At 38.0% G+C, this 62,430-nt stretch overlaps 4 protein-coding genes across 6 annotated transcripts; 2 read left to right on the plus strand and 2 right to left on the minus strand.

The window, feature by feature from the left end:
• The first annotated feature begins 27,507 nt into the window (after positions 1 to 27,507).
• On the plus strand, positions 27,508 to 31,717 carry LOC110686628 (E3 ubiquitin-protein ligase BOI-like). 3 transcript variants are annotated; one of them, XM_021863228.1, is made up of 5 exons: positions 27,508 to 28,184; positions 28,931 to 28,998; positions 29,099 to 29,202; positions 29,904 to 30,262; positions 30,895 to 31,717. In XM_021863228.1, exons 3-5 carry the CDS (start codon positions 29,103 to 29,105, stop codon positions 31,429 to 31,431), a joined length of 996 nt encoding a protein of 331 aa, XP_021718920.1. In that variant the 5' UTR covers positions 27,508 to 28,184; positions 28,931 to 28,998; positions 29,099 to 29,102; the 3' UTR covers positions 31,432 to 31,717. The 3 variants fall into 3 exon arrangements, with proteins under 3 accessions (XP_021718920.1, XP_021718917.1, XP_021718918.1); XM_021863225.1 differs by having other exon boundaries at positions 28,931 to 28,994; XM_021863226.1 differs by lacking the exon at positions 28,931 to 28,998 and having other exon boundaries at positions 27,509 to 28,184.
• Positions 31,718 to 32,347: 630 nt separating this feature from the next.
• LOC110686629 (triose phosphate/phosphate translocator, non-green plastid, chloroplastic-like) lies at positions 32,348 to 42,758 on the plus strand. The gene is made up of 9 exons (XM_021863229.1): positions 32,348 to 33,178; positions 39,546 to 39,668; positions 39,769 to 39,921; positions 40,097 to 40,182; positions 40,300 to 40,384; positions 40,593 to 40,712; positions 40,811 to 40,879; positions 42,072 to 42,201; positions 42,382 to 42,758. Exons 1-9 carry the CDS (start codon positions 32,756 to 32,758, stop codon positions 42,456 to 42,458), a joined length of 1,266 nt encoding a protein of 421 aa, XP_021718921.1. The 5' UTR covers positions 32,348 to 32,755; the 3' UTR covers positions 42,459 to 42,758.
• Positions 42,759 to 44,518: 1,760 nt separating this feature from the next.
• On the minus strand, positions 44,519 to 49,968 carry LOC110686735 (transcription factor MYB98-like). Its single transcript, XM_021863345.1, has 3 exons — positions 49,346 to 49,968; positions 48,883 to 49,009; positions 44,519 to 45,118 (listed from the first exon to the last, which is right to left on the minus strand). Exons 1-3 carry the CDS (start codon positions 49,966 to 49,968, stop codon positions 44,519 to 44,521), a joined length of 1,350 nt encoding a protein of 449 aa, XP_021719037.1.
• Positions 49,969 to 54,528: 4,560 nt separating this feature from the next.
• Positions 54,529 to 59,518, minus strand: LOC110686630 (GDSL esterase/lipase At5g62930-like). The gene is made up of 6 exons (XM_021863230.1): positions 59,261 to 59,518; positions 59,049 to 59,126; positions 57,832 to 57,972; positions 57,345 to 57,421; positions 55,067 to 55,231; positions 54,529 to 54,944 (listed from the first exon to the last, which is right to left on the minus strand). The coding sequence occupies exons 1-6, from the start codon at positions 59,366 to 59,368 to the stop codon at positions 54,776 to 54,778; spliced, it is 738 nt and encodes a 245-aa protein (XP_021718922.1). The 5' UTR covers positions 59,369 to 59,518; the 3' UTR covers positions 54,529 to 54,775.
• Positions 59,519 to 62,430: the final 2,912 nt, after the last annotated feature.

A 62,430-nucleotide genomic window follows, 5' to 3' on the forward strand; every position in this document is an offset into this window, starting at 1 on the left:
ATGAAAATTAGACCAGATTTGCTTGTTTCAGGTGAAGAGAACAAGTTCCTATACTTTTTTTGTTTTTTAATGTTTGCATTATTTTGGTGTTTGGATAATATACTTGTCAAGACATAGCTTTGGTTATCAATATTTTTAATTGTCTATTTAGTGAAGATTGTAACAATAATTAGATTATGAACAAAGATAGTATACTAACTAATCCAACACTCATCATAATAATATTTTTTTCAATTATAATAGTAAAAAAAAAAAAAAAAAAAAAAAAAAAAACGTTAAAGAGCTGTGAATAGTGCATAAGTTTAAGTGATGTAAAATATCAAAATCACGAAGAGAGTATCTAAGATTGTGATGTTGGTGGAGCAATATTGTACCAATTGTCCATTCAACATATGCTTATTTTATCTTCTACTTGTATTTTTTAGTTTTAAACATAATGATTTTTTTGAAATAATGATGGATCTCGTGTTATTCAAGTCCCTTACTAGAATAAATAGAGTCAATCCGAAAGTTTTTTTTTTTTTTTTTTTTTAACGGTAGGATTTATTGTCAGTTATGATATGAACAAATTTGATGAGAAAATTTAAAAAGAAAAATGAGACAAACTTAGGTCCTGTTCTCTTCACCTTACAAAAATAATATTCAGTAAAAATAATTTCAATTCAGTAAAATTAATTTCAGCTCGATAAAAATAAGTTTAGTTAAGCAAAAATAATTTCAGTTCTATAAAAATCAGTAAAGTTAAAGAAGAAATATAATAGCAATTCAGTAAAAATAATTTCAGTTCAGCAAAAATAATTTCAGTTCAGTAAAATTAATTTCAGTAAAAATAATTATAGTTCAGAAAACATAAGATAAAGTGAAAGAGGCCTTAAAAAGACGACGAACTTAACGGAGTAGGTAATGGCTGGCTAGTTGGTGCACAAGCATCAAGTGTGGTGCGACTTACCGTACAGGGTTTGATGGGGACCCCTTTGATCACTCCTTGCAGCTGCCTAATTAATTTATGTACGAGTGAGTAGTCAGTCACTGGTATCATTTCATTCTTTTTCCTACTTTCTTGCTTTTCAGTTTCCCTTGCCCTTTCATTACGTTCTTTTCAGGAAATACTTCTCTTTTACTTGACTTTTCTTTTTATAGCCTATTTTATTTATTTTATTTTACAACAAAAAAAAAAGATGCAAGGAAGATGAAGGAAATTACCAAACACTAACACAGCCAGTTAATTTAATCTATTGATTATGAGAAAATCAAAGCACAAAATTAGGTTTAATAAACCGAGCATAATTCAAGAATTACCTAGTATTGTATATTCATGTTAGACTAATTATTAGGTAAGCATGTTTTATATGTTATTAATACATTCTTAAAACATTACTTGAATTTCTCTAGTCTACATATTGACCCTTAATACAAGATTAAATAAGTCATTTGAAGTTAGTGAACAAATAATAAGGGTTGTATATAATACACTAAACCTGAAATAATAATGCGTAATTACGTAAATTTTTATAATATATACTATTTACCTTTAAGGGTGCATGATATGTAAAAAGTAGAATAATCGAAACGATAATCTCTTATAATTTAGGTTGGTAAAAGAAAAGATAATAATTGGGAAAGATGTTCCAAGTTCCAACCGACACCCCACCATACGAATGGAAAGAGAAATAAGAAAGGAAGCAGTCCACTAGTGTCCACGCACGCTCCTCCCACCCGCAAAATCATGGAAGGTGTTTCGGGTGAAAACAATGGGACCTTGCCGAAAGTCCGCTGAAATGGAGAAGGCTGGATTCGGTCCAAGTTATGTTGGGCCGAAGGTTTCCTGCACAGTAAACACACGTAAACTAGCCTCGGGGGTGTTGCCGAGGAAGGCCCCTCCGATGCTAAAGTCAGTACAATGTGTAAGAAGAAGACACTATGCAAGAGAGTTTGTTGCTTGAGGCTTTTATGGAATATATCAGAATATATGAATGAACATATGAATCTATCAATGAATCAGAATGAATCCCCCCTTGAATGTATCAATATGATGACTTTTATACCTCATCATACATGGAGAGGTTGGGTCTTAGCCCAATTGGCTTGCTTTGTGGGCTGACCTTTGACTTTAGCACAATTGGAGAGTTGAACCTTGACCTTGGGCTTTTAATTGGATCATTTAGTGCTTAGGCCCAATTGGACTAAATTGGACCCAAACAACTTGCCCCCCAGACCCGATTTGGAAGGATGACGGGTCGGGTTTGATTTAATTCAGAAAAGGAGGGAAGTAAATGATTTAATTAATCCAAAAATTTGAATTTAAACCGTAATTAATGAGATAACAACGGTTAATGATTGTGGAAGTTGAACGGATAATGGGCAGTTTAATCACAAGATCATGTGTTTAACGGTTACTTAGTGGAGTATTTAAGAGAAATTAAAACGCAGACTCCTCGTATCCCATACCTGGAGATATAAACAGAGGCGCGTCATCTCTCCTCACTTATTCACCAACACAAACCCAGAATTCTCGAGAGAGAAACCAAGAACCCGTATCAAAACTTCGCAAATTCCCCGAGCATTAAGCTTAGAAACTGAGACTTGCCACTACGAACTCGTAAATCGGCAACTTTCGCTTCAGATTAAGGTAAATTCCTTTGATTTCAGTTTATTTTTCTTCGAATTCGAACTCCTTCCCCTTTTCTTTCGACTTTTTTCTTCGAAATAATCTATGGCAAGAGGAGTTAGAGGTAGAGCCCGTGCTCCAAGAAGAGCAAGGCCGATTCCCGATCCTAGGAACAGGACTGGGACCTGGAATGGACAAAGGCCAGAGTCTGACCCTGCTGAAGGGATTAGGGCGACTCCCCTTTCCTCGGCTCCTCCTCAGAGAACGGAGGAGCCGAGCGCTTCTGGACGGGATGATGAAGTTCCCGCTGTCCTTTGGGATATCCTCCCCGGGTTTTCAGAATGGGAGAATGCCGAAGTTGCTTCGGCCATGATAAAGAACGCCCCTACCCATGGTGGGTGGAGAATGCCGATCAATATCGATTTGCCGAGCAAATTGAGTTGCATTACGGCATTTTTGAAGCTGATGGATATTGGTGCCGAATGCCCTCGGCATCCGATAGAATCCATCGTCCACCCCCGGGGTATGTGGGGGTGTACACAAGACAGCTTCAGTACGGGCTGAGGTTCCCTTTGGACGTATTCGTCCGAGACTTGTTGATCCATTACAACATCTCTCTATGTCAGTTAACTCCCACCAGCATCCGAAGGGTGATGACATACTTATGGGTCTGCAAGTTCTTCAAGTACGTGCCGAACCTGCACTGCTTCAAAAAGCTCCATCGGCTAGTGCCAAATATTCAAAGTGGGCACGGAAGCCATGGTTCTGGGTAGTACCGGATTGAGTCCCGGCCCCAATACCTAACCATGTGGCCAAACGACTCTTCAGACAAGGACTGGAGAGGTCAATGGATTTGGGTTAGGGCACCCACAGATCCGGGCCACCCTTGCGTCTTCAGCGCTCCCCGGTACCTCGCTGAGCCTGATCCCGAAATGGGAAGTCTAGGTCCCCCCGCAGATAACGGGGCGGATCCGAACCTGGATCAGCAACATATCTTCGGCAAGCTGCCAAACCGGGGGGGCAGTGGCCGAATGCAGCATATCCCGGAGACTTGGCTCCCCGATACGCATTACGTTTTCCAAGAGAACATGCTAGCAGCTGTTGGCCTCAGCCGAAAGTTTAAGGATGGTAAGCTTCTTCGGCTGGGGCCGAGGCTTTTTAACTATCTCTTTTTCTTCTCTCGCTTCGCTTTTTTATGCTGTGCCAACCTATCTGAGCTAACCTTTCCCCTTTCCTTTTTTCAGAGCGGGACGAGACCAACGTTGGCATTAACTACGCTCGTCTTGGTGTCAACCGAGAACGAGTTGTAACTGAACGGGCCCCGTCTATCACTGAGCCGAGGCATAGGGAAGTTCATCTAGACTCTTCCCACTTCCAAATTGAGGCTGTTGCTCTGTATCAGAGGCAGAAGCCTTGGTGGAAGAAGAGAGACCCCTGGTTTCAGCTGCTGGACGAAGAAGCTGAAGCTGCCCGCACAGCCGAAGAGGTTGCACGGGTTCTCGAAGCTTGCGAAGGAGGAGAAGGGTCCTCCAGAGCTGCTGAAGCAGAAGCTGCAGCTAGAGCAGCCGAAGAAGACGAGGCTTTGCTGAAGACCTCGGTGAGCTTTCAGACTTAACTTTTTCTTTTTTCTTTTCTTTTTTTTTTTTTTTTTTTTACTCACATTCTTCCTCCCCCCTGTCTGTTACAGTCTGAAGAGAGTAACAGACACAGAGAAGGGAAAGCTCCTGTTCGTCCCGAAGACCAAATACAAGGAGAGTCTTCAGACTCAGATATGGTCGAGCAGCCCCTTCTGAAAAGGCGCCGAAGGATGGCCATCATCGGCCCTCATGACTTTCAGAGGAGGCCGATGACCATCGGGTTGCAATAAGGGAACCCGAGGAAGGCAATGGATCGCCGAGGGTTCCCCGGCCACCACCCCAATCACCTCAAAAGACCCCTCCGCCACCTCCTGAGATGGAGGTGGATCAGAGAACTCCCGAATCTAAGGGAGGGGTCCAAGAAGAAATTAAGGAGAGTGCTGCTGAGCACGAAAACAAGGATGCCGTGATGTCAAGTGCTGAGGGCTTCACGGCAGACATCGCAAGAGAGGTTGAGGCTTTCGTCCTCACCCCTGAAGAAGAGGAGGTCATAGTAATTGACTCCTCTGAGAAGGATGATGCTGAGCCATCCAAAGCTAATCAAGCTCCATCGTCATCCTTCCCTTCCTTCCAGACTCTGCAATCTGGAGAAATGGGTTTCTCGGCCCCCCGAATTCCAATCCCAGACCACATCTGGGACCTCATATGGGGTTAGAACCGAGAAGGAGCTGCAGCCTACTTCGGCGATTTTGCTGGCATGTCCGAAGTAGATAGGGCAAGGATCTGGTCGCTGAAGGCCACTGCTGGGATGGGCGAATCCAGCAGATCAGTTCCTGACCCAGCCAGGTCTAACCAACTGCTGATGATGCAGGTAATTTTCCTTGCCTTCATTTCCTCTGAAATTCAGCTCTATTTTTTTTTATTTATTATTTTTTTTTATTATATTTTTGTCTTCCTGTTTTCAGTTCGTGCACAATCAGACTCTCACTGTAGAGCTGATAGATACCCTACAAGATAGGGTAGACGCTGCTGTGCACGACAAGAAGGTAGCTGAAGAGGAATTAAAGCTTGCTAAGCTGAAGCAAGCAGCAGCTGAAGAGAAGCAGCAGAAGGGTGAGGAGTATGAGAAAAGAGCTGTTGAAGCCCTCAAAACCTTCTGCGACGCTATGGAGAAGGAAGTTTTTCCCCCACTGATGGAAGGGGAAAAATTCCTCCAGGAGCATATGGGAGTGGACGTCTCCAAATTCAAGGCTGCTGTTAAGAGCCGTATTCAGGAAGGAGCTGCTGCACAAGCTGAAGTGCAGCAACGTCTAGAGGCTCTTGAAGCCAGCCGAATGGCTGCTGAAGAGCTGCTCCAGGCCAAAGATGTCCAACTCTCAGAGGCTGTTGCTGCTGCCGAAGCTCAGATAGTTAAACTCCATGAGGCTGAGGATCAACTGATGACCCAAAAAGTTGAAGTGGCCCAAGCTCAGACAAAGGCTTCCCAAGTTCAGCAGGAGCTGAATGAGCTGAAAGGTTCCTCCTCCAAGCTCGCTGATGAGCTGAAGAAATCCAAGGAAGACTTGGAGGAGACCCAGAAGAAGCTGGCTGATGCTGAGGCTCTACTCAAAGTCCGTGTCTATACCCAAGAGGAATATGAGATGGGTTTCAGAAACGGGTTCCGAGTATGCCGAAGAGTCTGCCTTCATGCTGAACCGAAGCTGGACTGGTCTAAATGTGCTGAATGGGTCCAGAATCCCGAAGACCCTCATATGAAGTATGCAACTCCAGCCGAAGCTGAAATCCTTAAGGCTGAGGAAGTCGAAGAGGAAGCTGAGAGAATGGAGTTGGAAGCTGAACAGAGGGAAAGGGAGGCTCGGCAGAGTGCAAAGCCCGCTTCTTCTGCTGCTGGGGCTGAGGCCACCATGGGGCTCAACGCTGATCAGTCTGATCCTCAGGCTGAAGCATAGGAACTCGGGCAGTCGTCTTCAGAATCTTGCGGTTCATCATGTGCTTAACTTTAGACTTGCCGCTTTCTGAATTTTTTGCCTTGTTTTTTGCTTCACCTTGCCTTGTCGTACAGCAGTTTATTTTTTTTGCTTATGTACGTATTTCGGCAGCTGTTATTTTCCGCTTGTGGGCGGCTGCCGATACAGTTTAATTGAACTTGTAGCTCAATTTCTGAGCATGAATTATATATCTGATGCTCTTTTCTTCAGTTGCTTTGTTTTTGAATGCTTTACTGTTTCTGTTTCTTCAATTCTGCCGTACATACTTGCACCGAGAGTGCTTCTTGCCCCCCAGAAATTGAAGTATGACTTCAGCGGAATAAACAATTTCTTCACTTCTTCAAAATGGGTATCCGAAACACAGGGCCAACTGAAGGCAATGCTTCTGGGATACAAGTCTTACTGAAGATTGACTTCATCTGAAAGTTGGATATCCGAAACACAGGGCCAACTGAAGGCAATGCTTTGGATATTAGCTTTCTGGGATACAAGGCTCAGTTAAGGCAATATCCCAGAATTGTCCATTGATAACTTGCTATTTGATACGATTTTAGGGTGTTTTGAACCTAGTTTACTTGATATAAATTGCGTTTTGGTTCATTTTTACTCTATTATTATGCAATTCTTGTGTATCCTATGCTTCACGGGTTGTTGGTGTTTTTGTTGAGATTCTAGGTTCAAAAGAACGACCAAATGGAGCCCATGGATACAAAGCCGAGGTTAGAAGCAAGAAGATGGATGAAAGAAGCCAAGGAAAGGAGCATTATAGAAGAAAAGATGAAAAAAAAGGGGGTTTAGAAGACCCTGCACGGCTGTGCCAGACCTTGCACGTCCGTGCAGGAGGTTCCAGAAAGCTTCAGCAAGCTGCCAAGGCCTGCACGGCCGTGCTTAATCTGGCACGTCCGTGCAGAAGAGGGTGCACGACCGTGCCAGACCTTGCACGTCCGTGCAGGAGGTTCCAGAAAGCTTCAGCAAGCTGCTAAGGCCTGCACGGCCGTGCTTAATCTGGCACGTCCGTGCAGAAGTGCTCCAGAAACTCAGAACATTCTGCCAAGGCCTGCATGGACGTGCCAAATTAAGCACGTCCGTGCAGATGTAGCTGCACGTCCGTGCCAATATCTGCACGTCCGTGCGGAACTGCTCGATTCTTAGCAGTACGTTCTGCCTCAATTCTGCCCCCTCTGCACGTCCGTGCCAAACTTGGCACGGCCGTGCTTAGCCTTGCACGTCCGTGCCAAATCTGGCACGTCCGTGCAGACCTGCAGTCGAACTCCTTCCTTGTTTTCTCCGTCCTTTTTATTTGGGGGTCATATAAATACCCCTTTAGAGCTCATTTGTACGGGGGAGGCAGTTTTTCAGAGCTTTTCTCTTAGTTTGTAGTCTTAGAACATTAAATTCTCAAATCATTAGTTAGTTCTCAATTATTAGCTTGGAATTATTCAAATTCAATCATTGTAGAAGACAAAATCCACCATTGTTGCTCACCTTGAAGCTTCATAGTAACCATTTCTTACTCATCTTTTCTACTTCTCTTTACTTTGTTGTTAATTATTTGCTAGTTCTTGCATGTTTTGGATTGTTAATTAGCTTAATCCTTAGTTTGAATTTGTTCATGAATTGCTTGAATTCTTTAATTGCTTTAACCCCCATGGATTGTGAGTAGTCTAAATTCTAGGGTTTGGGCAAAACCCTCAATGTAGTCACTAATTACTTGTTGCATGTGCTAATTTGGTTGTTGTGGGATGTTAATTAGTTGAGCTTAAGTGGTTTAATTGCTTAGTTCTTGTATATGGCCATTGCTAGAACTATTTATCCAAGCTTTCTCAACGAAGGATCGAGAGATGAACTTGAGTTAGCTCCCTTATGCTTGATTGACCCGAAATGCCATGAGAATAGGGATTACCGGTCAAGGGAATGTTTATGTCATCGTGATTATGCTTTAACACTTGTTTTATGCTATGTAACCACGAAAGTAGGTCGTATTCATGATTCAAGTAATCCCTCTAGCTTGAGAGAGTAGTTGGGTGCTTTAGATGACTTCCCCTAATTTATCCCATTAATTTACCTTGATTGTTGCATGCTAATTGTGATTTGTGATGAAGTTGAGTGGTATAACCCAAGCCCTAGATTCCTCTTAATATTGTTAACCTCCTCTTAGCTTAGTTGAATTGTGTTAGAAGAAGTTACTAAAAACCAACCCAATTTAGAATTCGTTTAGCTTATTTAAACGGTAGTACTCGGTGGTTGATTCAACGCCTCTCTTGGGTTCGACCCTTTCTTACCCTTACTATTGTTAGTGAGACCAAGATAGGAATTATTATCTTTGGTAGGCTCGACGACGGCCTATCAAACATGGACTAATGTCTTTGGAGAACAAGTCTTACTGAAGTTTGACTTCAGCTGAAAGACCAGTGTTCTTTAAAAAGACGCATATCCGAAACACAGGGCCAACTTAAGGCAATGTTTCGGATAATGGCTCTCTGGGATACAAGGCTCAGTTAAGGCAATATCCCTGAATTGTCCATGGACTCATGTCTTTGGAGAACAAGTCTTACTGAAGTTTGACTTCAGCTGAAAGACCAGTGTTCTTTAAAAAGACGAGTTTTGTCAGCAATCTGAAACCCAGTTACCCGAAGGCGAAGGTTTCAGACGAGGCTGATATAAAAAATTTTCAACTGTTGCTGTTATCCTTGATTTTCTGTCTATCTTTGAAAAATGGATACCCGAAACACAGGGCCAACTTAAGGCAATGTTTCGGATAATGGCTCTCTGGGATACAAGGCTCAGTTAAGGCAATATCCCAGAATTGTCCATGGACTCATGTCTTTGGAGAACAAGTCTTACTGAAGTTTGACTTCAGCTGAAAGACCAGTGTTCTTTAAAAAGACGAGTTTTGTCAGCAATCTGAAACCCAGTTACCCGAAGGCGAAGGTTTCAGACGAGGCTGATATAAAAAACCCTTAAAGAGTAGATAGAACAAAGAAAATTTTGAAAGGATAAAAAGTTGTAAACATTTATATAAATGGCGGCTCCAAGGCCTTTCATTAGTTCAAAATGTACTTACAAAGATTGTTCTGCCCCGAAGGGTTTACACATGGTATTTTTTCAGTACATCAGCGTTCCAGTGATTTTTCAACTCAGTTCCATCCAACTGCCGAAGTCGGTATGTCCCTGGCTGAAGCTCATCATAAATTTCATAAGGTCCTTCCCATGCAGCTGAGAGTTTCCCATGGATTCGGCCTTTCTGAACTGCAGCGGCATTCCGAAGGACAAGGTCTCCAATTTTGAGAGGCCTTGCATGGACCCTTCGGTTATAAAATTTGCTGATTCTCTGCTTATAGGCGGCCATTCTATCTCGGGCTGAGTCTCTTACTTCGTCGAGGAAATCGAGAGATTCCCTCATCAGTCGCTCATTCTCAACCGAGAAGTGGTGCACTCGAAGGCTCTCAGAGCCAATTTCCACTGGAAGGACGGCTTCGGCACCATACACCAGTTCAAAAGGTGAGTGGCCCGTTGCCTCTTTTTCAGTTGTCCGAAGGGACCAAAGGGTTCCAGGGAGCTCCTCTAGCCATTTGGACTTTTGATCTTCCACCCTCTTCTTGAGGGCATTTAAGATCTGTTTATTTGCAGCTTCGGCTTGCCCGTTACTTTGCGGGTGGCATACCGCTGAATATGCCAGTCTGATGCCGAACTGATCTGTATACCGCTTCAGCGGTAAGTTATCAAATTGCCTCCCATGATAGAAGACAAATACTCTCGGGATGCCAAAGCGAGTGATGATATTCTGCCAGATAAATTTTCTGACAGTTTGCTCTGTAATGTTCGAGGCTGCTTCGGCCTCGATCCATTTACTGAAGTAGTAGACACCAACTATCAGCCATTTTTTCTGGTACACAGCCTCTGGAAATGGTCCCAGTATATCCAATCCCCATTGGGCAAACGGGAGTGGATTAAGGATCGGCTGAAGATCCCTTGCTGGCTGATGGATAACTGGAGCGTATTTTTGACATTTTTCGCATTTTCGAACCAGCTCCTTAGCATCTGCGATCATGGTGGGCCAGTAATATCCAGCCCTCAATGCCTTGTGGGCTAAGGTTCTTCCCCCAATGTGGTTCCCACAGATGCCGAGGTGAATCTCCCGTAGGATATAATCTGCATCTGTTGGTCCCACGCATTTCAGCAATGGGGCTGAGAAGGACTTTTTCAGAAGTTCCCCCCTGAAGACAATGAACCTAGAGCTGGTTCTCTTCATCTTGGAGGCCAAAGCTTTATCCTCAGGAGTTTCCCCCCGAAGCTTGAAAGCTAGGATGGGGTCCATCCAACTAGGCTCTGGGTCAGCGCAGCACACTTCAGGTGCTTCGTCGACACTTCTCTCTCGAAGCACTTCTACATATACAGATCTGTTCATCTCGGTAAAAGATGAACTAGCAAGTTTGGAGAGTGCATCGGCTTGAGTATTCTGACCCCTTGGGATCAGCTGAACCTCAAAAGTTTTCAGCTCTGCAATGACTGATTTGATCTTGGCAAGATAAGCTATCATGAAGGGCTCTTTGGCCTTGTAGCTGCCACTGATCTGATATGCAACTAGCTGAGAGTCTGTTTTTAAGCAGACATGATCGGCTTCCAAGGAGATGCACAATTTTAGGCCGGCGATTGCTGCCTCATACTCGGCTTCATTGTTCGAGGCCTTAAAAGAAAACTTTAGTGCATACTCAAAGGATTTGCCTTCGGGAGAAGTTATCACTACCCCTGCCCCCGAACCGTTTTCGGTAGAAGATCCATCCATAAACACGGTCCAGACTTTCTTTTCACTGTCTAGCGCTTCTTGGTATGAGCATTCGGCCAAGAAATCCGCTAGAGCTTGAGCCTTAATGGCAGCCCTCGGACGGTAGCTGATGCTGAATTCGGTGAGCTCAAAAGCCCACTTGGCTAGCCTACCAGATTTTTCAACCTTGTCGAGAACTTTTTCCAACGGTTGATCAGTTAAGACCACTATCTGATGGCAATCAAAATAGGGCCTCAGCTTCTGAGCAGCCACTACTACCGCGAAAGCAACTTTCTCGAGTAGAGGATAGCGAGTCTCGGCATCCGTCAGTGTATGACTGACGAAATAGATCGGTTGCTGACTCTTACTCTCTTCCTTCAGCAATACTGCGCTGATGGTGGCTGGGCTAACGGCCACATATAGGTATAAAGTTTCTCCTTCAGCTGGGATAGCCAGCGTTGGGAGTTGAGCCAGATGCTCCCGAAGCTGTTTAAAGGCGTCTTTTTGCTCTTCCTCCCAAACGAGCTCTTTTGTTTTCGGGAGTTTCAGGGCTTTGAAGAAAGGTAACCCCTTATCCGAAGCTCTGGAAATGAACCTCGAGAGGGCTGCCATTCTTCCGGTGAGCCGCTGAACATCCCGCTTCGTTTTCGGCTCAGGAAGGTCGAGCGCCGCTTTGACTTTAGAGGGATTGGCATCAATCCCCCTTTTGCTGACCATGAACCCAAGGAATTTCCCTGACTTCACGCCGAAGACACACTTCTTCGGATTCAGCTTCATTTGATGCTTTCTCAAGGTGGCGAAAGTTTCAGCCAGGTCCTTTACATGGTCCTCTAGTTTTTTGCTTTTGACGATCGAATCGTCAACATAGACTTCCATGTTTCGGCCCTTTTGATCGGCGAAAACTTGATCCACCAGCCTTTGATAGGTTGCCCCCGCATTTTTCAATCCGAAGGGCATCATTTTGTAATTGTACACCCCAGCGTTCGTGACGAATGCTGTCTTGGCTCGATCGTCGGGGTGCATAAAGATCTGATGATACCCCGAGAATGCGTCCATGAAGCTAAGCAAGGCATGGCCACTTGTCGAATCGACTAGCTGATCGATTCTCGGCAAGGGATAGAAATCCTTTGGACAAGCCTTATTTAGGTCCGTGAAGTCAACGCTTATCCTCCAGGTACCATTGGGCTTCTGAACCATCACCACATTTGCCAGCCATTCTGGATATTGGCAAGGTTCAATGAATCCTGCCTCCAATAATTTTTTGACCTCGGCTGCGATGTCTCGGTTCTTATTGGCGGAGTAATTCCGCTTCTTTTGCTTAACTGGTCGACACGTCGGGTCAACATTAAGCTTATGGGAGATGAGGTCTGAACTTATCCCGGGCATATCAGCTGCCGAGAAAGCAAACACATCTCTGTTGTCCCGAAGGAGCTGAATAAGTTCACAACGGGTGTTCGGATCAAGGTCCATCCCAATTGCTACACATTTCTCACCGTCTCCTTCGGCCAACTCAACTGTTTCAGTCTGTTGGTCCATGTCCATTGCCGATGGACTGGACTCTGACTCTTCAGAATCTGGCCTGCTGCCAATGTCAGCAGGTGTCCCAGTCTTTTTGTTCTTCGGCTGGCTCTCTGAGTCTTGCGGCTCAGCTGAAGAGCTAGCCTTTTCCCTTTCGGGCCCTTTTTCTCTGGGCACAGATCCTTGGGCCGAGGCACTTAGGCCTTTCGGCTTTTTTGTGCTTGGCTCTCTTTCTTTCTCCTCCTCATCCTTGTCATCTGGGCGACTACTGGATGGCTTGAGGTAGTTGCACCTTCGGGCGTCCTTTTGGTTGCCCTGTATCCTTTCGGGGAAGCCGACGTTTGAGACGTAAATCATCAGCTGATGATAAGTTGAGACGACCCCTTGGATCTCGTGAATTATGGGTCTCCCCAAAATCACGTTGTACACTGAAGGAGCGTCGATGACCAAAAATTCAATCATGACGTTCCGGGCTGCCTCATCGCAACCGATGGTGACAGGAAGTGTCACCTTCCCATCTGGATAAGTTGAAGCCCCATTGAACCCGGATACCGGATAGGGTACCGGCGTAAGGTGCTTTGGCTTCGGCTTAATTTGATTGTAGGCCTTTCGGAACAGAATGTTTGCTCCACTGCCACCGTCAACAAGGACCTTACTGACGTCGTGGTTAGCCACCGTGGCGATGATCACCAACGGATCCTCGTGAGGGAACGTAATCCCCCGGCAGTCGGCGGCTGTGAACGTCATGTTCGGCACCGGCGACTGGGGAGATTGAATGTCAGCGTTGTTCACCTGGTGAGTCAAAGTTCTAAGGTGGCGCTTGTGCTCCCTCCGAGAGTATATTCCTCCCGAGATAACATTGATCGGAGGGAATTTCCCCTCCGGCTTTTTACTGTTTTTCCGGGGGAAGTCAAGGTCCTGCCGAGGGTCCTTTGTTGACCTCTCGGATTCTTTTTTCTCGCGGTGATCCGCGATGTATTTTTTCAAGTATCCCTTCCGGACCATGTCCTCTATCTGGTCCTTCAGTTGGATACACTCCTCAGTGTTGTGGCCCGAAGACTCGTGGAACTCACACCACTGATTTTTATTTTTTCGCTGATACCACTCTGGGAGTGGTCTCGGCTTTCGGTAACTCTGCTCCTCCTTCGTCACACTGTAAATTTTGGCGCGTGGAAGAGAGAGCGGAGTGTAGGACTCGTATCTGCCTGTGTATGAGGCAAATCTTTCCTTCTTTGGGTCGTTGGCCAAAGATTGCTCCGGGGCCTTTGACTTTCCCTTTGCCTTATGGCCTTGGCCTTCAGACAAGGGTATTTGCCTCTGTTTCCCTCCCCCGGATTGAGGTTGGGTTTTCGCTTTGTTCCATTCTTCGGCTCGAATGAACTTATCCGAAGCACTAAGAGCTTCCTCCAAGGTCTGCGGGGTATGCATGACCATGAAGTCTAGGAACTTTCCTGGCTGAAGGCCATTCTGCATTGCGAAAACGGCTAGCCCCTGGTCCAGCTGGGAGACGCTTGATGACTCGTTACTGAAACGGGTCAAGTAGTCTCGGAGGCTTTCGGTTTCCCCCTGTTGCAGACTCATGAGCTCTGCGGTAGTCTTCTCTCGGCGGTTTGCCGTGGAAAACTTGCTCCTGAACTTGGAAGACAGATCATCCCACCCTGTTACGGAGCCTTGCCTTACTCCCTTGGAGATCCACGCTTGCGCGACCCCCTTGAGAGTGGTTGGGAAATATTTGCACCAAGTCGCCTCGGATCTGGGGCAAAGATGCATATGAGTCTCATACGAGGCCACGTGATCCTTCGGATCCGTGGTCCCGTCATATGTGATGTGCGACGGTATTTTAACCGTGGGTACGCGCTCTTCCAGTATCCATTGCTCGAATGGTGAACTAGCGGGTAGCATAACGGCCTTGCCCTTGTTCCTGGCCGAAGGGACCGCGCTCCGCCCTCTTAGAGAGGTAGGAGTGGTTTTCGTCCCTGGCTGGGAAGTCTGGGCCTCGGCTGCAGGGAACGAGAGGCGACTACGCACGCTCGGTTCCTGGCCGCCGAGTCGGTCAAGGACGCTTCTGCGAACAGTCTCAGGTTCTCGGTGAGTAGATTCTGGCCGAGAAGCTGAGCTGCTACTCTTATGCGCTTCTGGTCTTGAGGATGAGGATCCTTTTAAAAATTGAGGGTTCTTTTTCCTCTGTTTTTCATTTTTCCAAGAATCCTCCTCTCACTCTTCCAGTTCCCGGAAGGAAGGAAGCTTCCCACCATCATGGTCTAACTTCCTCCGCTGATGCCGGGTATGCGGAGGAGTTCGATCACGAGGTGGTGGCATATTTTGTGCCCTCATCGCCTCCATGAGTACTGCCAGCGCTCTTGCCACCTCTTCCAAGCTGGGCCCCGTCAAAGGGGTCCTCGGCCGAGTGTGGGAATGAGGGCGCGCAGCCGATGGTTGGCTTTGGGACACTGAATATGTCCTATGATCGGACTCACCCCTGCTAGACCGAGAGTGGCCCGGCCTATATTGAGAGTCATGAATTACGGGAGATAGGGAATCCTCCTTGTATGATCCTCCCCCCGAGCCGGCACCCTTGGGAGAGTTCCGGTCCGGCGAGGGCGATGGTGTAGGGGTTTTAGGCTTTTCGCCCGCTCCTTGACGGAGGCTTTTGCTCTTGCGGTTCTTAGCCATTGCTGCTAAGATAATTGCAAGATGATCTTGGTTAGGTATTTGGCTTAAAGATTTTTGAAAGTCTTCCCCACAGACGGCGCCAAATTGTTTCGGGTGAAAACAATGAGACCTTGCCGAAGGTCCGCTGAAATGGAGAAGGCTGGATTCGGTCCAAGTTATGTTGGGCCGAAGGTTTCCTGCACAGTAAACACACGTAAACTAGCCTCGGGGGTGTTGCCGAGGAAGGCCCCTCCGATGCTAAAGTCATTACAATGTGTAAGAAGAAGACACTATGCAAGAGAGTTTGTTGCTTGAGGCTTTTATGGAATATATCAGAATATATGAATGAACATATGAATCTATCAATGAATCAGAATGAATCCCCCCTTGAATGTATCAATATGATGGCTTTTATACCTCATCATACATGGAGAGGTTGGGCCTTAGCCCAATTGGCTTGCTTTGTGGGCTGACCTTTGACTTTAGCACAATTGGAGAGTTGAACCTTGACCTTGGGCTTTTAATTGGATCATTTAGTGCTTAGGCCCAATTGGACTAAATTGGACCCAAACAGAAGGTATAATGAATGACATCAAAATATATATAGATACTACCAACTGTTATGCTAACAAGCTTCTCGTGATCTTATTAAGTCAACAATCACTTTTAAGTTGCCCCATTCTTTATGTTCAAACTTGCCCCACTCTAAATTCCATCAATTAACTTGGTGGATGGACTATACGTATCGTGTTGTTACATACGAAGTACTTCCTTTGTCTCCTTTTATTTACTAAGATGTACTTTTTTTCTTTTCTTTTTTTTCTTTTCTTTTTTTTTTTTTTTTTTTTTTTTTTTTTTGTCGTGTAGAGTTGATGAGAAAAAAGGTTAGTGTAATAAAGCGTGGTGAATGCGAGTGTAAAATGATAACTTGGTAGATTATTATAATTACTTAGGAAAAATTGCTATAAATAATCTCAACTTCACATATTCGTTTTAAATAATCCCAACTTTGGAGTGTATTTGCTCAAAACGGTCCCTAACCGATTACTAACCTGTTACAATAGATTAAGGTGACACGTGTCACCATGTGATTGGTTGGAACATAAAAAAAAAAAAAACTTACATAATTTTTTTTTTTAAAAAAAAGCTGCCAGCCTCCATGCTCCACCCACGAACCACCTTCGCCACCACCACTACGACGGTCGGGACCCCCTCCTCCACCTGTGACGGTCGGGACCACCTCCCCCTCGCCTGCAGCTCCTCCTACCCTGTAGAATTAGTGTAAACTTATAGCTTGCTTTCATTGATTGATCAATACGCAATATATATACAATGCCAATCCTAGGATTATCTTAACCTAGATCACTAGGAATTAGGAAACAATATAAAAGATAACTACCAAACATATATCCCACAAAATATATCCCAATTCCCCCCCCTCAAATTGAAGCATGAGTGTCATAAATGCCCAACTTGAAGAGAAGATTGTCAAACTGAGATTTCCCAAGTGCCTTTGTGAAGATGTCGGCCAATTGGGAAGAGGTAGGAACATAGGATGGAGAAATCAAGCCTTCAACAATAGCATCCCGAACAAAGTGACAGTCAATTTCAATGTGCTTGGTTCTTTCATGAAAAACCGAATTCTTTGCAATACGCAAAGCTGATTGACTATCACAAAATAACTTGATTGCCTTTGGGTGTTGCACACCCAAACTCAACAACAAGGCTTTAAGCCATTTAAGTTCACAGGTAACCGCAGCAATAGACCTATATTCTGCCTCCGCAGAAGGCGTCGATACAGTGGGTTGCTTTTTAGTCTTCCAAGAGATAAGAGAATGACCAAGAAACATCAACCATCCTGTGATAGAGCGACGAGTAAGGGGACAAGCTGCCCAATCCGAGTCACACCAACCTTGCAAGGTTAGGTCACTATCACAAGATACCCTGACCCGCACGAACGACACGGAGAGCCGCATCCTAATGTTCAGTACGAGGCTCTTGCATAAACTGAGACAAAATATGAACTGAATATGCTAAATCGGGTTTAGTAACCGCAAGATAAATCAAACGCCCAACAAGCCTACGATACACCTCCGGATCTGCAAGGTGCTCACCCATGGCACGACCAAGCTGGTGGTTTTGCTCCATTGGAAACCCACTCGGTTTTGCCCCCAATAAACCAACTTCAGAAATAATATCCAAAGCGTACTTCCGTTGGCACAAGAATAGACCTGCAGCACTATGAGCAACCTCCATGCCCAAAAAATACTTTAAAGGACCAAGGTCCTTCATTTTGAAACAATCACTGAGATAGGCCTTGAAACCAACCAGTGCAGCGGAATGATTCCCAGAAATAATAAGTTCATCAACATATACTAAGACATTAATTTGAACAGTGCCTTTAGTATAATAATCAGAGTAAGATTGTAAGAAGCCATACCTTTTCAAGGTAGCTACTAGCTTGGCAAACCAACACCTCGGAGCTTATTTCAAACCATATAAGGACTTTCTCAGACGGCATACTAATGACGGATCCGAACTCTCAAACCCGGGAGGTAATTTCATGTATACCTCCTCATCAAGGTCACCATGCAAAAAGGCATTATGAACATCCATTTGATGAAGTTCCCAATTTTTTGAGCCTACAATCGTAAGAAATGCCCTAACAGTGGTCATCTTCGCGACCGGAGCAAACGTTCACCATAATCGAGGCCTTCCTGCTGATGATTACCAAAGACGACCAAACGAGACTTGAGGCGTTCAATATCACCATTAGACAAATATTTTGTCTTATACACCCATTGACTCCCTAGCGCTCGTTTGCCGGGAGGGAGATGCTCTAATTTAAGGTCCAAGTCCCATTATCCTCCAAGGCTTTAATTTCTTGTTGCATAGATTGTCGCCAACCTTCAAGTTTCATGGCTTCTTTGAAGGATTTCAGATCATGACCACTAACAATGGCTGCCAGAAACTTGCAATAATTCACAAAAACTTGTCACAACTTATATAATGTGCTAAAGGATAAGGCGTACCTGAAGGAGGATTGGACTGTGGAGTAGAGGAGGACGGATTTTTAGCAAACACCGAGTGAGCCACATAATCACGAAGAAGAACCGAGGGAATTTTTCTCGAAGCCCACGCCCCAAGGGCTGATCCACTGCCTCTGTGCTGCTGTCGGGAGTGGGTTGGTGGTGGTGAACCTCACCCTCGCACGCGGATTGACCAGCAGAGGGAGCAGTGATCGTGAGCTCCTGGTCTACCTGCTGCTACTGTTCGGACTGGGCAGAACCAGTAGCCTCCGCAGCACCCCTGTAGGCAGCAGCTTTTTGTCGTGGGGTGCCTGTGGAGGAGGCCTCATGCTGGCATGTTGCTTAATGTTCGGTAAAATCAGCAGCACCATGAGGCGCATCACACACCACATTTTCAACATACTCATCATACTCCAAGAAATCATCATGGACATCCTTATTCAAGTCAAATTCAGAAGACTCAATATTAACGTCCTCCGGTGTAGCAAAAGGAAGCACATCCTCGATAAATTTGACATCCCGAGACACAAAAAAAAAACACACACTTTCGACACCGACTTGCAAACTTGTCTCCATTCGTTTTCTGGTTATGTGCAAAGCACAGACACCCGAAGGTACGAATGGCATCAAACATAGGGGGTTTATTAAAAAGTATTTCAAATGGAGTTTTATTTTGTAGCAATGGAGTGGGGGTATGATTAATTAGATGAGTTGCGGCAAGGACACACTCACCCCAAAAAAATATTGGTAATTTGGCTTGGAATCTCAAAGCTCTCCCAACTGACAAAATATGTTTATGTTTCTTCTTAACCCTCCCGTTCTGTTGCGGAGTGCTCACACAAGAGGTTTGAAAAATAATACCAGTAGCATCAAAAAAATCACGCAAGCAATTAAACTCCGTACCATTATCACTTTGCACAATTTTTATAGTCTGAGAGAATTGTCTTTCTATCATAGCAACAAACATCAAGAACATACGAAAAACTTCTGTTTTATCATTCATCAAATAAACCCACACAGCTTTAGAATAGTCATCAACTATAGTTAAAAAATAACGAGCTCCGCATGACGAAACATGTCTATACGGGCCCCACAAATCACAACGAATTTTTTCAAAAATTCTAGAAGCTTTATTGTCGCTTAAAGGAAAACTATCCCTATGATGCTTAGCACGCATACAGACTTCACATCCCTTATTCAAATTACCCTTGCTACTAACTGTAGGAAGCAACTTAACTACTTTTTCGGAAGGATGACCCATACGACGATGCCACAACTCCAAGTCAGACTTTGCAGCAATAGTACTCACATGATACACCGAATCCGATTTGCTAAAATAGTACAATCCGTCCCTCCTAGCTCCCGTTCCAATCAGCTCCTTCGTTTGGTCCTGTATGACACACATATAAGAATTAATTTGGACAGTACAATTAAGATCATCACTAAACTGTGAAACTGAAAGTAAGTTACAACTCAAATGAGGAACATAGAGCACCCCGGTGAAGGTGATGTTATCCGACAAACGAATAGAGTCAACCAGAGAAGCCAACACTGTTTCACCATTAGGCAACCCAACCGGACACTAAAAGCTTTTTGTGTCAAAAAGCCAAGACTTAACGCCTGTAACATGATGAGTAGCTCCTGTGTCAATAATCCAAGAGGTATCATCAAACTTACCATTCAATCGATTATCGAAAATTGTAGCATTACCCATCAATCCCGTAATCGCCTTCCATTGTTCACTTGTAAACAACCGACCCGAAGCAAAAGCACCCGAGTCATCCGAACTCGAACCACCACTCGTGACTGCATTGGCCTTCACTGGAGCACCACGACCCCGACCAGACAAAGATTGCCCCCCCCCGGCTGCCAGCAAAACTCTCCAGCCAACCATGCTTCTCATAGCAACGAAATTCCTCATGTCCACGCTTCTTACAGTGGGTACACACCTTGTCAGCCGAGCACTTCACAGTTTCATGACCCACCTTTTCACACTTCTCACACACTGGCACCTGCCGATCGGAACCACCACCACGCCCCCTCCCTGCACCACTACGTACAGCAAAACCGAGAGCAGGGGTAGGGTCCTCTTTTAGGTGAGAGAAACCTCTGACCTTCTCCTCTTGGGAAATCTACTGGTATGCCTTATTTAGGGAGGGCAGGGGATCATACAAAAGCAATGTAGAGCGTATAGGGGAATAATATTCAGAGTATGAACCAAGCAGAAATTGATGAAGACGATCTCTATCACGCCTATCCGCGTGTTGTTTCCCCACATTACAAGAGCATTGCCCACACTTGCAAGCAATGAAAGGTTCAAGACGATCAAGTTCATCCCACAAAACCGATAGTTTACTATGATATATCGCAACTGTCATACTTTTTGATTGTTCACAACGATTAATATCATATTTTAGTTGTTGAATTCTAGGGCCATTAACTAGGCAAAATCGCTCATGTAAATCATCCCACAATTTCTTAGCATCATCATAGTGAGAAAGCATAGATTTTACCTCGGGATCGATAGTGTTCATTAGCCAAGAGACTAACATACAGTGATGAATTGTAATCCAATCATCCTTCGTACACGATGGCTCGAAGGTGATGATACTTCCATCAAGAAAACCGAACTTTCGTCGAGAGCACAACGAAATTTGCACAGCATGAGACCAATCATGAAAGTTGTCTAATTTGAGACGTTGAGAGGTGATGTAATCTCCCGGCCGATCATGAGGACCAAGATAGAAGGGAGAGTTTGATGGGATTATTGGTGGAGATAGGGTGTCGCCACCGCTGGTCATCGAGTTTGACAGAAAAAAAAAAAAAATTCATCCAGCTCTTGATACCATGTAGAATTAGTGTAAACTTACAACTTGCTTTCATTAATTGATCAATACGCAATATATATACAATGCCAATCCTAGGATTATCTTAACCTAGATCACTAGGAATTAGGAAACAATATAAAAGATAACACTACTAGAAAACAGTTAATCAACGACGGAAAAAATCCGTCAGAAAACCCTGAAATTCCGTCGGAAATGCCCATTTCTAACAGAATTCCGTCGGAAAGCACCGTTGCATTACACTTTGTAGGAATTTCGTGATATTCTGTCGGAAAGGTCTATTCCGACGAATTATGTTCTGTCGGCGCCTTTGTTGACTTTCACTACTAGAAATAGGTTGTTTTCCGACGGATTTGTTCCGACGGACGTATTTTCCGTTGGAAAATTTGAATATTCCGACGGAATTTTGGTCAGTCAAAAAATTCCGTCGGATAATGTTAGTTGCGACGGATAATCCCTCAGAAATATTCCGACGGATTTTTAATCCCTCGGAATTTAATGCTTCCGACGGAATTTTCCGTCGGAAGATTTAAATTCCGAGGGAATATAATCCGTCGGAACCTAATAATTTCCTACGGTTTTTTATCCGTAGGAAAATTTCCGACGGATTTTAATTTCCGACGGAATTTTTTTTTTAAAAAAACAAAATCAAACCCTTACACTAAAACCGGACCCCTACCCCCTTCCCTTTTCATCTCTTTCTCTCTCCCAGCTGTTTTGCATCTCTTCCCCTCTTCCTCCTTTTTCTCTCTCCTCACCTCCTCTTTCACAGCAACGAGGCTTCCCTCACTCACCGGAGCTTTCACCGCAACCCATAAACGGCTTCATTCTCTAACTCACGGCTCCAGTTTTCCGACGAATATTCCGGGAACGACTGAGGTTCGGCGTCGAAACCAGGCTTGACTCGGTTTCATCACAACAACCTAAACATCAATTGTAGATCTTGAAAGTTAGGTTTGTATTTAGATGTAGTTTATTTTTATTTTTTTTTGAATAAATGTTTAGATCTAGTTAATTGTATATGTAATTGTAATGTTAATTTATAAAATTTATTAGATAATTATATATTTGTACATTTATATTAATTATTCTTGTTTAATTTTGGTTTTTTGAATTTTTTGGGTTTTTTTTGAGGTTTTTTTTCCGGTTTTAAGGGTTAATGGTGGTGGTATGCTGGTGACGTTGGTGGTGGTGGTGGGTGGGCTGTTCTGGTGGTTCAGTGGTGGTGGGTGGGTTATTCTGGTGGTTCGGTGGTGGTGGGTGGGCTGTTTTGGTGGTTCGGTGGTGGTGGGTAGGCTATTCTAGTGGTGTCGGTGGCGTGGGGGAGGTTTGGTGGGTGGGCTGTATGGGTGGGTGGTGTGGGCTGTATGGGTAGGTGGTGTGAGCTGTCTGGTCTGGGTTGGGTGGGCTGTCTGGGTCTGGGTGGGGTGGGGTGGCGTGGGGGAAGTTTGGTGGGTGATGTGGGCTGGTGGCGGGGGTAGATCTGGGTGGGGAATATGGTGTATTTTTTATTTATTTTTTTACTTTTCCGACGGAATTTTCCGTCGGAATATCCCTTTTTCGACGAAAATTCCTGTCGGAACATCTCCCCCACCAACGGAAATTTCCGTCGGAACATATCCCACTCCGACGGGAATTTCCATCGGAAACTTGCGACGGATTTTCACCTACAGTCAACAAAAGCGCCGACAGAACAAAATCCGTCGGAAATTCCGTCGGAAAGGTCTCTTTCGAAGGAATATCGAAAATTCCTACAAAAGGTCTTCCGACAATGCTTTCTAACGGAATTTCAGGGTTTTCTGACGGATTTTTTCTGTTGTTGATTGACTGTTTTCTAGTAGTGTTTAAGTGAAAATCCGTCACAAGGTTTCGACGGAAATTTCCGTCGGAGTAGGATATGTTCCGACGGAAATTTCCGTTGGTGGGGGAGATGTTCCGACGGAATTTTCCGTCGGAGGAGGTATATTTTGACGGAAATTCCGTCGGAAAAGTAAATAAAAAAAAGGCACCACAATCCCCACCCAGATCCACCCTCGCCACCAGCCCACACCACCCACCACGTCCCCAACCCTTTTTCCCACACCTAGACACCCCACCCCACCCACACCCAGACATCCCACCCCACCCCACCTAGATCCAGACACCCCACCCCACCCAGACCCAGACCCACAAAACCAAACCCAGACCCATCTCCCCACCCAGACACCCCATCCCACCCAAACCCACCAAACCAAACCCAGACCCATCTCCCCACCCAGACACCCCACCCAGACCCACCAAACCCAACCCAGAACCACCAAATAATCCACCAAACCTCCCCCACGCCACCCACACCACAACAACCCCACCCCATAACCACCGACACCACCAGAATAGCCCACCCCACCACCATCGACACCACCACACCACCACCATTAACCCTAAAAAACCAGAAAAAACCCCAAAAAATTCAAAAAACCAAAATTAAACAAGGAAAATTAATAGAAATGTATAAATATATAATTGTCTAATAAATTTTATAAATTAACATTACAATTACATATACAATTAATTAGATCTAAACGTTTATTCAAAAAAAAAAAAACTAGATCTAAACACAAACCTAAATTACAAGATCTACAATTGATGTTTAGGTTGTTGTTGATGAAACCGAGTCAAGCCTCGTTTCGACGCCGAACCTCAGTCGTCCCCAGAAAATTCGTCGGAAAATTGGAGCCATTTATGGGTGTTAAAGCTTCGGTGAGTGAGGGAAGCCGTTAATGGGTTGCGGTGAAAGATAAGGTGAGGAGAGAGGAGGAGAGGAGAGAGAAAGAGGAGGAGGAGAGGAAGAGAGGAGAGAGAAAGAGAAATGAATAGGAAGAGATGCAAAAGGGGCGGGGAGAGAGAAAGAGAAATGAAAAGGGAAGGGGGTAGGGGGTCCGGTTTTAGTTTAAGGGTTTATTTTTTTTTCTTTTCTTTTTTAAATAAATTTCCTTCGGAAAAGGCCTAAATTCCGTTGGAAATTTCCGACAGATTTAAAACCGTGGGAAATTAATAGGTTCCGACGGATTATTTTCCCTCGGAATTTAAATGTTCCGACGGAATTTTCCGAGGGAATATTCCGTCGGAAGCAGTAAATTCCGAGGGATTTTCCGTCGCAACTTATATTTTCCGACGGATTTTTTTTGACAGGCCAAAATTCCGTCGGAATATTTGAATTTTCCAACGGAATTTAAGTCCGTCGAAACAAATCCGTCGGAAAACGGCCTATTTCTAGTAGTGCAATTACCAAAAATATATCCCACAGAATATATCCCAATATAACCCCTGTCAGCTCCCCTTCCCCAAAAACCACCAAACTCGCCCACCCGAAAACCCACGGAAAACCTAAAAATGACCTCCTGCCGCAAAAAAAAACCCCAAATGGCTAGGGTTCTGGTGGTGGGGAAAGGGTCGTTTGGGGTTGGGCGCGACGGTTTGGGGTGGGGGGGAACTTGGGCTGGCTGTGGGAGAAGGTTGGCCGTGGGGGTTGCCATGGGTTGGGGATGATGTGTTTTTATTTAATTTTTTTTAGTTTATTTTATTTTAGTTTATTTTATTTTCAGCTAATCATACAGTGACACATGTTACAAAAATAAATTATTTTTTTTATCTTTTTAATCGGTTACCGATCACTCGGTACTGTTTTGAGCGGATGACCCCCAGAATTGGGATTATTTAAAGCAAATACGCGAAAGTTAAGATTATTTTTATAATATTTCTAATTATAATTATACAAGACTTAATTTTATTTTTATAAAAGAGTGATCCAAAGAAAATGCGACATTTTTAAAGGGGGGTGGATGGGGTGCTTTTATGCGTGTAGGGCATCAAATTTGTTAGGTCAAAAACTAAAAATTCCAGCCTTGTGCTGCCACCCACAATATGAGAAAAATGAAGCAAAGACCTGTTAGCAGTTAGGTGAAATTTCCGAGTACAACCAATTTATTCCAAAAATTAAATAGAATTCCTTAAACATATACAAGCAAATTCAAGCTAGACGTAAGATAAATATGGAGTAAAACGTATATGTATTGTACAACATATATATGAGCACACGATTGTAACAATATCGACTTTCAAAACATATTTTGTTTTTTACTCTAAACTATTACGATATGCGAAGTAACTGAATAATTATTACGAGTATATGCATAGATATCATATTATTTCTTTCCAATTCAAGTACCAATGGTTAAATGTATAACATTGATAATTGATGATGAAAATATCTTGATAAGGCACATCAACTCATTGCGTAAGTGGTGTTGTGTGTATGCATATTCATGCAACAAGCAAAACTGGCTCAATCACTTAGTGAGAGACTTGCTTTAGATCCTAAGATCCCTCAACTCCATTTGTTTTTGTTCTTATTAAGAGTTGAGAGAGGAACAAATGAAAGCATTGAAGAATGACAAGAATCCTCATTTTATATAAAAAGGAATTTGAAAAAAAAAAGGTTTGATTTCAAATATTAAAAAGATAAATTTGAATTTGATACAATTTAAGATAGTAGAAAACATAAATAATTAGAATTTTATTTCAAAAATAAAATACTAGTAGTATTTAAAACAAACTAAGGTTATTTCTATTATATTCAAAAAAATAAAATTAGTAGAAAAATTGATTGAAATAGTAAATACGACAAGAAAAAAAACCAACAACAGATAGAGTATCATTTTTATGATGACTTTATTGTACGCCTATTTTATTTAAGAGTTTGTGATCTTCTTTTTGACTTATTTTATTATATGTTAATGCATTCAGATTGTTTTCCCCATGATGTTGTAATTGATATTGTTTCCAAATCTGTGAAGATTTTGTTCACATTATACATCCATTAGGCCATTATTATTTTGACTATGGCCTTTCTAACAATATCAATGGGCAACTACATGGATTTTGTATAGATAATTTTTGGGTTGCTTTGCTATCAAAATCAAAGATAAATCCTACAAAATTGAGTAAAAATAATAGGATGGTGTCTCTAAAAAAAATAATAATAGTAGAATGGTGAGCACAAAGGGAAATTATTTAATCTCTACTGACTTTTAAAAAAAATTAATAATTTATGTTTGAAAATATTCTTATATCTTTCAAAAAAAAAAAAAAAATCCTTATAAAAATCATCTCAATGTGTATTTTTTTATATGTGAACTTTCTATTAAAAAATTATTCTTATTACTTATTCTTAGTACTTACAAAGTACAAAGTATATATACTTGTTAATATCAGAATAAATTAGAAAAATTTAGACCACATTAGATCAGATTTTCTGAAGTACGTTGGCTTATTGTCATATTTCTTTAATTTACATTTGTAAAAATTATGAAAATTGAAAAATGCACATTGAGACGAATCAATGAGACCTCCCTTGATAATTTTATTTTTTCTTATACATTGAGGTCAAAGTTTAATTAAATTAGACAATCTGAGTAAATCAAATAAGGAAAGTTCTAAATTTCTAACTAGACCAAATTATAAATTAAAAAAGGGAAATTCTCTTTGATAACACTATACTTTTAAGTTTTCTTAGAGGTGAATTGCAAAAAAACTTATTATCTTTGGTATATTAAGCTAACTATAACATTAATGACTAATTTTAACTAAATATTTAACTATAGTTAGGTTTTTTTTTTTTATTTTATTTTTTACATTTAAATGATTTTAAAAATAATTTTAAAACTAATTTCTTTTTTTTTTTTTTAAAAAAAAAATCACCCCTTCCCCGACTATCATCCCACCACGCCGGCGCCCACTCCCCTGCCCCAACCCACGCCGGTGCCCAATCACCTCCCTCGCCGGCGCGCCAGCCTCCCCAGTCCGCCGCACCTATCCCCTGTCCCTGAAACCCACTTCCCTTCCCCTCGAAAACCCTAGGAACCACCCACGAAATCCCGCAGCCGCCCAATCCTCCACCATCAAAAACCCTAATCGACCCTTCCCCACCTTCGAAACCGATTGGTTTTTAGAACCATGGCCTTCGTCCTGAAGCACCGCCTTTGATTTTCGTCGTTGAAATCGATTGATTTCGTTCTGATTTTCGCTAGTGGTTTGGGTCGTGGGTTTGGGTTCGATCTGGCGGAAGAGAGGGAGGTTGCAGTTGCGTGGAAGGAGGAGAAAGAGAGGAGGATTGTGGTTGCGGTGCCCGGTGGGAGGAAAGTGCTCGGTCAGAGGAGGGATAGGAAAGGTCGTGGGCGGTGGTTTTGGCTTTTGGGGTTCCGCGTTGGTGGTGGTCTGGGCAGAGGAGAGATTGGTTTTTTTTCTTTTTCTTAAATAATTTAATTATTAAAAAGTAAAAGAAATTAACCATGGTTAGTGAGTTTATATTAAAATAGCTATTCTCTTTGATAATAAAAAATTCGAGTTTGTCAAAGATAATAAGTTTATTTTGCAATTCACCGTTGAGAAAACTTAAAAATATAGAATTATCAAAGAAAATTTCCCATTGAAAAATTCAGATTATACCACCTTTTTATTTTTTGAGGAAAGATTCGACCACCTTAAATTAAATGAAGAAAATATAACCTAAAGCCAATTAAGATCAAGATTTTATCAAAACTACAAAAGCGTTTATTATGACAATTAAATTGAGACGGTGGGACCATAGGAGTATAGGACACCCATCATGTCTAAACGTTTCTCCATAACAGTTAATTTCTCAGTAGACAACAAAAAAAAAAAAAAAAAAAAAACGGATAGTAACTGAAAAAATAGGAAAAATGAAAAGAAAGTTGCACAAATAAATATTTTCAAGCAGAGAGAAAAAAGAAGAGAGAGAATTAGATATGGAGCGAATTTGCTTATTCTCCCTTTCCTCCCGTACTGTGTGTTGTACAACTCGGATTTTCAGTTTTTTTTTTTTTTTTTTTTTTTTTTTTTTTTTTTGCACAATCAAAGCCCACTTCCCTCTTCCCTCAACTTTTGCTGCTACATTCTGCTACTGCAGACGACAGTTTTTATTTATAATCTATTTATTTATTTATTTGTTCATAAATTTGTTTAACGTTTTGTTCTCTCTTTTTCCCCTGAAATCCTCCCTAAAAATCCAAATGATTCTTTCTCACCCTCCCTAATTTCTCTCTCTTCCGTACTTCCTCTCCCTTAATACTTTAAACTACTCCTTACCCACTTCTTAAATCATCCAATTTCATCATCATTTGGTTCTTTTTTTCATTTCAAGGTGAACTTTTTCTTCCTTTTTTCTGGGTTTGTAATGAAATTATTGGTTTTGTTTGTGTTTTTTTGATGAAATTATCTTGTGGGGTTGTTTTGTTTTGATGTTTTTTTTAATGGGTATCTTCTGTTTTCCTGTTTTTTCTCCTTAATCTGATTATGGTTTGATTAATATGATTGTTGGACCTTAAATTATTGGTTTATAATGTTTTGCTTTGATTTCATCTTATAGTGTTAAGAAATCCTGCAAATTTCGGAAGGAAATTTGTAATTTCATGAATATCATCAACTTTAGCATAAGTTTGATTAAGCTTGATATCTTTGAGAATTGTGAGAATGCTTGTGATAAGGGTAATCCTACTTTTTTCTATATTTCTTGAGGTGTTTATTTTCCTGGATTCTTAGTTTGTTTACTGGTCTTTTTGGTTGATTGGCTTTTTGTTGAACTTAATGAAGTTGTTCATATTTACATTGTTTCATATGATACGTAGTTTTTGTGATGTATTCATGATATAATGCTTTACTCATTTCATATTCTTAGTTTGTTTACTGGTCTTTTTGGTTGATTGGCTTTTTTGTTGACCTTAATGAAGTTGTTCGTATTTACATTGTTTCATATGATACTTAGTTTTTATTTTGTACTCATGATATATGCTATGCTTTACTCATTTCACGGTGCTTGATTATAAGCACAATCAAAAGGTAGTGTGCAAACGGGTCTCACCGTTTCGAACTGTGTTTCTTTGATGGAAGGGGTGATGTGGAGGCTGAGAGTTGTTTGACCGGTTCTGTTTTGGGTATTGCGGCACATGAATTTGCAAGTAGCTCTTTCTCTTTCATTTGATGTAATGTGCTTGGAATATATTATAAAATGTCCTTAATAATTGAGTTTTAATACTAGTTTGGATGGATTTCCTGCAGGAGCATGTTTGGAGCTAATGATACTAATCCTATGCTTCCTATTCATATGGAGAGTGTCAGGATGCCATACAATGCCAATGTAGTGCCGTCAATGCAATTGGATGGTTAGTTCCGTTTGCTGATTTCTGTTTGCCTGAATGCTTGTTGGTATTCTTTATAATCGGATTTCTAATATTACTTGTTTAGTTAGACTCCTGATATGATCATATGAGTGGTGAAGCGGTTGGTATTTATGTCTTATTCGTCTATTGAAGATTTGCTTCCTGTTGGTGTTTATGTAGGGAGTTGGTTAAGGAGATAGTGGTTTTCGGTAGTTTGCATACTGCCGTTGGGTTAATGCTTTATTTTGATGTGATTTTCTTCCTCTATGCTTGTGTATTGGGAGTCAGTGATTGAGTGTTGAGTTAGTTGTTTTTGTCAGTTTGGTTACTTTGGTTGGGGTGTTGGATAATGCTTGACAAGTAACCTCAAAATCACAATTGTCTTGTTGTTGATTGACAAGTAACCTCTGAAGCACAATTATCTTGTTGGTTGATTGACAAGATTTTCACAATTGATTGTCTGTTTGCCCCTGCCTCATAGTTCAGTATAAGAACAAGTGGTTTCCAGTGTGGTTTTGCTAAGGTTGATGTAGTTGGTTGGAAGACTTGCAACAGCTTTTCATGGTTTTCATCAGTGTCATTTACATTTCACTGTCCTGCTTTAAATTTGACTTGCAGTTTTATGAATAATCCCGTTCTTGTTCTTTTGGTTGTTGCAATTTTGGGATTAACACCAGAATGTGTTGCATTGATCTATATGGCAGCTCTCTTTGGCTGTAATGATATAATGAACATGGCTGGGGACAAGAACTTATCCTTTGTGAATCCACCTGAGAAATTAGGAAGGGGTACACCAGTATTCAGCCAGCAGCATAAGCTTCCTGTGACATCGTATGACAATTTTTGCCAGAATGAAGCAGGGCAAGCCAGGAATATGTTGAAGCAAATCCCTGTCTCCACTGGGCTCAAGCTTTCATATGGAGAAGAGGAGCACAATTCTTCCATCACATCTGCTGGTGAAGGTGTAGTTGTTAATCTTTCATCGATGCTGTCACATAATGACAATCTGCAAACAGAGTTTGTGTGGCAGAGTGATGAATTTGATCAGTATATCAGGATCCAGGTGCATTTTGCTAATTTTGTGTTTATTTAGTGGTTGCCACGTAACATCCCCCCCCCCCCCCCCCCCCTCACACACACACACACACACACACACACACACACACACACACCCTCCTCCAGAATAAAACTGTCACATAATCAACTTGCTTGTTATTATATTTAGCTGAACATAATGTATATGTCTATTGAGTAATATTGATTGCTGCTTATTAAAGTCAGAGTGGATGGTATACACCATTTTTGTCTGGTTAAACAAATTTACTCCCATTGGATAGTCATATGTAGTTATTCAAGCTATGTGCTTCTTTGATTGGATAGTGTTACACAATCAATATCAAATGGAAATAATTGATCAGATTTATTGTGTTATTATTGATTGCACAAGTAGTATCAGATGAAAACAGTTGTTTTCATAAGTTTTGGCGCTTTAGAAACACACATGTATAATTTTTTCGTCAGGCCATTATTTGTTCAAATAATCTGAGTCTTAGCTTTAAGTTTCTAACTGTTTGCCATATTGAAAATCACATATAAGTTGGTTTGTACTTCAGGTCAGAAGTTATCAGGAACTTGTGTGCTAATTTCTATGTTTATGAATGCATTTTATTATGCCTAATCTGCCATTTAAAACAGGAGGAAAACATTAAGAAGGGCATTGCAGAACTGAAGCATCGGCACACAGTTTCTTTATTGAATGCTCTTGAGAAAGAAGTCAGTCACAAAATACATGAGAAAGATGTTGAGATAGAGAACTTGAACCAGAGAAACAAGGAGTTGATGGAGAAAATTAGGCAGGTAGCTTTGGAAGCTCAGTCGTGGCACTTGAGAGCAAAGCAAAACGAGTCTCTTGTAAATGTCTTAAGGAACAACATCAATCAAGTCGTTCTACAAGGCACTACCTTGTTGAAGGAAGGTTGTGATGAGAATATGGCAGATGACACTGTTTCTTGCTGTAATCAGAATCTTCAAGATCCATCAGCCAACCATCAAAACCATCTCCCCTCAGTGAAAGAGCTGGTGCATTGCAAAGCATGCAAAAGTAAGGAGGTTTCTTTTTTGTTGTTGCCTTGCCGGCACTTGTGCCTTTGTACAGATTGTGATGTTTTCATTGACATTTGTCCTGTTTGTCGAGTGAAGAAAGCAGGAAGCTTGCAAGTATACATGTCTTGAAACTGAAAAATTAGACCTGATGAATTTGTTGATTAACCAAGTTATATATCAAAAATTCTTGTAGGATTTTTTTTCCTTACTGTCTTCTCATGTTGCGTTATGGCGGCCTAAAGTCTTAGTCTAGACCTTCATTTTGAGTGATTTCTGTTGTGCATAAGCAATGAGGAAATACTTCTTGGTGGTATCATCTTGTACAAGGATGTATCAAGTATTTTTTAAGTACAAATACATACATAGTTGTATTGTATTACTCATAAATGAGTGTCTGATTTGGTTCTAACCATAATTTCTTGCTAGTTGAGAGAAATGGGAAAAGGTCTGTTAAGCTGAATTGGGAAGATTGAAGTGCTTTTAAGCTACTTGTGTGATGTTTCATATTCATGTCAATTGACATTGTCAAGTTAGTATTGAGAAATAGATTTGCCCTTAATACAAAAAATTTAATTCCCAACAAATATGAGACAAATAACAATAGATTATTTTGGGAAGGTTTTACCAAAATAGAAATTGTTTGTGCATTATGAATTTTCATATTACTTTGAAAAAGATAGATAAAACATGATATTAATGTTAAATTGTTGCTATATTTATAATATACATGGACAACATGGTACTATTCTAGCATGAAATGAATCATTTTTGTAACACAACATTGAAAATCATCTACATTGAAAATCATCAAGATAATATATCATCTTTGCTATACGATATACAAGTATGCCACTAAATGTGGTGGTGGAGTCGAGATTAAGCTACATCATAAGTTCTACATTTTACTTATGTGAAATAAAATGATATAAGCATATTACATTCAAAAATTCACCTTTCTTGTAATCCATAATATCACAAAAATATAAGCATGATTGCATGTTTGATTATGATTTTTTTTTTTAGCTCCTCATTTACCCCATTTAATTAACAACATTCAAAGTATTTCTTTTTAATCAAAATCTCCACTCATTCCTTATTACACACCAACCCACCAAAATTTCCCATCCAACTCCAAACCCAAAAAAAGTAGGAGTATATTCCAATTTCCATATTGACAACTCCATTCACCAACCCCAACAAAATAGAACCAAATTCATTTCATTCCTTCTTTCCCTCAAAATTAAGTCAAATTCTTACCAAAAATAAATCAATTAATCCCACAAAATTTGGACATTACCAAAATTAAAAATTAAAAATTAAAAATAACATTGTCATAAATAAAACCACCAATAAAAAAGCAGAATAAACACAACCATTTTACATATTCTCTCTCACTCCTGCTCTTCGGCGGAGCCTCCAACGCTTCTTCTTCGTCTTCCCCAAATCTCCTAAAATGCAGAGCTCTGCAATTTCAATCTCACCTTCAATTTCCCACCTTAAACCTCTTCAAAACCCTAATTTTCAAAATCGTCCTCTTTTTTCGATCAATTCACTCCCAATTCGACCTTCTCTCTCTTCCGCCGCCACTTCAGCTTCACGGAGGTTATCCGTTGTTAGCAGTTTGAGTGATGAGTCCAGTTTTAATCTGATCCGTCGATCTTCTTCGTCGAGATTTGATGGGTTGGTTTCTTTGCCATCGTTGAAGGGTAAGAAGCCGTCGGAAAAGGAGGATGAGCTTGTTGTTAAAGCGACGTCGTTGCCTGAGAGTGCTGATGCTGATGAAGCTCCTAAAGCGATTTCTCGGACTTTGGAGCTTGGGATTTTGTTTGGGCTTTGGTATCTTTTTAATATCTACTTCAATATTTACAACAAGCAGGTTGCTATTTTTCGCCATTTTTGTTCATATTTGTTTACAATATGTTAATTTTTGTTTGTTTTTTACGTGATTTTTGTCTAGTATATGCTAAAAATATGAAATTTTAGATGTATTTTGATTGGCCGATATTTTTCTGCTAAAATTATATAAAAGAGAAAAAAATTTGGAATTTATTTTATTAATAAGGAAATTTTTAGGTTTGAAGTTGTTGTAATAGAAGGTGAGAAGACAATGATGCGGAGGTTATACTGTTCGATTGATTGTTTTTTATTCCCTTGTAATTTGGGCAATGGAGTGAAATGGTGTAAGTCATACAGTGATACTAGACTGATGGATTACAAAGCAATTTTGATAGCAATGATGGGTTTTGTTGATTGCAGCATCGTGTTCGGTGTGTACATCTTTGATTGTTCTTTAAGTTTTGAAGCTTCTTGATGATTGCTTAAGCCCTGTTTAGGTGTTGGAGTGCTATTTTCATCTAGGTTTTGAAATATAGGATTAGTATTGGTGGGAATTCGAGGCTGTGACAGTGTGACTGCGCTATTTTAGAGGGTATTGTCTTTGAATATATGGATTGGGAATGTGTTATATGTGTTTAGAATAGCAGAAGTATAGAGAATGTTTTTAGGGTTAATTTTTCTGTGTATTACTCTGTAGAAGATTGGTACATTTAAACAGGAGGAAACAGAGAAAAATAAGGATACTGTTATACAAGATATATGCCTAACATAATTAGTCATATTCTGTTCCTATAATTAAGGAGCTAAATATGACTATTTCCTACACTCAAGTTGGGCACTCGGAATCCCAATGCCTAACTTGCGCAAAGTATTACTGAAGGCTTCAGTACTGACGACTTTTGTTAGGATATCTGCCAACTGATCCTTTGATCGAACAAATGGAAGTTTGACGATCTTATCTTCTAGCTTGTCTTTGATGAAGTGTCGATCAATCTCAACATGTTTTGTTCTGTCATGCTGAACAGGATTTCCAGAAATACTTATTGCTGCCTTGTTGTCACAAAACAATTTACAGGCTGTTTTCTAAGGAAAACCGAGCTCATTTAACAATTTTCTAATCCACAGGATTTCGGTTATCCCTTTCACAATTCCTCTGAACTCAGCTTCTGCACTTGACAAGGCTACTACTTTTTGCTTCTTGCTTCTCCAAGTGACAAGGTTTCCTCCTACCAAGGTGAAGTATCCAGAAGTGGATTTCCTTCCATCCCAGTCCCCGGCCCAATCTGCATCGGTGTAAGCAATTAAATCGAGGTTATCATTTTTGCCAAAATAAATCCCGGTGCTGCTTGTACCCTTTAGATATCTCAGGATCCTCATTATTACGGCTGTCATGTGATGTATTTGAGGGAGATGCATGAATCTACTTACTACCCCTACTGCATATGCGATATCTGGTCTTGTGTGGGCTAGATAGATGAGTTTTCCCACAATCTTCTGATATTGTTCCCTATTGGTTGCCTTTGCCCCTTCTACGATATGAAGACCATGATTTGCTACAATTGGAGTGTCAGCCGGCTTACATCCTAACATTCCAGTTTCAGCTAAAAGATCGAGAATATACTTTCGTTGATGAATAAAAATCCCTTGCTTAGATCTTAGGACTTCTATACCAAGAAAGTATTTCAGGTTTCCCAGGTCTTTTATCTGAAATTCTTGAAATAACTTCCCTTTCAAGGCAACAATTTCTTCCTCATCATCTCCGGTGATGATCATATCATCTACATATATGATTAGATAGGTGATCTTCTGGTTTGCCCTTTTTATGAATAAAGTGTGATCAGAATTACTCTGGCTATATCCGAACTTCTTCATAGCCTTAGTAAACCTTCCAAACCAAGCTCTTGGGGACTGTTTTAAACCATACAGGGCCTTCTTCAACTTGCATCCTTCTCCAACCTCAAAATCATGAGAATATCCTTGGGGAGCTTCCATATAGACCTCTTCTTCAATGCTTCCATGAAGGAAGGCATTTTTGACATCAAACTGATACAAGGGCCAATCTTTATTTGCTGCTATAGAGAACAACACTCGTATCGTATCTATCTTGGCTACCGGGGAAAACGTCTCTGAATAATCGATCCCATAAGTCTGAGTGTAGCCCTTGGCCACCAATCTTGCTTTGTATCTTTCAATAGTTCCATCTACCCGGTGCTTAATGGAGAACACCCATCTACATCCCACCTTCTTCTTTCCTCTAGGCAGGATACATTTTTCCCATGTCTGGTTCTTTTTCAAGGCAACATACTCATCTTCCATAGCTTGTCTCCACTTCTCATCTTCAAGAGCTTCTTCCACGGTTTTAGGAATGGTTGTGGAGTATAGGGAGGCGGTGAAGGCAACAGCTGTGTTAGACAAGTTTTCATTGCTGATCTTTTCTATGGGGTATTTAGACCGTTGGTCTTCATATTCCGGGTCATATCTTTTGGGAGGAACACCTCTCGTGCTTCTGGGAGGTAACTCATATTTGTTTAGACAATTTTCACTAGGAACAGATACAGAGTCAGTAGGAACAGTACATGATTCATGGTTTTCAGAGTTTACCTCAACTGATATTGACTCAGGGTGCTCAGTGGTCGCCATTGGAGTGGATTGAAGAGAAGGAGCTGATACTGACGTTTCAGTGGCAACATCAGTGGTATTGCCTACTTGTGTTGGAGGGTCATGGTCCATCATTTCTGGATATATTAACCAGCTAAGGTCATCACTCGTAGTCTCCCCTTGAGGACCAAGCTGGGTATAGTAATAGGAGTGTTCAAAGAACTCACATTCAAGAGTGGTGTAGATTTTATTTTGAATGGGATCATAGCATTGGTACCCTTTTTGATTAACCCCATACCCAATAAAAACGCATTTAATGGCTCGTGGTTCAAGTTTATTTCTAACCCTTTTTGGAAGATGAACATAGACAACACATCTGAACACCCGAGGAGGTAAAGAATGATAGGATGGAATGGAAACATGGGAAGAAAGAGTGCCAAGAGGTGTTTGGTAGGCAAGAGGTTTTGTAGGTAGTCGGTTGGTTAAATATGTGGCTGTGGCAATAGCTTCTGGCCAAAAATGGACAGGAACATGGGATTCTAACATAATGGCTCTAGTAATTTCAAGAAGGGTTCGGTTTTTCCGTTCAGCTACCCCGTTTTGTTGGGGAGTATCCCGGCAGGTGGTCTGGTGAATAAGGCCGTGATCAGAATTAAACTGTTTCATATCCAGGTTTATGTATTCTCCCCCGTTATCAGATCGGAGGATTTGGGGATGGGCATCGAATTGAGTACAAATCATGTTGTAGAAATTTATAAACACATCATACACTTTAGATTTATTTTTTAGAAAATAAACCCAACTCATACGGGTGCATTCATCCACAAACAAGACAAAATAAGAATAGTTATGAAAAGCAAATTCAGGTGCAGGACCCCATACATCAGAATGAATTAAAGTAAATGGTCTAGCAGCATGAGTCAAACTAGGAAAGTAAGAGTGTTTATGGCTTTTTGCAAGTACACATGCTTCACAATCCAAAACAAAATCAATGTCCTTAAAAGAGGGAAATAATCGTTTAAGATAACCGAAAGATGGGTGACCTAGCCGTCGGTGCCACATCCAGATCTGATATTCCGGTGACCCATGAGCAAGCAAAGCGTTACCCTGTTGGGTCGCCTCGTCCACATAGTATAGGCCTCCTCGTTCAATACCACGACCAATGATCCGCCCTGTCTGAGCATCCTGTACAATACAATCAGAAAAAGTCATTAGAATTGTACAGTTTAGTTCCTTGGTTAATTGACTAACGGATAAGAGTTTGTGAGTAAGACTCGGAATTAAGAGACAATTTTTGAAATGAATTTCTGATGTAATATCTACATCTCCGACCTGAGTAATTGGAATAAATTCCCCATTTGCAGTCTGAATCTTGGTACAGGTAGTGGATTTGGAGGAATGAAAGTCGGACGGGTCGTAGGACATAGTGTCTGTGGCCCCACAGTCAAAAATCCAAGTGGATTTATTGCACATGAGGCCCAAACCGTAAGTTGTATGAAGGGAAGGAGTGTATTGGGCTTTAGTGGGTTAGGGCTTCTGATTTAAAAGGAAAAAAATGAGGGGTACAGGGTGTTTGAGGGTTTCCGGTTTTTATGTTGTGGGTTTCATTTGTTGCCTCACAGAAAGTTTTAGAGGAAGCTTCCTCTAGAAACCTTCCATGTCCTTTTTCCGTCAATTCCTCCGTTTTCAGCCAGAAAATCCGGTGAACCCATCCTCGCTACTCGTACCTGTTCGCCTGTCAGTGACGGTAGGTGGGTCCCCACTGGTATTGGTCGGTTCGCCTTCTCCGATGGCGGCATTAGCCTTGCCGCCGGTCTTTGTGGCCTTGGTGGCGGCTTTGCGCTGTCTTAGGTCCTCCCACCATTCTGGGTAGCCGATGAGCTTAAAACACCCCTCCTTGGTGTGTTTTGTCCCCCCGCAATGGCTGCACTTTAGGTGGTTTTTATCCTCTCGCCGGGATGAGGAATCCGAACGACGTTGAGCGACGAGACCACTTCCAACCTCTGAGGGACCTCGTCCCAGTGATGAGTCGCCGGTCATTATACCGCGACGGGCAATTTCCCGTTTGATAGAGGCATACGCGGCATCAATGGTTGGAAGGGGATCTAAATACAGAATATCTCGTTTTTCCTTGTCAAGCGAGTCATTCACACCGGCCAAAAACTGATACAACCTCTGTCGTTGTATAAACGAGTTAAACAATGTGATGTCCTCTGCGCATTTCATCGGGTTGGGCATTCGTCTATCAATTTAATTTGCTAAAATACACCTCTATAGTGTCAGTCCCTTGTTTCATAGAAGCAGCCTTCGAATTCAGATCATAGGTCTGCAGTTCATCTCTCCCGCTACTGAGGAGAGTCTCAATACCTTTCCATAAATCTCGGGCAGTTTTATAGTCCAAGAACTGGTTTACAAGGTCTCCGTCAATATTCTCAATGATCCATGAAAGAACCATCGAGTCTCTTTGAGCCCATTGCTGGTACTCTGGATCGTCTGGTGAAACGGGGTTGGCGATGATGTGATTGAGCCTTCCCCGGCCACCAATCGCTATCTGCATCAGTTTACACCATTTGGTGTAATTGGTGAAGTTCAGTTTTTCAGCGACACGCACTGTTTGTGAGGTCCCTGTTTCGGTGTTGGTTGGGTTTTTGTTGAGTTTTTGAAACATTTGAAACATTTGTTCCATTTGTTCCATAGAAATAAGTTGGTTGGTGTTTTCCGGTGATTCTTCCATCACAGGTAAGTTACGGTAGATGATGAGCACCAGAAAAAGAACGATCTCCCGAGGATCGACCTTACGGCTCTGATACCATGTTTAGAATAGCAGAAGTATAGAGAATGTTTTTAGGGTTAATTTTTCTGTGTATTACTCTGTAGAAGATTGGTACATTTATACAGGAGGAAACAGAGAAAAATAAGGAAACTGTTATACAAGATATATGCCTAACATAATTAGTCATATTCTGTTCCTATAATTAAGGAGCTAAATATGACTATTTCCTACAATATGGAGTACTTCGTATTGTATTTGGGTATTCGAGGGTCCGTTGGAAATGTGGAATTATGTGGAGAGATGTTTGAGGATCTGGTGGAGCTGTGGAGGTATGTGGCATTTAAAGTGCAGGAGGCAGGGGTATAGTAGAGGTAGTGTAGGTGATGTTTCCTACTGTTCCTTTTGCATAAGGTGATCAACTTAGGCATTAAATTTTAGTGTTGTTGCTCAAATTTTGGAGCTTGGGAGTCTGTTTGGAACTTTGGATTTTGGCATCTTTGTAAAATTTACTATTGGACTGCCTCTCTTTCATAATATGAGGCACCCTCACTTTTGGAACTCAGGAGTTAATGATTAATTTGCTTAATTCTCACATGGGTAAGATCATTAGTGAAAATACAGTGAATTGCTTTCAAGTGTGAATCTAATCATAGATATTATTAGAACTTTAGTCAAATATTTTGAGAGAAATTTATGCTCAAAGTTTGTCCTTAAATTTTATGGGTGTCTTGTATCATGAACTGAGGATGTACTCTACAACAGCCAGGTATTATGGGATTATTCTACATTAAGTCATTTGGATATAGGTTAGATTGCTGCTTTTCAATGAAATAGCTTTCTCTGAAAGAGAGTACAACTGTACAAGGATGCGTCACTCTGTTTTGCAGACTTGTTGCATGTGTATAAAAAAGTTCTTCGTACATGTTCATGGAAAATTGTATTGATCTGAGGCACATAGGTAAACATCGATACAAAGCAGTGATTCTCTGCTTGCATCAGCTTTTGCTTTAGTGATGTATGATGTTCTTTCCTGCAGGTTCTGAAGGCATTTCATTATCCCGTGACAGTCACATTGATTCAATTTGCTGTTGGGTCAGTGCTTGTTATCTTCATGTGGATGTTCAATCTGTACAAGAAACCAAAAGTTAGCGCTGGGCAGGTAGTTTATCAGTCTGTTTGTAAAGCTATTCTGGACACTTATTTTTGGGCTGTGGTTTGATGAAACTTATAATAAATTTTTTTTTACTGCTCTTTCACAGCTAGCTGCTATTCTGCCATTGGCAGTTGTACATACCCTGGGCAACCTCTTCACCAACATGAGTTTGGGTAAAGTGGCAGTATCATTTACTCACACTATCAAAGCTATGGAGCCATTTTTCTCTGTTTTACTGTCTGCTGCATTTTTGGGAGAGGTATATATCACATAATTTTCATGTGTTTATTTTTACATACATAGAATTGTTGAAATGTGAAAGATTCTCTGATGAGTAGGATTAGACATTGTTCAGCCAGTGGTTGAAGTATTTATTATGTTTTCGCTTGTGATTCAATTTATGTGTGGGTTAATTTTCATATCCTTCATTGCAGAATCCCACTCCTTGGGTTGTGCTTTCACTTCTTCCCATTGTTGGAGGGGTGGCTCTTGCGTCTGTGACTGAAGCCTCTTTTAACTGGTCAGCAAAATAAATTTCTGACAAGATTTTGTGCTTCCTATTTCCAAGGATCCCGCTGGGTTTTCAGCATGAGTATTATCTGAACCATTTGCTTATTATGTTTTTGTTTTCATGAAGGGCTGGTTTTTGGAGTGCTATGGCTTCTAATGTGACAAACCAATCCCGTAATGTCCTTAGCAAGAAGGTCATGGTAAAGAAAGAGGTAATTCCTTTTTTTTTTTTTTGTTGGATTGGTTTTTCTTACATATTGAGAAAGCTTCATAATGGGGAATGTCTTACCTTTTCCTGTTTCTTGGTGTAAGAGTAGTTTTCTTTATTTTGCACAGTACTTACAATACATTGATATTCTTAATCATTTGTTTAATTGATGTTTGAGAGTTTGAGTTAATTTCATTTATTTTCTTTGACAGGAATCAATAGACAATATTACACTCTTCTCCATAATAACAGTTATGTCCTTTATACTATTAGCCCCTGCGACTATTTTCATGGAAGGTGTCAAATTTACTCCTACATACATAGAAGCTGCTGTAAGTGTACCCTTCTGTAGCTCTTCGTTTTGGCCTGTTGGATTTTGCAGACTAATCCTCGTTATGTATTTGCTTATTCATTTTTTCTGTTTTGGTAGGGATTGAATGTCCAACAACTATATACAAGGTCCTTGCTGGCTGCTCTTTGCTTCCATGCTTACCAGCAGGTAAACCCCCCCCCCCCCCCAACACACACACACACACAAATTTTGTAATTGTGTTGTTTTTGCTATTGCAGAACATTTTCCTTATAAACTGTACTGTTATCTTGAATCTTGACATGCTTTCAGCATCATATCTTTGCAATGCCACGTCTCAATCTCTTGCAATTGATGATTTGTTGTTGCATGCTTATTGTGTCTGCTTTTGTAACTTTTGTTTTTTTTGTGTCTGCGGAATTAGTTTTACATGGTAGAATGTAGGAGCCTATGAATTGTTCATATATAGGAGCCATTGTCAGTATCTGCTTGTCCTGTCTCCATCTTTCTGTAGGGGATGTATTCCCAATGCTCCTGCCTCTCTGTATACCAGGAACCTTTCATTCTCATGCTCCACCTCACAATCTCAACCTGCTGTCAATGATCATAAGAGTGCCCTTTCCGTCTCCACTTCCTCATCCAACATTCTCTCCCCACCTTCTTGGTAGTTCAACCCACACATATTGGCCTAGGCTTTGAGGGGGTTTAGATGCCAAATCTGCATCTAATTTGTCTTTCCTTCTGCCCTTTGGTGTTTTGTAGTATCTAACTAGTTAGGGTATCTGGTCCAAAAGTTTATTATATGATTTTTGAAAAAAAGAACTTTAGAAAGAGTACGCAGAGGCCAGAGGATCACTACTTTTTTTGGTCCCTACAGTAAAGTATGCTTTTTTTGCATAGATGTGTACAGAAGCAAGTGAGGACATTCTTTCTTGCACTTGTTTTTGGCAACTTTACAGTCGGTAGCACATTGGTGAAGACTAATTATGTTTTGTAATAAATTTTTTCCATTGGGTTAAATAACATGACAGTTGCTTTAGTGTCAACTTCAAAATTTCTATCTATTTTGTACCATAAGGCCTGTCATCAAATTCGTGAGAGGTGTAGGCTTAGTAGGAATTTTTTTTTAAGGTTGGAAATTTGTTGTCATTGACAGTTCTAATTGTTGTACAAAGGAGATTTATCTACTGTATTGATTAACTGATAAATGTTGAGTGATCCTCTGGGATAGTAGTTCATTTGGAAAAAAACTTGTGAAGCCAAGTCTCGAGTTTAAATTTTATACTTGACAAATTTTAAAGTCAAATCACACCCTGCTTTAGAGAGACTATCGATTGTCTTATTTTGTTTAAATGTCTAATTTTTTGTTTGAATCTTTCAGGTTTCTTACATGATATTGCAAAGGGTTTCTCCAGTTACCCATTCGGTTGGTAACTGTGTGAAGAGGGTGGTTGTCATTACCAGCTCTGTTTTATTCTTCAAGACACCAGTTTCACCTATCAATGCTCTAGGTAAAGTTTTACTTTTGATGTGTTTATCTTTGTTCCTTTGTCTGCTTACTTTTATAGCCGACATCAAAGTTCCGTTCGCATCTTGTGCCTGAAGTAGGCACTTGAGTTTTTCTTTGTCCATAATGTTAATGCAATGGGTTTTCCAGTACTTACATGCTCCACTTTTACTCTTATTTACAGGCACTGGAATCGCACTTGCTGGGGTTTTCTTGTATTCCCGGGTAAAGCGTATCAAGGCAAAGCCAAAGGCAGCTTAATTTTGACTACTGGGAATGGTTATTAACTTTGCCTCATAATTTCTTTAGGCAAAGAATTTCATTTTCCAATTGGGAGGACTAAGTTCTAGGTCAGATTAGGCATTTGAATTTCTTCCTAATATCTTCCATTCAAATGCTTACGAGTTGTGTTTGATCGATCATTGAGAATTCTTGAAATTTCTTATTGACAAATAGGCAATCTTGTAGTTTTTGTTATTCTTTTTAAATTAGTTTTGATATGTAGAATCCAAGTCTTACATCCCACTATCAATCATAATCTGTTCATGTTTTTCATGCTCACTCTTTGCAATTCCTCTGTCAATATTTATCTATGTTTAAATCGAGTTTGATTAATTTTTATATCATTATCATGACAACAGAAAACAGAGATATGTATGGTAAACTAAATGCAAATCAGAATCTAATCAGGTCAGGTTATCAGAACTCATATTAGCTGAAGGCCTGAAGTCGTGTATATGCCTGTAATATTATTACCCTAACTTGTTTTTTGTTTTAAGATTTTTCAAAAGACTGGTATCGCGTGTTAAGTTTTATTTACTATCTCTTGTTCAAGGAGTTGGATTGACCAAAAGAGGGACTATTTTCCACATGTATGTATAGTTGTACTAAGTACATGTACACATAATGCCTTTATTTTTGGTAAAATGATACGGAGTAGGCGAGTATAGTGTATTTGAGCAAATCAGCAGGAAAAAATAAATAGCAATGGTCGCACCTTGCAAGGTACAACGAGTTTACAGGGCTCACCAGCTACTGTCATTAGGCTATTCTTAAATTACCTGAAACTGGGACTATAATCTTTGTTCCCCAAGTTTGAGGTACTGGACGCTAGACGTCCAGACCACAGGGGGCAAGGTTAGCAGGAAGCACAATTTGGGCTAGGTTGGTAGGGTTTATGGGCTTTCAATTTTTTTTGGTGCTGTGCTAGTTGTCTGTAAGAGGCAGTTTTTTTAACAAAATACAAAATTTTTCAAATATACTTCGTATAAGACTGCATGTTTGCGAATTATTACATTAAAAATTCTGTATTAGTTTAAATTTCACTTCCTTCGTCTTTTACTTGCTATCTACCATTGGACACATAGATTAAAGAAGAGATTATAGCGGTAAACGAATAACTTAAAACTGTAATGTTCCGATTCTTCTCTAATTCAAGCCGTAATTGCTAAGGAAAAGATATAGAGGTATATACGGAGTACTATATAGGCAACAAGCCCATCAATATGCTATGTCCCTAGCACCAAAAAGGATAATGAAGATGATTTATTGAGCATCTTATTCTGCGGATTTCTGTCTTTAATTGGCTAATTAGTGCTCCTATCTTGGCTGTGAATGAGGCACTTTGACTCGCTATTAAATTGGGGAAATAGAGCATAACAAAGTTAACTAATTTATTTAACATAAATACCTAATTAATCTGCAATTAGTGCCACATTTTACATTGTTGACTGATAACTTAATGTGACATTGTGAAGTACTAATATGGGAAAGGCTAACTTAAAGAGTGAATTTAGTATTCAAGATTTCAAGTGTATACTAGTGTTCTTGAAACAAAAAAGTTTTATTTTAGTCACTAGATATAGCAGAGTCTTAAGAGGAAGAATCCTAGGAATGTTATTTGTTTGTTTAAAGTACTAATTTACTTTGTTGTGTCAATTTTAAATACCAATGCAATAGCTAACATTTTCTAAAAACTTGTGCATAACCTTAAACGATAATTAATAGAACCGAAAAAGTATCCTATTGCTACTCTTATCTCGTAGAGTGCACAACAATAATCTATAGCATATATTATATTAATTTTTTTCAAGACAACTACAGTCAAGAACCATATAACAGAAATAACAACCAACAATTTATAAAAGTTTGACACACAAAACAACACAATACCAGTCAAGGCTCAAGACTATCCCTTAATACATGGTGACCATTGTTTGCTCCACTCTTCACCACACCACTAAAATACTTATAAAAAATAAAAGTTTTAAAACTATTTTGTTGACAAAAACAAACATATAATTATAACATACTCTCTTCTTTTAGAGATTAACATGATTAATCATTTGCACCAAATCAAACTCCATTTTCACCCCATTTTGCATCATATTTGGACCCAAATGCTCCTGGCATTCATTCACAATCTCAGCTAAGCCCTGCCCATCACTGCCACGGTTGTCGCCGGGTGGTGCATAGTCAAGCAGGGAGTCAATGCTACTCTCCTCAAACATCTGAGCATCAAAGTTGAAGTCAGGAACTTCACTGAAGTCATATTCTGGCTGCACTAGCTCACCCAAGCTCGAATTCGAGGACCCGCCGGTTGGATGATCATTTGGTGACTCAGTAGTAGCTTCCAAGGCAGGAGGACGATTGGCATAAGAAAGTGGCTTCTTTCTACAACCAGCATTGATTGTTTCAAGAGTTAAGCCTTTGATGTATTCTTGCAACAGAGAACTCTGCCTTGGGTACTTGGACTTGCATTTTCTCTTGGAAAATTGCCTTCTTTTGGTTGCATTCCAATGGTTTTTGATTGAGTTCTCAGTCCTTCCTGGTAGCAGCTTTGCAATTTCAGCCCATTTGTTGCCTATCTCTGTATGGGCTTTGATCAGGATCCTGTCTTCCTCTTCGCTCCACTCGTCTTTCTGTACAAGATTAATAGTCGCGCATGCTATTTTAGAATGTCTAGAAAAAATTAGTCACATTCTATAAAATTAATGTTAGAGCATATATTTCTGTAAATTTATTTATGTAATTAGTTTGTTAACCTCAGGCTAAACCCAAATCTCTTTGTATACATTGTGAATAATGTATAATAATGAGAAGCATGGCAAATATTCCTCTCATCAACTAGTACATAATACGTGAATCTAAAGATTTATGATTGTATTTAACTGAACTATATACCCTTATTAAGATCGAGTCACAGAAAAATATGTGAATGGTTCAACTATTATAAAGGTCGTGTAAAATTATGTCATCATATGCTAAAATATTAAATCAATATAATCATTATTTTTCCCAAATATAGGGGATTATATGTTTTTGGGGTGAAAACTATCATGTTTCCTTATCTTGCTAAGTATGGTGAATCAATGTTTATGTCTCTTGGAATGGGTTTGTTTGTTTGCTTTAAATGCCAACTTAAAAGCTTGTCAACTTTTTCCATTTAAGTTATAGATTATAGAAGTATTCTATATCGTTTTGTAAAAGGGCACATTTAAATTTGAATAAAATATATACTTGCATTTTTGTTATTGCTCTTAAGTATGATTTATCTTAGAAAGATAAGCTTTAGAGGAAAAATAAATGGTACGGAATACTACATGAAAGTAAAATGCTTTTAGCTAGCTTGACGGAAATACATGTGGTTGGCAAAACCAGTCAAAAGTCGGCTGTTAGTATTGGAAACTAAAACTCTTTCTTTTTTTTTAATTCCATTTCGGGTATAATAATAATAATAATAACTTTCAAAAATAAAATAAAATAATAATCCGTAATAATAATAATAATAATAATAATAATAATAATAATAATAATAATAATAATAATAATTATTATTATTATTATTCTTCAAAAAAAAAAACAATAATATTAATAATAATAAAAATCACCTCGACAGTTTATGTAAATTTATTGGTTAACATATTACGGGCGTATGGTACGAAATAGCACCTAATCCTTCATCGTCTTTATTTCTATAATTTACCATTGATAAGATGAAATTATTAATTTTTACGGTTAAATTATATAGATTAATTCGTTGGTTTACCTTTTTAAATTACTTCTTTTATTAGTGTATCAAAAAGGTGCGTTACAACTTGTTATTAGAAAATAGAGAAAAACAATTTAAATATCCAATCATGTCTAAATCATTGTATTATAATTTTTGCCACTGTTTATAATAATACACTTTGTTTTGGTGAAAATTATAATACACTTCTTTCGTTAATTTTAGTTAATATATTTTGACTTTTGACATGAAATACAAATTCTAATTTGACAATTTTTTGTATTTAGACATGATAGTACGCAATCGTGCATTGATGATAAGAAACATAAATCGTTGAGCTTGTACATTGACAAATGCGACAAAAGAAAAAGAAACATATCAACTAAAAAAGAATGAAAAAGTATAAAAAAAACATGGACTAATTTATTATTGTGCTTTTACATATTTACATTTAGCCTTAAGATCTATATCATGTAACGATCCAAATTTGTTTTTTAAGGTAACTTTTATGATTATTTTTTTATTAAATGTAAAGGATGACTCGGCTCATAAATAATATGGCAGTCTTAGGCTGTAAAAAACAATAATAAGGAAAGATAGTTCATGTTTTTTTTTTTTTTTTTTTTTTTTTTTTTTTTTTTTTTTTTTTAAGAAAATAAAATTTGTAACAAATGTTTCAACTTTTACAATTTATTATTAGTAAATTGGCATTTGGCAATTTGAATAGTTTCTGGCCTCTAATTGGATTATATGATGATGGGTGCGTTTAAAATTTCATATGATCGAGTCTTGTAAAAGCGTCTCAATGTATGTTTTTGTAATATTAAGTTTTGTAATTTTTACTTATTGAAGATAAGAAACATAAATCGATGAACTTTTTTTTACGGGATAAATCGTTAAACTCGTGCATTGACAAATGCCATACAAGAAATGTGTCAAATAAAAAAAGATTGGAAAATTATTAAAAAAAAAAGGGACTAATTTATTATTTTTCCATTACATTTAATCTTAAGATCTATATCATTCAATGAACCAAATTTGTTTTTAATTTTAAGGTAACTTTTATAATTATTTTTCATTAAATGCGGAGGATGACTCGGCTCATGAATAATATGGGGCCTTAGGCAGTAACAACAATAATAAGGAAGGATAGTTCACGTTTTTTTCTTTAAAATTTTTTGTAAATAATGTTTCAAATTTTACATTTTATTATCAATAAGTTGGCACTTGGCAGTATTTGAATAAAAACCAGCCACTAATTGGATTACATGATGATGTGTGCATTTAGAATTTCATGTGAGATCTTGTAAAATTGTCACAAATTATATTTTCATAATATTAATTTTCATAATTTTTACTTTTTGAAGTCATAAATTGTTGAACTTGTACATTGATAAATGCGATAAAAAAAACGTATCAGCTAAAAAAAAAAAGAAAAGTATAAAAAAATATGGTTTAATTTATTATTGTGCTGTTACATTTAACCTTAAGATCTATTATCATTCTACGATCCAAATTTGTTTTTATTTTAAGGTATCTTTTATAATTATTTTTCATTAAATGTAAAGGATGACTCAGACTCATGAATAATATGCCAGTCTTAGGCTGTAACTAACAACAATAATGAGAATTGATAGTTCACGTTTTTTTTTTGTTTTTTGTTTTTTTTTTTTTTAAGAAACTTTTCAATTTTTAGATTTCATTAGACCTGGCAATCCTGACCCAAACCGATGATCCGACCTAAATGACCTGACCCATGACCTGAAATTGACCCAAAAACATTGACCCGAAACTCGAAATTGACCCGACCCGACCCATACCCGACTCGAAAATGGAGTTGACCCGATCCTGACCCGACTCGAAATTGACCCGAAGTGTTTGACCCGATACCCGAAATGTCCCGAACTAAAATTACCTTATAATTAAACTTAAAATGTCTTGTACCAAAAGTAACTCAAATTGTTCATCTTCAACCGTAGCTAAGCTCATAAACTGAATTGATAGTTTTTATTATAACAATACCAAAATATATACTCCGTATAAAATTATTCATTTGAGCTTGATTCACAAATGAAACAACCTGAACATGACCCGACCCGAACATACTTGACCCAAAATTGACCCGATCCGAACGTACCTGAACCGAAATTGACTCAACCTGAACTTGACCCGAAGTTGACCCGAAACCCGAATCGACCGACCCATACCCGACCCAAATGTTATCTGACCCAAAATAACTCGACCCAGACCCGACCCGAATGACCCATTAGCCGGGTGTACATTTTATTATCAGTAAGTTGGCACTTGGCAGTATTTGAATAATTTCCGGCCTCTAATTGGATTACATGATAAATTGTGCATTTAAATTTTAAAATGTTTTACTAAAAACCAAAATGCAAGGTTGAAAACATAGCATGCATGGATTTATTGCATGTATATTCAAACGGTTTTCCTCTTCTATGCTCTATATAGTAAAAACTTAATTCCCTAAGTTCCTTAAGATACCAATTTTGACACTTGCGCTTATTTTATATGGGTTTGTAACGTTTGTTGGACTAAATAAAAGGCGACATCTTATGTAGGAGGAAACAAATTTAGCATACTTTCAAAAAAATAAAAAAATGTAATAAATGATTAATTATTTTTAGTAAAATAAATGGTGAGAAATTAATTTACCTTAATATCTGGTTTTAAATGATTATGCCATCTCTCTCTACATTGTTTTCCTACTCTCCTATTGAGCAATTGAGCAATCTGAGACCATTTCCTTACGCCATAGCGGTCCACCAACTGAATCAAGAGGCTACATTTGCATGCATAAAAATTCATTAAAAATAATAACCATAAAAAATAAAATGTATAGAGTTTAAAAATTCATATTCAATTCATAAAATAAAACCTATATACGTGCAAAAAATCCTAAGAAAATTTTATTAAAATGAGAATAATAGATGTGAAACTTTTTAAATCGAGTACGTATATTTTTTTTCCGTAAAAATAATCAAAAGTAATATTTTTTTAAAAATAAATTATATATGCTTATAACGAAACATTTAGTTCAAAATATTGCGTGTATTAGAAAAAAATTTGAAAATAATGACAAGAAAAAAAAACATGAAAAATGTTGATTGCTACTAACTCATCCTCCTCCTTAGACCATTGGCCCTTGACTGCAGTAGACTTCTTTTTGCGATGCTCCCTTCCTCCTTTTCTCACGACGGTTGTCGTAGAGAGACGGTTGGGAACCAAGGTGGCTGTGGTGACCGGAGTTGTGCATGAGTCTTCATCCGAAGGGCGGTAATTTGTTGGCCCTAGATAATCATAGTAGTAAAAAGGGTTATAGCCTTGAGCATTAGGACTTATCATGTTGATGGGGGTGATCATAGGAGAATGCCCTAATTCATTTTGATTGAGGTTGTCTATGAGAGGAACCAATGCAACATTATTTGTTGCATGATTCACAAAGGGTTTAGTCTCATAGAAATCAAAACTTGGAACACACTCAAATGGAGAATTATCATAGGACTCCATACAGTTTGGTTGATGAATAGGGTAAAAGGCATTTGGTGATCCATGGAGGTCGAGGTTAAGATCGAAATTCTCAAGGGGGTGAAGATCTTGGAGGAAATTGGTAGCACCCTTTGACAACAAAGCACTCTCTAAGGAGAACTGATCATCTCTCGGGTTTGAGTGATTATTTTGAGGCGAGAATAATGAGGGATGAGGAGAAAACTTTTCCCTAAATTTTGCATCAAAATCCATCAAAGAGGGTGTAAAGGGGTAAGAGAAGGAGCAAAAGGGAGAAAGTTTGGGTTGGTTTCAAGAGTTGGTTTCTACTATGCTCTTTTTTATTTCTCTCCTTTCAGCTTAAGGCAGAAGATATATAGAGGTGCTTATCTGGTGTGTTAGAATTCAAGAATTGTGGCTGTTGATCTCTAATGCATCCAATGGCTTAGCATGCTTGTCATATGTGAACACATTCAGATATCAGAGGATTCTAAATCACTTACAGAGCCTATCGTGATGTGTCACGTGGAAAATAAGTCTATATATTTATATTTTAAATATAAACAATTAATTACTTTCTATGTTTATAATGGTAATTGATGTTATTATCACACTAAGTTTATTTTTCACAACATTATGGTAATATTGGTCAAAGAGAGACCTTGACGATATTAATTGCATTATTAAAATGATTAATTAAGGATGAGCTTGGTTAAAACCGGCTAATGATAAAACAATATGATCGGTTCATTTTTGTTTTTTTATATTAAAACATGGTCACGGTTAGTCTTTAAATATCATATTTACAATGCAAATATAATTTTTGAAAAATATAATTAATCAAACACAAAAAAAAAAAAAAAAAAAAAAAACAATATTTTTTGAGAAATTATAAAATAAAAACTAATATAAATGTAACTAAAAATTAGATATATAAAAAAATGTTGTTAATACTATTTTATACCAAAACTAAAGAAATACAAAGAAAAATAAGTTAATCATGAACAACGTAATTATTAAAGTATTATGATAATCGTATTTCAATTCATCCCTATAAAATTTTCACACATATTCAGGTCGGTCTTTGCCTCTTTGGTTACATACTTACATAGCAACACTAGCTACAATTACAGTGCAATTATATTTAATTTGCTTCACCAAAAAAAAAAAAAAAAACATTGTTTAAACTTTAAAGTGCTTTTATAGCTCGCAATTTCCAAAATCCGAGAAGCAAAATCATTATTTGAGTTAGTGCCACAAAACATAAGCATGGAGTTGAGATAAATTACGTATGACATTTAAGTTTTTACTAAAGAAATTTTTATATAATTACAATATTACCCTTATTTATGCATTTAGTGGGACTTTACAAAGCTCCCTTTTATAGGGTAGGCAATGGAAAGAATACAGATTGAAGAAGTGAGCACACAAAATAAAGATGGAAATACAAATACAGTACAAATAAAATTTAATAAATAGAGGTGATTTAAATACAAACATAAAGTAATGTTTCTGAGTTTAATAAATGATTTCTTTTGTCCCATAACAACTTATTTTCTTTTTCTAATGTTTTCTTGTTCCTTTTAAGATTTAAACCTTCTGAAATAGGAAGCTAAATTATTTTAGAGACGGTTCGAAGTAGATGCCACTTACAATTAAGCAAGCAAAATGTTGGGGGGAGGGGGGGGGGGGGGGGAATTATATAGTACAAAATAAGTACAAAGTTTAGCGATATACTACTTCGTACTAGTTAAAAAAAAATATATACATAAATTTGTAATATCAAATGCTAGTAGGTTAAAATAAAAAATAAAAAAATAAAATTGGTATTACAAAAAACATTTGATCAAACTCGGCCCGTCTCAATCAGCTCGCTTAATTGTTATACTTAGACCTTTTAAGTTATATATACGTACTTAATAAATTAACAAAAAACATGCTTATGTTTGTTGCATGGACATTTTCCAATTGACTAATATTCTTTCTTTTTATGCGTTCTTTCTTTTTATATACTCCAACTTGTAGCTATTCTGTTAAGTAAATTCAGTCTTTCCCATTTTTGGTGTAGGAAAATCCAGCATATATTGTTTCATAAATGGGGAAACAACTCAAGCTTATCGGACATTTTATTCCTACTACGAATAAATGTCAAATTTACTAAATTAAGTTGTCAATTTCATGACCACCTTTGTCTTAAATCAGCAAACTTGTTAACAGAAATTAATGATCTCATTACATACTTATTGAATCAAATTTATAAGAAATTAATGATCTCATTACATACTTATTGAATCAAATTGTAATGAATGCTTTATATTTTCTTACGTTACATACTTACAATTCTATGAACTTCAATGCTCTATATAGTATCTAAAATATGACGAATTATTTTTGAATCACTTTCTTTAAATTGTCTTAAACATTATAGCATTATTTGTAACTTGTTAATGCACAACTTTGAACATATTTATCTTTGTTTTGATTTTTTTTTTAATATTATTATTATTTTTTTTATTTTTTTTGGGGTGCAAATAATAAAGGTATATATATGGTTATTGATGTATATAGAAATTAGAAAGTATGCCTTGAACAATGTTTTAGTGATGAATTGAAGAGGATTTAGGATCGGATTTGTTTTAGTTGGTCAAGGTATTTTTTTTTTAATATTGCTGAAAATTAATTCTTCCTTTGTTTATAAATAATTGCAACACTTTGATTAACACACTTGTCAATACACAAATTTAACCTTAAACATAAATATACATATATGCAATACTTATGTATTAGTAAAACTATGTAAAAATTAATATTTGTGTAGTATAAATTGAAACTAATGCGACATTATGTCATCTCTAGTTTTTTATACTTTGTAGTTCAAAATTCGTGTATATATGATGTAGAAGTCATTTGAATTTTTTTTGTACAAGTATTCGATCAGTAACAGAAGGAGTTGACAAATTATTAAAAGTTGTCACACGGACACACGGTAATAATGATATTATATTAATTTTTTTTCTTTTGACGATAAATCATATTATTAAATTATTAAGTATTTTGAATAAACTAATCTTAGTTCCTTAATCGAAATTCATACAAGTTTTACAATAAATATTAAGACCAACATAATACATACCATCAATTCCAAGTTTCCAACTATAAGTTTTGTCAAAAAAATAAAAATAAAAAATCCAACTATAAAGGTTTGATTGTTTCCTTGTGGCCGTTGTGGGCAAGATATGTTAGATATCCATTTCTTATTCTTAATGATGAAATGATGACTAAGTTAACCTCTAAACACATCCATTATAATTGTAGGAGGCTAATTAGGAGCTTTTTCTTGTTTCCAAACTAACTCTAATGACCTAGTAAATGTTGTGGGGGTTCAAGATCATCAATGACCTAATCCATTAGCCCGGTCCAGCCCGACCCCAAAAAAGTAGTGTTTTTGGGCAAGGATAATAACACATTTTTAGTTAACCTAAGTCCGATTCGAAAACACATAAAAAGCCCGTTTTAATTCGATAAATCTGACACTATTTTGCGAGATTTTATACAAAGACCCGTCCCAACCTGATTTTTTATACCTCTAAAATGTTTGTTGATATGGTCGTCATTGATCTATTTATCTTAAGAGATTTAATTAATCGGCAAGCTCATCATTGTTTGTACCTATGTTATCGGAACTACTTGATATGAGCTTCATGGCAGAAGCAATAACTTTTCATCGTGACGTACATTAGAAAAGGATATTCAATACAGATGGTAATCTACTTGTCACAAAGATTGTTCGAGGAATTTGGCTTGTGGCCCACATCATAGAAGAAGTCTGATTGTTATTGATTACTCAATAATTCCGAAACTCTAGTTTTAGAATCATAAGGTAATTGTTGTATTCCATCACCCTTTTTTTTTTATTTAATTTTTTTTATTTGTTTAGAGAGCCATAAAGGACGAGGGTGAGAATCGGTCCCAAGATCTCCTAGAATCAGGGGGAAAGCTCTCACTTGAGCTATCCCTGACTCTCATCACATATTTATTTGATGTGCTTTGTATTCTCATCACATTGATGGTTGTAATAATTCTCCCTTTTCAATTTCTGGCATTGGGTTAATTAACATATCTTTCTACATGCTTGTTGAGTCCTAATATGGTCTTATAAGAATAGATAAGTTCAGTTAAGTTTAGTTAAATTCTAAGAAGTCCTAATTCAAGTGAATAGAACCCTTAGTTGTTCTTAAACATACATGGAGGATCGCTAGATGATGAACTATGACAATCTTTGATGATTAACAAATCTCTTAGATTAGACGAGCTCAGATTATACAAATAAATCTTTGATGAATATAGATTGAAAGAACATAAGTAAAACTCATATTACCTTCAATTCCCTATAACTTTGTTAGATTTGAAGAGGGAAGGAGGGAAAAGGAGCAATTTTTCATTATATAGATGTTACATCGGTTAAGGGGAAGGGAGAATAATAAGAGGGATCCTTTCAAAACAAAATTAGCCTCAACAGCACCAACTATAAATTGGGTGCAATGAACAATACCACTTTTGACTTATCACCAAAATAGCAGCAAGTTTATCCATGAGCGCACCATGATTTCTAATAGCGATAACAGTACCAACTATGTCTATTTATAGTGTTGATGGTGCATAATTAAGGCGATGTTCTAGATACTTGTCAAAGGTGGTGTTGCTTTATTATAGTGACCAAAATCCTCCCGAAATTGGAATAATATTAAAGGAAATATCTTTATTTCCCCTTTCCTATCAAGCATCAACCAAAGAAATTTCAAATTGCACACAAGAAATCCTTAATACCCTTTCAAGACACTTATCATATTCAGGAATGTATGAAAAAATATGCTCTACTATCAGATTGAAATGATAACTACATGTGTATTTTTAGACCTCGTGGTCAGAAGTCATAGTTCTAGATACTAGTCAAAGAATATAACCATGAAATATCCACAAAATCTCCATACACCTTTCCAATGAATCAGTGTAAAGAAAATACAATATTTAAGTTATTTCAAATGAATGCCTATACAGTGCATTATGAACACTGTATGGTAAAAGCTTTCTCAGGGTTCTCTGAATCAATTTCTGAATGATGAGGGAAATCATAAGGCATACTTGGAGCAGAAAGACCAGCCTGGTTAAAGACGCGAACCACCTCTTTATACACAACTGCATTGCCTTCGGATGTCAGATGCAACCCATCACTGTCAATGAGAGAAATTATGAAGATAAAATATTTACCATATATATTTCAGATATAAATCCTCAAGGATGAGTAAGAGGTGTAAGCATTGGTCAAAAAACAAATTCTAAATGAAACACAGACCTCAAGTATTTTCTTTGCCAGCCCTCATTTTCTTGCATCTTGGACCATAGATTTATGGAGGGAATACTCAGTTCCTCTGCTAATGTAATACACTGATTTGCATATTCACCTGCTGTTTCATTTGTTCTTTCCGGAACCTTCATTGCCTTTTCACCATACATCGACCTAGCAGAAAAGTACAAGTTCTGCTTTCAGATCCTCATAAGTTTACATGGCAGATACATTTGCACGACTTGGTTACAATAAAATTGAAAATAAAATAATAAAAAGTTGAGCCTAGCCGAGGAACAGAAGAAACTTAGCAATACACAGTCTGAAGATATACAATATGCCATTTCATCCTGCAAGTTAATGATCAACCCACAATTCAAGATCAAGCCACTAAAATATTAGGAAATTGACACTATTTCCTTCTTCTACTCCTCTCTCCCATAACTTGGCTTACTTCTGGTAGGTCACCACACAAACGAGTCCCATGCAATAAGCCCTTCTTCAGTTATGTAATCCCTTCATCCCACAATAGATGTTAATCTTACTTTTGGAAATTTCCTAATCCACTAGCTTTTATTCAACTTCCCATATCACCCTTAATTCTTTAAAAGTGATTCGTATAGCTTGACATATGCCTGATGCCTCAAACAAAATCACACAAATCTATCCAAAGTAGGGCATTTTTGGCATGCGCATAAAACAAGACAAGTTATATTTAACTGCTGTTCCAAGTACAAATGCAGATAAAATTACCAGCCTTTGGATGGGCTTCTCAAGCATCACTTATGGCGGGTTTGGTTCACTAATTGTTCCTGGAATCCATCAGACAAAACAAGGATTTCTTCCAATTTTCAACAACATTTCCCACAGCCTCATAAAGAGCCATACAGGTGCAATTCAATCTTCAAAAGTAGCTTCACGTTGAAGACTTCAAATCCAGTTTCATCAATGGCCCAAATGATCACCAATTTTTATTAATATCCTAAAGATTTATCTTAAAAATCCTTCTGTAATTTTCCATGGGCAACCATGATGTGTCTCCTATATAAAAACTAATGGCCATCATAGGGCCAAAAAATTAGTAGGCCTTCCCATCATTAATGAATTTAGTAGACATCAAACAATCCAAGAATCATTCAGCTTTACCTTCATCGAGATAATTAATCTCACGTAAGAATCACAACAGTATAAAAAAAACCTTCAACATGGGTAATAAGATAGAAAATGGACTCCACACAGCCTTGACAGGCTACAAATTGGAGCTAAGGAGAATTTTCTGTGATATATATGGGCATTTTTTAACAGCCAAAGAAAAACCAAACAGTCACCTTAGCATGCAAATTTTTTGGGTCAGTAACATCTATAGTCAAAATGGTCATTGACCACAATTCAAATTCCATTGAGATTTTCCCTTGACACCTTGAATACCTGCAACTCTGCAAGGGGCGATTTAAAAGTTTCGAAATGGATTTCGAAGCAAAAACTTCAGATCTAATGTCTTACATTCCCAAAAGAGGAATATTGAGAAGACTCCCTACCATATTTCTCAGAGACATTGTATCAAGAAGACTTCCAACCATAATATTTCCGAGACATTTTCAGCAGTAAGTACAGCCTACACTTTGACATGAGACAAAAAAAAGCTAGAGTTCTGTGTTATTTACAACCTAGATAGCCATCATTGGTGAAAACCCCAAAGCATATCTATAGTTCTATGTTATTAAAAACATAGATAGCCATCAGTCCATCACTGTTGAAATCCCCAAAGCAACCATTGTTGCCTATCGAGTCATTGACAGGGTAACACCATTCAACTCACTATACTCTCCAAAGTAAATGCCTAAACATTTTGATTCCTTACATTGTCAACATCATCTTCAGTCGAAAGGATTACATATTTGCTCTCAGACTAAGACCCTATAATTTGGCTGCTTAGCCATGGTAGAAGACAATTACACTACAGATTTGCTAAAGTAATCTAACGTACCAAATCACAAGTCACAACTATATCGCATGGGCCTTTGAAAGGAGTCTCCTTAACGTACCAAATCAAAGAAGCAAGATGAGAAGACGAATTTCCTTATGTCTAAGGTGATGGATCATACGTAAAGGGCTGTCCCTACTTCTGATGATTATTCTAAAATGACCATTCTGCTAAAGTAAAATGGCTGCATAAAAGGTTATGTATAATTTATGTTATTTCAGCAAACAAGTCTACACCTAGAATTCTAGAAAGGAATGAAAGAACAAAAATCTTCACAAACATCTAGACGATGAGTAGACTTACTGAGCATATTCCATGCGGCCTTCCTCGTCAACGGGAGGGGGAGTTATAAGCACCACTAACATGTTAGGTGAGCATTTCTGCAATTTAATGAGATGGATTATATAAGTAGAGGTAATAAATCATACATACTAGTTGGATCAAACAAAGGGAAAAAAAAGAAGCAACTTTATAAGAATGACCTAAACAACAAATGACCATTTGACCTGCGTTGATAAATGATAATTCCCCGACATGGAATTACAAGCACTGATTACTCTTTGTAACCTAAAATGATACCTTCTCAGAGGCAATGATACATTTCTAGTGACAGATGTCACATATCTAAGTACTAAGGAAGATAGCCCTATCCTTTCCACACAAATCACTTAAGACAATCAACTAAAACTTAAAATGCAAGGATGAGCGCTTTCTAAGCAGACAAAAGAAAATGAGACGAACTGACTTGCACCAAATAAATAAGTTCATCAAAGTTAGGAGAAAAGATAACCTTCAAGTGAAGAACAATCTTTCTAAGGTTCTCCTTGAACTCCTCGATAGGAACATGTTGCCTTTCACTATTCCTCCCAAGCAGAGCTGCATCGTTAGCTCCAAAGAAAATGGTGGCAGCCGCAGGAGGATTAGCCAAACCCTGCGGGAATAATGGAGGCAAAAAAATTAAAGATTTTCATGGTCATCATGAAGAATTGAAACAAGTTTAAGCTCAATCACAAAGTGTACACACACCTTCACCCACAGAGTTGGTCAATTAGGAAGCATTATGTAGTGAGGAACCACTCCTTTTCCCCCATTTTAAGTACCAATTCCCCCTCCCTCCATTCCCCTTCCCTCTCAAAATCAGCTCATGATGAACTAACACCTATCACACACATTATTGATTCCTCATATTGTTCTATGCTTACATTCCAATATGAATTTTAACACCCCATCACTTCATTTTGGGTCAAAAACATGCAAACCTTATGTAAAAACTAAATGGTAGTCTTACATCTCAACAGAGAGCCCAAGAAAAACTTATAGACTCATTAAGATGTGTGCTTCAAGAATAGCATAATAATTTGGCATCGTTACATAATACTATACTACAATTCACATTCAGATATTTCCAAATCCTCACCAACAAGCTCCTACTTTTTTTAACTGCTACAATCCAAAACCACAACATTTATCAATTTCAGTCCACAAGTAAGATCAAATGATTTTTCCTAATGAACCCTAGTCTAAATTTCTCAGATAACCAACATTGATTATTCTCTCTATTGACACTTACACTTTCAACTACACCAAAACCCAGAAAAAGGATAAAGGGTTCATAAAAAATAGCTCGGTAAGGTTCAATCCTATCTTCCGGTCCAATTAACATAACAAAACTCTTTGATTTCTACAACAAAGTCCTAAAGTTCAATTCTTTCACTACATTTGTCCTACTCCATAATATGAAAACATAAAATTTTATTTGGGCACATTTCAAGTGTGCAAGTTTTGGACATACCCATCATTTCATTTTTTATAATTTTAATCTTCCACAATTAATCCTCCTCCTTCACCAACTTCCAACATCATCACAATAACTTTTCCCTATCAAAATTTCCATTTATTGGTTTTATTAGGATATTCAAACAAAAATGATTACCACAAAAAATAAAATTAAATAATTTTTTTTAAAAATTAATAGAAACCCAAACTAAATCTGGGTTATGAACATACCAGTGGAAAAATGTGATGCAAGAGAAACAATGCCCACCTGGTGTTGTACCCACCATACCCTCGATTCAGTATATCAGCCTACAAATATAATTCAATAAATATGAGGAAATCTGAAATGTAGAAGAAAATGTAGAGAAAAATAACACAATTAAAAATCAGGGAATTGTGCAAGAAACAAGGGAAAATATTGGGGAAGAAAATAAAAATAAAACCTTGCGAGAGAAATTGTCAGCAAGAGCAGAACCCCAACCATTAGGGGTGAAGGATTGTTGTGTGATGGAATCCCCAAACAGTATGATCTGCGGCCTTATTCCCATCATTTTGAATTCACTTAAATGGAAGTTCAACACAATTTAATGGAACTTTTGGAAATGTACCGACAATCTTCTACGTGTGTAATGTACTGTCAATGCGTATTGGATTAATTGGTTTGAGCCCTTTGTATCGGGTGAAAGCGTATAAAAATTATTCATATGCCTCAATTATCGACTTAAATTTTTAGTTGAGTTGATTCTTTATCATGTATTGAACGTGTATGAAGCATTAAAGGGGCGTGATAGACTCATATAGAGTATAGAAACTAAGACACTGTTTTATTTTCGCTTTATTTTTGCTAAATTGAAATTTTCTTTACCTTATTATTGTTATATTGAAATTATTTCTATAGAACATTTTTTGCTTAATTGAAATTATTTTTACTAAACTGAAATTATATTTACTTAACTGAAATTAATTATATTTACTCTTAATTATATTTCTTCTGTAAAGTTACTGCTTTATACTGACTTGAAATTACTTTTACTGAAGTAAAATAATTTTACTGAATTGAAATTAATAAGGTGAAGAGAACAGGATTCTATATTTGTTCTTTAATTTATTTGTATGACTAAAACTCATTTTTACCAAACTAAAATTATTTTTACTAACCTAACTTGTTTTATAATTGCATCTTGTGAGAGAGATTTTTGGGTTTATGCTAAAGTAGGCCTTGTCCCCTCATATGGATCAATCCTCTTATTATTGAGTGGGCTTTCTTTGTAAGAGGCCTAGAGTGGGGAACCATTAATTCAAAATTATGTACTCCCTCCATGTTTTAATAAGTGTTACAATTTGATCAAACACGCATGTCGACACACGACTTTGACCATTAATTTATCTAATTATATGTTAGTAAAATCATAGGAAATTTTATAATATGAAAGAATACATTATAACGATTCCAACAATGTATTACACAATAACATTTATTTTTATATATATCAGTAAATTAATCAAGTCAAAACCATTATGATAATAGTGAAAAGGTCAAATTGTAACACTTATTAAAAACACAGAGGGAGTATTGTATTACAATACAACTCTCTTGATAATAGTTTGGTCTCTAATAATCATAATTTAATCCATCTCATGTCCTTTTGTTTGGCACACCAAATTGCTCGAATGAAGATGCTATAATTTATACAGAAATAACAGAATACTAACATCTTTCGCCAAGGGAAGCAAAAATGATTATATTAATGGTGAGTATCCGCTTAAGTTTAACTGTATTCCTGTCAAAAAAAAATAAAAAAAAAAAAATCAAAAAAAAATCCCCTTGTACGGATTAAATTAAGAGTTATGAGCAAAATCTTTCAATGGTGGCTTATGTGGTATTCTTCCAACTAACTTCTATAAACCTCTTCTAGTAGGTCTTATATACAACAGGTGTATTGTATATTATAAGCTTGGTTGTTTATCAATTAATACAAACTAGATTAGGTCTCGTGCCATGCACGGTAATTAATTTCACTATTGACTCAACACAAAATTTTTAAAAAACAAAAATAAAATATTTTGTATAATGCATGTAGACAAAATATATAACCATAGTATTTTTTTAATTTTTTTTTTATATATATAATGAAATGAAGCATGAAATATAATGACCACAGAGTAATTAGACAAATAAGTTTAAAATTTTAATGATAAATTGATATCGTTTTTCTTTTTATTAACTAATTAATTAAGTACTTTAAAATTGTATATTAAACACTATGAAATTGTAACATAAATAATTACTACAGTCTATTTGATACAATTTAGGATAGTGGAAAACATATCTAATTTGTCGTACTTTTGATCTACATAAATAACTAAAAATTAAAAACAAATCAAATAAGATTGATATGTAAAAAAAAAAAATTTATGCTATTAGGAAGTCGTTTCCTAATATAATACGAAATTAAAACATTTAGAAATTTCTAAATAGAGAATATATGAATAACAAAAGAAGGCTTAGGGAATTATAGTAATAGTAATAGTAATAGTAATAGTAATAATCAAGTATGAATCAATTATTTCTAAAACGCATAAATTTTTTTTATTTTTGTTACAAATTACTGCATATATAATATATTGAAGATTTGAAGGAATAAAATAATGCATAAGGATTAGGAAATAACATATACTCCATATATATACAAAGTAATAGACGTTTGAATAGTATTTTATGGAAAATATGTGAATCACAAATATATATTTTGTTTAAGTAAGTGCATGAATTGGTGAATATTTTTAATATATTTTACAATAAGTAGTTGATGTCACCGTGGAAAAAAACTTAGAGGAAAAATAGCACCAAATTGTGACACGTGTTATTTCTAGAGTCGATTTCTTCCTAGTGTCTGTTTTAATATTACGTTATAAATTGAATATTATAGATATATAATAATAATAGGTATGGAAAATATGTGAATCACAAATATATATATTTTTATTAGGAAAATGAATCACAATCAAATGATTTGATGAATATATATAAAGTATATTTACAATAAAAAGTGTTAAAAATAAATAATAAATAAATAAATAAAATTGGAGGGAAAATATAGCACCAGAAAGAAACACGTGTCATCCATGGTGTCTGTTTTAGTATTATGTTATTGATTTATGATACATGCATCTATTGTATGCAAATTTCCTCTGTCTCTCCCTCCCTCACTTTCACGGCGTGTTTCTATTTTGCAATCTCTCACGGAATTAATCACTAACATGAACACTCAAGTATGTCAAAAACAATATGCAAAATGGGTTATTTTGTCACAAGGCAACACTCTTTAAACTCACAAAGTTTAAAACTTTCTATCCTAAGAAAACTTCACTTCGACTATAACTTTTTTCTTCAATTGAAAAATAGTTGGCAAAGATTTTTGTTTTTTATTTTTCATGTAAAAGGAAGCAACAAATTATTGCATGCATTTTGGAGTAGCACACACAAGTTACCCAACACATAAACACATGCCTTTTTCACACGTGCACGTCTGGTGCACATGCCAACATGAGAACACCATTCCCGACTCAAGGATGCACGTTAGACTGAAATATGAAACCCAATCAACAAGGA

Source organism: Chenopodium quinoa, unplaced genomic scaffold (assembly GCF_001683475.1).
Source record: "Chenopodium quinoa cultivar QQ74 unplaced genomic scaffold, ASM168347v1, whole genome shotgun sequence".
Classification (NCBI taxonomy): Eukaryota; Viridiplantae; Streptophyta; class Magnoliopsida; order Caryophyllales; family Amaranthaceae; genus Chenopodium; species Chenopodium quinoa.

Excerpts from the sequence above, each read along its gene's own strand:
- LOC110686628 (XM_021863225.1), top strand. Across the intron at positions 29,203-29,903 it reads GCCGTCAATGCAATTGGATG|CTCTCTTTGGCTGTAATGAT; the intron begins GTTAGTTCCGTT and ends TCTATATGGCAG. Across the intron at positions 30,263-30,894 it reads ATCAGTATATCAGGATCCAG|GAGGAAAACATTAAGAAGGG; the intron begins GTGCATTTTGCT and ends CATTTAAAACAG.
- LOC110686735 (XM_021863345.1), bottom strand. The coding sequence starts at position 49,968 with ATGGATTTTGATGCAAAATTTAGGGAAAAGTTTTCTCCTCATCCCTCA. Across the intron at positions 49,010-49,345 it reads TGGTCTAAGGAGGAGGATGA|CCTCTTGATTCAGTTGGTGG; the intron begins GTTAGTAGCAAT and ends ATGCAAATGTAG. Across the intron at positions 45,119-48,882 it reads ATTTAAAACCAGATATTAAG|AAAGACGAGTGGAGCGAAGA; the intron begins GTAAATTAATTT and ends AATCTTGTACAG.
- LOC110686629 (XM_021863229.1), top strand. The coding sequence starts at position 32,756 with ATGCAGAGCTCTGCAATTTCAATCTCACCTTCAATTTCCCACCTTAAA. Across the intron at positions 39,669-39,768 it reads CAAAAGTTAGCGCTGGGCAG|CTAGCTGCTATTCTGCCATT; the intron begins GTAGTTTATCAG and ends GCTCTTTCACAG. Across the intron at positions 40,385-40,592 it reads AGGTCATGGTAAAGAAAGAG|GAATCAATAGACAATATTAC; the intron begins GTAATTCCTTTT and ends TTTCTTTGACAG.
- LOC110686630 (XM_021863230.1), bottom strand. The coding sequence starts at position 59,368 with ATGATGGGAATAAGGCCGCAGATCATACTGTTTGGGGATTCCATCACA. Across the intron at positions 57,422-57,831 it reads AGATTGTTCTTCACTTGAAG|AAATGCTCACCTAACATGTT; the intron begins GTTATCTTTTCT and ends ATTAAATTGCAG. Across the intron at positions 55,232-57,344 it reads GGCCGCATGGAATATGCTCA|GTCGATGTATGGTGAAAAGG; the intron begins GTAAGTCTACTC and ends CTTTTCTGCTAG.